We start from the raw sequence: 71,599 nt of genomic DNA on the forward strand, positions 1-71,599 counted from the left end.
CTCCGGCGATACCCACTCCAGCCAGGGTGTTTGCCATCACTCAGGCTGATGCAGATGCCAGCCCATCAGTTGTGACAGGTCAGCTTTCTGTTAATAAATCGCTTTACTCAGTACTGTTTGATTCTGGGGCTACACATTCTTATGTGGCAGCTAGAGTCTTTAGTAAATTGGATAGACCATACGATAGTTATGAATCAGGGTTTGGAACCCTATTACCTGGCGGAGAATTGGTTATCTCCAACAGATGGATTAGGTCTATGCCGATCAGGATAGATGGTAGAGAGTTAAGTGTTGACTTGATAGAGATGAGTCTAGTAGAGTTTGATATTATTTTAGGAATGGATTTCCTATCTAAATATTCGGCGAGCATTGATTGCAAAAGGAAGATGGTGATCTTCCAACCGGAAAGTGAAGAACCATTCGTGTTTGTTGGTTCAGTTCGGGGATCTAGGATCCCGGTGATCTCGGCCATGTCAGCTAGAGAATTATTACATGGCGGATGCTTAGGGTTTCTGGCCGTGGTGGTGGACACCACTCGGCCAGATACCATTCGGCCAGAGGACATCAAGGTGGTTCGGGAATTTTTGGATGTTTTTCCCGAAGAACTTCCAGGGTTACCACCTCAGCGAGAGATTGACTTCATAATAGATTTGGCACCAGGGGTGGAACCGGTTTCCAAAGCCCCATATAGAATGGCTCCAGCTGAACTTAAGGAGTTAAAGATTCAGCTCCAAGGGTTGCTTGACATAGGATTTATTCGGCCTAGTGTGTCACCCTGGGGAGCCCCGGTTTTATTCGTCAAGAAGAAAGATGGATCTATGAGGATGTGCATCGACTACAGAGAATTGAACAAGCTGACGGTGAAGAATAAATATCCATTACCTAGGATCGATGATTTGTTCGATCAACTTCAGGGGAAGACGGTCTTTTCTAAGATTGATCTCCGTTCGGGTTATCATCAGTTGAGAATCCGAGAGGAGGACATTCCGAAGACGGCTTTCCGCACTAGGTATGGACATTACGAATTCCTGGTTATGTCATTCGGACTAACCAATGCTCCTGCAGCATTCATGGACTTGATGAATAGAGTATTCAAGGATTTCCTCGATATCTGTGTGATTGTGTTTATCGACGACATCCTCGTGTACTCTCAATCAGAAGAGGAGCATGCATTACATCTTCAGATGGTACTGCAACGGCTTCGGGAACACAAGCTTTATGCCAAGTTCAAGAAATGTGAGTTCTGGCTATCTCAGGTGTCCTTCCTAGGGCACATCGTGAGCAAAGATGGGATCAAGGTAGATCCCGGGAAGATCGAATCCGTCAGGGATTGGCCGAGACAGAAGACAGTGACAGAGATCAGAAGTTTCTTGGGTTTAGCTGGGTACTACCGTAGGTTCGTGGAAGGGTTTTCTAAAATTTCAATGCCCCTATCCGAACTTACAAAGAAGAATCAACGGTTTGTCTGGTCAGAGTGCAAAGCTAGTTTTCAGGAGCTGAAACAGAGGTTGATTACCACTCCAGTGCTAGCTTTGCCTTCAGACAGCGAGAAGTTTGTGGTTTATTGTGACGCATCCAAACAGGGTTTGGGGTGTGTGTTGATGCAAGCCGATCGGGTCATCGCTTATGCCTCCCGTCAGTTAAAGGATTATGAACAGCGATACCCGACTCATGATCTAGAGTTGGCCGCAGTGGTTTTTGCATTGAAGATTTGGCGGCATTACCTTTACGGAGAAAGGTGTGAAATCTATACCGACCATAAAAGTCTCAAGTATTTCTTTACTCAGAAAGATTTGAACATGAGACAGAGACGTTGGTTGGAATTAGTGAAAGATTACGACTGTGAGATCCTCTATCACCCTGGAAAGGCCAATGTAGTGGTCGATGCCCTGAGCAGAAAGGGTCCCGGGCAAGTGGCTAGTATGGTTCAGATCTCACCTCAGCTAGCGGAGGATATGGTTAGATCCAGCATTGAGTTTGTGGTAGGTCAGCTTCACAACTTAACGCTGTAATCTGATCTGTTGGAAAGAATAAAAGTCGCTCAGATGACGGATCCAGAGTTAGTGAAGATCAGAGATGAGGTGTTGGCTGGTCAAGCCAAGGACTTTTTAGTGTCAGACAGCGGGATGCTTCTGTATAAAGCTAGGGTTTGTGTTCCGAATAGTGTGGAACTCAGGAATGAGATATTTGAGGAGGCTCATTCTACCCCGTATTCTCTGCATCCCGGCACCACTAAGATGTACCAAGATCTGAAACCGTACTTCTGGTGGAGCGGTATGAAGAAGAATTTAGTAGAATTCGTATCGAGATGCCTCACTTGTCAGTAGATTAAGGCTGAACATCAGAGACCAGCAGGGTTGTTGCAGCCTCTAACCCTACCAGAATGGAAGTGGGAAGATATCACGATGGATTTTGTGGTCGGGTTACCTAGGACCACGGGTTTATTTGATTCCATCTGGGTAGTGGTGGATCGATTTACGAAATCTGCTCATTTTTGGCCGGTTAGAACAACATTTACAGTGGATCAGTTGGCAGAGTTGTATGTCAGAGAGATCGTAAGACTTCACGGGGTACCGAAGTCTATAGTTTCGGACAGGGATCCGAAGTTCACCTCCAAATTTTGGCAAAGTTTGTAACGAGCAATGGGTACAAAGCTGAAATTTAGTACAGCATTCCATCCTCAGACAGATGGTCAGTCCGAAAGGACAATTCAGATATTGGAGGACATGTTGCGAGCCTGTGTTATGGATTTTGAAGGCTCATGGAATAAGTATCTACTGTTGATAGAATTTTCTTACAACAACAGTTATCAGAGTACGATAGGGATGGCTCCCTACGAACTGTTATACGGTAGGAAATGTAGATCTCCCATTCACTGGGATGAGACAGGGGAGAGGAAATACCTAGGTCCAGAGTCAGTGCAGCGGACCAATGAGGCAATAGAGAAGATAAAAGCTAGAATGCTTGCCTCACAGAGCAGACAGAAGAGTTACGCAGATCCAAAACGCAGAGATGTTGAGTTCCAAGTAGGGGACCATGTGTTTTTACGGGTATCTCCGATGAAGGGGATCAAACGTTTCGGGAAAAGAGGCAAGTTATGCCCTAAATTTACAGGACCTTTTGAGATTCTCGAGAAGATAGGTCAAGTGGCATACCGGTTAGCATTGCCTCCAACTTTATCAGCAGTTCACAACGTATTCCATGTCTCGATGTTGAGAAAATAAGTTTCAGATCCCTCTCATATACTCAGTTATGAGAGCCTTAAGCTACAGCCAGACATGACTTATGAAGAGCAGCCAGTGCAGATCCTGGATAGAAAGGATAAAGTCCTTCGGAATAAGACCATAGCATTGGTCAAAGTTCTCTGGAGAAACAGCAAGGTGGAGGAAGCCACCTGGGAGCTAGAGTCAGATATGAGAGCTCAATATCCAGAGTTATTCAGGTTAGATTTCGGGGACAAAATCCTTTTAAGGGGGGAATAGTTGTAAAGACCGCTTAGTTTAATTTGGAAATTAGCAGTTAATCACGTTTAATTATGAAATTATTTATAGCTATTTAAATAATTTATTGTACTGTTATTTTTGAATTCAGAGATGCATTTTTATGTCATGTAGTAGTTTTCATAATTTTGCATTCTGGTGCCCGGTATTTTGGAACTCGGTGTTTGGCTCAGTAGAAATCACAACTTAGTATGTTAGTAGTTTGGGACGGTTTATTAGACATTGGGAATGTCGGGAATGACCGGGAATTTAGAATTTCCCAAAAATACCCCTTTAGTGTTAATTATGTGGTTTTAGTGTGAAGGGGCAAAATGGTCTTTTTGCCCCAATGATATTTTGTCTTCTAGTGATTTTTATAAATTGAAAAATAAATGTTAATTGTTTATTATTTGGCTGAAATAAATTGATATAGGTTGAGTAGCTTGTTATTTCATTTTATTCAAAAAAATACTAAGTTAGAAAAATAGAAAAAAATTTCAAAACACTCTCTCTTTTCCTCTCTTTCTCTCTCGGCTGGAAGGGTGTTCCAAGGGCTGGGATTTCTGATTTTCTAGCTAATTCTCTTCCATCTAAGTGTTCTTCAATCCTTGGTAAAGTTTCTAAACCTTTTCTTTTTGTAATTTTAGAAAAAAGTTTGAAAAGATGATGATGCATGCATGAATTTTTGGTTGTTGTTGCTGCTGTGTTTTGTTGATAATTTCAGAGGTGTAAGCATGTTAATTTAAGGTTATTTGAGTTGTTTTTGAAGCATGATTCTTAGGTTGAGCAAGCTATGGTTTTTCTATGAAAAATATATTATTTTTGAAAGAAATGTCTATAATCTGTTGTTGTGATGTTGTTGAAGTTTATAGTTGTTTTCAGAGGCTATTCTAAGCATGATTAAGTAGTTTTATGCTAGTTTGATTGCATGTTGTATAGGTTTGCTCAAGTTTGAGTTTGGAACTCAAAGCTTGAGCTTTAATGGTGATTTTTGTTTCTGTGAGTTCTGGGTGGTTTTGTTGCTTTAGAAATGTTCTAGGGGTTATATGGAATAGGTCTGGAAGGTTTCATGTGAATTGGAGTTGATTTGAGCAAGATATGAAATTTTTATGTTGTTGCCTGCGAGGAACCGGAATTCCGGTTGTACATTCAGAATTCCGGATGGGGTTCTGAAATTTCCAAGAACCGGAATTCCGGTTGGGCAACCGGTCTACCGGTTGGGGAAAATTCAAGAACCCTAGATTTCTTCGATTTTATGTTTTTGGGGGTATTTCCATGCTTTTTATCGATAGGGAAACTTTTAGTTCCTAGTTTAAGTCCCCGGGAAGTGATTTAGCGTGTCACTTATAGTGTTGTGATTTTTATGGTTTAGGAGCACATGTCCGTAGCGCGATTAAGTTCCAGTCAGGTTGACCGGCACACCTGAATTCGGAATCCAGGTAAGATTAGTATAACGGTATGCATATGTAGATTACATGTTTAGCGTGCATGTAGGAAGCCTGTTAGATTACATTAGTTATGTATGTTGGCTTCAAACCATCCAACCCTGTCACGTCGGTACGAAATTTGGAGTATGACCGGCGGCGGAGTATGAGTGGTTCGGCCGTCAGTGACACTTAGGTTGGTGGTTCCGTACTATTGACGTATCCCGTCGGTACGGCTGGAGTATGGCCGGTTCGGCCGTCAGTGGATGCGTAACACGTCGGTACGGAGCTAGAGTATGACCAATAATGGAGTATGGCCGGTTCGGCCGATCGTCGTTACTTGTCAATAGTACCGTCCCTATGAACGTTCAGAACTCAGTATCGTGTTGGACACGGTAGTTAGGGGGACTCAGTATCGTGTTGGACACGGCAGTTAGGGTTATGATCAGGGGTATGGGCGTCTGATCATGACCGGGTTTTATGTATGAATATTATTATGCTTTTCTTACTGAGTCTGTCGACTCACAGTTCTATGTTTATGTGTACGTAAAGGCAAGGCTAAAGTTGATGGACCGTGAACGAGCTTATGAAGATTGTACATGTCGGGGTGGTTAGGCCTGGAGCGTACGATCCTCGCGACAGCGAGGCTAATTTTTGTAACTAGTCGCTAGGCGACAATTATTTTGTATAAACAGTTAACTTTTGTAAATGATTTTATAATCGGGATCCCGAGTCTTTTGTATAAATATTTTATAAGTTTAATTAAAAAGCAAAAATTTTAATTAATCACGTTTTCCACGTTGATTAGCAACGAGTTTGCCACGGCATGTTTAAAAATCACGTAATACGCCTATGATAGTTAGGGTGTTACAATTTGGTATCGAAGCCGCGGGTTGTCTTAGAAGATCGTCACGACATGTACAATCATCATCAGCAGTTAGCTCGTTTCACGGTTCAGTAAGCCTTTATTGCTTTAGTAGTTTATATATTTATTTATGAATAAGAAAAGCCTGATAGGAAGCATGATAGTAGCCTGATAGTAGAATAGGCGCATGTTTCATTTTTAATTTCCAAATTAAGCGGCATTAGTAAGCTCTCCTTGAATACGACCTGATATGCCAACTCTTGGTTTCGCAGGCGGTTCTACCTAGATGGACGCCAGGCGGACTACCAGGAGTCAGGGCAATTCAGTGGGGTCGAATCAAGGACAGGGAGCTCAGTTTCCCCCGCCGATTAGGGGCCGAGGTAGAGGTCCCGGCGGGGCTCGTGGTCGGGGTGATGAGAACCCGCCACGGGGCTGCCCGGGCTCCCAGGCCGATCAGGGAGCCCAGAATTGGGAGGTTCGGTTTGCTGAGATGCAAGCCCCGATAGAAGAGCAAGACCTCGAGATTCAGAGGTTGAGACAGCAGGGTGCTCCTGCAGTTCCGGTGCCAGTAGTTCCAGTGGCACCTGCCCCTGCTACTCAGGCCCAAATAGTGGTGGCGGCCAATAGATTGGAACCTTTGTATGAGCGGTTCCGGAAGCAAGCACCTCCGGTTTTTCTTGGGAGGTCCAGACATAATGAAGGCCGAAAAGTGGCTGACAGTGATCACCAAGATTCTGAACTTCATGGGTGTCACCGGTAATGATAGAGTGGTGTGTGCCACTTTCCAGTTCCAGGAGGACGCTCTGGTCTGGTGGGACATGGTGTCTCAGATTCATGACGTCACCACCATGACCTGGGAAAGGTTCTAGGAACTCTTCAACGCCAAATACTATAATGAGGCGGTTAGAAGCGCCAAGAGGAAAGAGTTCGCTCACCTGACCCAGCATGAGAATATGAGCGTAACCGAGTATACTACTCAGTTCGATCGGTTGGCGAGGTTAGCCTCAAGAATTGTGCCAACCGACTTCAGCAAGAAAGAGAAGTATCTGGATGGGTTGAATGCAAGGATCAAACATGATTTGATGATCACCACGGACGACAAGACCACCTATGCTGAGATGGTGGAGAAGGCACTGCGAGCTGAGGGCGCAGTTGGGTGTATGTCGGAGTCAGCTAGTACTCCGGCGAGTGGCGGGGCTCCTACCCCTCCTGCATCAGGCTTTAGCAGGGGGAGTAGTGGTTCGGCCATTGATCAGAGGAAGAGAGCACCCACTGCATCCGGTGGCTCAAGTCAGAACAAGAGGTTCCGGGGGAACCAGAATAGAGGTAGTCGTTTCGGTGGTACTGAGACCCGGTTTTCCTACCCCGAGTGCCCTAGCTGCAAAAGGCACCATAGGGGTGAGTGCAAAGGTCAGGGATGCTTTCACTGTGGCATTCCCGGACACTTCAAGAGGGACTGTCCCCAGCTCCGTTCAGAGGCACCGAGAGCTCCGGCGATACCCACTCCAGCCAGGGTGTTCGCCATCACTCAGGCTGATGCAGATGCCAGCCCATCAGTTGTGACAGGTCAGCTTTCTGTTAATAACTCGGTTTACTCAGTACTGTTTGATTCTGGGGCTACACATTCTTATGTGGCAGCTAGAGTCTTTAGTAAATTGGATAGACCATACGATAGTTATGAATCAGGGTTTGGAACCCTATTACCTGGCGGAGAATTGGTTATCTCCAACAGATGGATTAGGTCTATGCCGATCAGGATAGATGGTAGAGAGTTAAGTGCTGACTTGATAGAGATAAGTCTAGTAGAGTTTGATATTATTTTAGGAATAGATTTCCTATCTAAATATTCGGCGAGCATTGATTGCAAAAGGAAGATGGTGATCTTCAAACCGGAAAGTGAAGAACCATTCGTGTTTGTTGGTTCAGTTCGGGGATCTCGGATCCCGGTGATCTCGGCCATGTCAGCTAGAGAATTATTACATGGCGGATGCTTAGGGTTTCTGGCCGTGGTGGTGGACACCACTCGGCCAGATACCATTCGGCCAGAGGACATCAAGGTGGTTCGGGAATTTTTGGATGTTTTTCTCGAAGAACTTCCAGGGTTACCACCTCAGCGAGAGATTGACTTCATAATAGATTTGGCACCAGGGGTGGAACCGGTTTCCAAAGCCCCATATAGAATGGCTCCAGCTGAGCTTAAGGAGTTAAAGATTCAGCTCCAAGGGTTGCTTGACATAGGGTTTATTCGGCCTAGTGTGTCACCCTTGGGAGCCCCGGTTTTATTCGTCAAGAAGAAAGATGGATCTATGAGGATGTGCATCGACTACAGAGAATTGAACAAGCTGACGGTGAAGAATAAATATCCATTACCTAGGATCGATGATTTGTTCGATCAGCTTCAGTGGAAGACGGTCTTTTCTAAGATTAATCTCCGTTCGGGTTATCATCAGTTGAGAATCCGAGAAGAGGACATTCTGAAGACGGCTTTCCGCACTAGGTATGGACATTACGAATTCCTGGTTATGTCATTCGGACTAACCAATGCTCCTGCAGCATTCATGGACTTGATGAATAGAGTATTCAAGGATTTCCTCGATATCTGTGTGATTGTGTTTATCGACGACATCCTCGTGTACTCTTTAACACCACATCTTATACCCTTTAACACCTTCAGGATAGCCAATGAATATACACTTTCTAGCCCTAGGCTCAAGTTTGTCTTGCCTCACATGAGCATAGGCAATACACCCAAAAACTCTGAGATGATCATACTTTGCATTACTCCCTGTTCTGGCTTCTATTGGTGTTTTGAAATCAATAGCTGAGATGGACTTCTGGTTATAAGGTAACAAGCAGTAGTCACAGCTTCAGCCCAGAATTTCTTGGGTAAACCAGAATGAATCAACATGCATCTCACCCTTTCCATAATTGTCCTATTCATCCTTTCTGCTAGGCCATTTTGCTGGGGTGTTCTTGGCACTATCTTGTGCCTGGAAATGCCAACTTGTTTGCAGTGTTGATTGAATATTTCCACACAGAATTCAAGGCCATTATCAGTTCTAAGCTTCTTGATCCTCTTGCCAATTTGATTCTCGATCAAGGTTTTCCATTCCAAAAACACCTTAAATGAGTCATTCTTATTTTTCAAAATATGAATCCAAACAAATCTGGTAAAATCATCAATAAAGCTTAGAAAATACCTGGCTCCACCTCTGGATTCAGTTCTAGAAGGTCCCCATAGGTCTGAATGAATGTAGTCCAAGATAGCTTTTGATACATGAAGGCCCTTTCCAAATTTGACTCTTGTAGATTTGCCTAGAACACACTGCTCACAGAACTCGATTTCTTGGATTTGATCCTTTCCAAAAACTCCTTTCTTCTTGAGCACTTGCATTCCTCCATTACCAATGTGAGAAAGTGTCCTATGCCAAATTAAAGATGGATCTTTGGATGATTTAATTGTTGCATTCACCTCTGAATTGTCTGAGTGACCCTGCAGCAAGTAAATTCCATTTTCTTTGACTCCCTTCATGACTATCATAGAACCTTTTACAATTTTCATGACCCCATTCTCTATTTTAACTGAACATCCTTCTTGGTCAAGCGTAGCTACTGAGATAAGATTTCTCTTGATCTCAGGAACATGTCTGACCTGTCTTAACTCAGCAACTCCACCATCATTCAATTTCAATCTGACAGATCCAATTCCAGTGATGTTGCAAGATCTGTTGTCACCAAGTCTGACTGAGCCTCCCTTTATTGCATTGTATTCATTGAATTGGGATTGGTCAGGGCAAATGTGAAAGGAGCACCCTGAGTCAATTACCCAATTTGATGAAGAGCAATCTTTGGAGACAACTAGAACCCCTGCACTATCATAACCTTCTTCATCTGATGCTATGTCAACACTGCCAGAATTGTTGTTGTTGAATTTCTTCCATAGTGGAAAATCTTTCTTGAGGTGTGATGTTGAGTTACAGATAAAACATTTTCTTTTATTCTTTGAAGAAGAATACTTGCCCTTGTTTTGATTACTTCCATCTTTATTTTCTTTCTTTGGAAATTTCCCTCGAACCAACAGTCCTTCCCCTGAACCATTTTCTTGAAGTTCAGATTTCCTCTTCATTTCCTTTGACATCAAGGCATTTTGTACTTCTTCCAATGTAAGAGAATCTTTCCCATACATCATTGTATCCACAAAATGCTCATAGTTTTCACTAGGAAGTGAATTCAGGACTATGATAGCTTGGTCCTCATCTTCGATCTTGATGTCTATGTTCTCAAGATCAAGAATGATCTTATTGAAATCATCTAAATGATCTTCAATATTTTTTCCTGATGCCATCTTGAAAGAATACAGTTTCTGCTTCAAGAACAATCGATTGGCCAAAGATTTGGTCATGTACAAGCTTTCCAGTTTCAACCAAAGTCCAGCTGCAGTTGTCTCCTTCGAAACTTCTCTGAGAACCTTGTCTCCAAGGCTTAAAATAATGGCACTGTGAGCCTTTTCAAGTATGTCAGATCGTTCTTTATCAGACCAGCTTGCAGATAACTCTTTCTCCCCTGAAATTGCACCTTGTAATCCTTGCTGCACCAGCAATGCCCTCATCTTCACTCGCCATAATCCAAAATCGTTCTTTCCTGTAAATTTCTCAAGATCGAACTTTGTGCTTCCCATTTCCTCTCTTCCAGTTCACCAGGTTCTTGTTTGTCAATCCAAGATCCAACTTCGAACTCCTGTGCTCTGATACCAGTTGTTACACAAATTCACTTCAGTTTGCATCAATCTAAGAACCTAAGATGTGTTTAAACCAAGAACAAGAACTCTAGACACACAACAGCAGTAAAGAGCAAAGCTCTGTTATTGTATTATTTCGAAATGGTGTCTATTACATTAGTCTTTTAATGATGAATTACAATCACCTTTTATAGAACAACGAATTACAGAACAAAAGGACAGTAACTAACTAAACTGTCAGCAATTAACTAACAAAAGACTAACCAATAGGAACTTGACACCTAGGCTAACTAACTACCTATATTAACTACCATGACATTAAGTAGGCAAACCAGAAAATAACAATAACACATTTAATTAGAGTGTAAATAGATTAAGTCAGATTTGATCCGACTATGATTCAACTTGATATGTATCTGTTGATTATCCGTCTCATCCTACCCCGTTAGACTATTTTTTCGAATCAAATTTGATCCGACCTGATTTAATCGGATCGGATCATATCCAAATTATTAGATCCAATTTTTATTTTATTTTTTAAAGAATTTTATATTAAAACTTATATGTGATTGTATCTAAATTTTAGCCCAAAGTTTACTTAGTTTTTCTTTATTTAAGAATTTTTGGTAAATTTATATTATATTTTGTTCCGCGATATAATTAAATCATAAAATTATATAAAATTTAAATTTTAATATTCTATATCAATATATATTAATAAAATGAGCAACTAACTTTCACTTTTTACTCTTAATAAGAAAAATTAATTAATATTATACAAATTATTTTAAAAATTAATAGATATATATTATTATAAGTTAGTTTTCAAAATACTATATTGTTATGTTTTGAATATTTTTAATTTTTTATAATCATTTACTCTAAGAGATATTTTCAAACATTATAATGAAAAAATATATTAGAAATTAAATAATACATGTCCTTACATAGAGATCTAAAAAATGATAATTGAGAAATTTATAGAAACTCATGGTATGACTTCAAAATCGTTGTTATCACTATATTTCACTCGTAGTCATTATTATATCGTTCTCAATACCCTATATATAGCATAGTTATAATAATGAAATAGAGATAAAGAGAGAGTATGTGTGAATGGATATAATTTGATGCTGATTGAATTTTTGAAATTAAAAATGAAAATTTGACATGAAAGAAAAAAAAAGAATAAGATGGAGCAAATAAAAAAAAAAATATTTACAAAACATACATATATATGATTATATTGGTGAGATGGAGATGCATAGAGAAAGACTCTGAATAAATAGAAAAAAAAAATAAGTCAAATATATATACCATGACTATGAGAGAGAGATCGAGTGAATAGAGCGGCTAATTGATATTAAGGTTCTTAAATTGCATTTCAAGATTTTTTTTTTTTTCTAAGAAAGTAATTATTTATGAATTTTTCTTAATATTAGATAATATATATTGTAAGAGCCAGTATTTTTTGTAGGGACAAATTATGTCCAATTGCGTCTAGAGTTCGTGGTATTTTGTTTGGAGTTTATACTGTTAGTGATAGTCCATGCCGGCAAAAATATTTTGAGTTTTTATTATTTAGATGGTAACAACTATCTATTTCGGGATTCATGGTTTAGCTGAGTATAAATACAACTTCTTGGTATTATATTGACTAACCTTTTTGATCGGAGATTAGGGATTACGTTTCTTTCTTCTTGTTTCGTCTTTATGTTCCATGGCAGGTCTGAATCTTGAGCTTGGTAGTATTAATCCAAAGTTGCAGATCAGAGCTTGATGATGTTAAGTTCAGACTGAAGGGATTTTAGTATTGTCTTCATCACCAGATTTGAAGGGAGTTCAGATTGAAAAAAAAAGTTGAAGAGAGCTCATCATTCACACAAGTGAATCTTGTGTCTCCAATCAAGGGTCTTGGTTAATTTGGGTAGAGATTCAGTGTATTTTGTAAAAGAGTGTATTATTTACAATATTGTTTACGGTTGGTATCTGTAAGATACATCTTTGAATATAGTGAAAGTTATTACAATATGGTTCGAGGAACCCAAGCACTAGCCGCCTAGAATGAGTTTCTAGGGCAAGTGAAGCTTGTAAATTTCTAGTGTTGAATCTTTGATTCTTTTTTTTTTTATATATTCAAGCATAAATTAAGATAAAATCAATCCAAATATGAAAAAGATAGGTTAGACAAAAACTTGGGATTTACATTTGGTATCAGAGCAGGTTATTTCTATTAGAAATATTGATCCTTAGGGTTCTTACAAGATGTATTATACTGAAATTCATTGTTGCTGCAATTCTTGATTTTTCTGCATTTTGTTTCCTTTCTGCAATACCCAGTTGGAACTAACCCCCTCTCTAAACACGACTCTAGGAGTATACTACTCTCTATCTTTGTTTTGGTTTCCTTGTTCGTACAAGAATGGAGATGTTCAGAAAAAAAGGATCAACATCACGACCCCCAATCCTGGAAGGTGCCAATTGCCCATATTGGAAAACAAAAATGCGAGCATTCTTGAGGGCGATGAATGAAAGCGTTTGGATGGCCATAGAAGATGGTTGGACATGCCCCACGGTGATGGATAATGGTGTCACCAAACCATAATCTATGAGCTTGTGGACTCCAGATGAGATGGAGAGGGCCAATTTTAATTCGAAGGCCATGCATGCTCTGTGCAATGCAGTGTCCACAAATCAATTGAAGGTCATTGAAAACTGTGAGATGGTCAAAGATGCTTGGGAAAACTACGAATTAAAAATGAAGAAACGAATGCAGTAAAGAAATCCTATCATCGTGCTTTGGCAAAAGCATTTAAGGATTTATTAATGGAGGAAGAAGAAATGGTGGCTCAGTTCCATGCTAAATTGTGCGACATATCAAATGATTCTTATGATTTGGGAAAGACTTATTCAAATGCAAAGCTAGTTCGTAAATTTCTTGGAGTTCTGCCTAGGAGATTTATGTCTAAAGTAACCTCCATTGAAGAAATGAGAAATGTGGATGAACTGGATCTTGATGAACTTATTCGATCCTTGCAGAATTATGAAATGTCCTTAACAAGGTGGAAGAAAGAAAAAAAAGAAGAAGGATGTGAACAAAGAAAAAGGGGACAACAGTCTTGTGCTCAATGCACAAAGAAGAAAAGAAGTGTATCCTAAATGCGTCTGCTGGTTTCTCAGATAAAACTGTAGATCTGCTAACCAGGAACTGTGCAAAATTCTTAGAAAAGAAGTACAAGAAATTTTTTTCTAGGGGTAAGGAAAATGTTCCCAAAAGAAATCCTATTAGGAACTTCAGACATGGTCAGCAACCCAGTGACAATAAGAGCATGGGCATTCAGTGTAGAGAATGTGATGGTTTTAGACACATTCAGGCCGACTGTGGAACCACTCTCAAAAAGAAGAAAGCCCTTGTTGCCACATGCAGCGATAGAGATGAAGATTAAGATTTTGTTGCAAGCAAAAGTTTTGATGAGGATAAACAGGTAGTGGCTTTCATGGTTCAAAGTCATCATTCTGTTGAATCTGAGGATGATAGGGTCTCCACTTCTTCTGAAGTTGGTAATAATAGAAGACGAAATTGTTAATGCAGATTTTCGTTAGCCAAATTTGAGCCTAACCTTGATAATCTCACATAGAAAAAATAAAAGCTATAAAATAAAAGTATGAACACAGGATTTTTTAAGTGGTTTTGCAGTTAAAATTCTACATAGTCCACGAGTCAATCTTATTCAAATTTCTGATTATTTTTCTCAGGGCCTCTTTTGTATGAGTTTTTTCGTCCCTTTTTTTGATCTTTCTTGCCACTATTTATAATTACATAGTGGGCAGTTAATTACAAAGTTGACTGTAATCTGTTTACAACAATCATCTCTTAAAATCATGGGGTTTGATTACACATCACGTAGTGTAAATGCAGTCACGATTTGAAAATTATATAGCTGTGATTTTCTCGCTTTTACTGGGTCAAAATGATCGTGTATTTAAACACGTCTTTAATCGTTGTATCTAGGGATGTCTCAAAAAAAGTTTGGTTCTCGAGATCATAATAGTGAGATGGGGCCAATTTTCCTTTTGAGGTCGATGATGCACGTCATGTGATGATCGCGATTCTTATTTACAAAGAGTTCTTCGAAGCTCGTTTGAATGTTAGCTTCTGACTCGTCAGGATTGTTGTAATATCCCGATAAGCCTAATGGTAAATAATTAGAGTTTATATTGTACTATGAGTTAATCAGGTAATTAGTGGGATTATGATCTTACTAATCTATTTCAGTATAAAATTTAAATTTTGCTATAAGTAAGTAAATAATCGTAATTTGTTAATTACGGAGATTTATATAGCATGTGTGAATGTAATATGAGCTATATGTGGAATAAAAATATTTTCAGGTTGGGCGATCCTGGAGACTTAATAAGTGGATACATAAGCGTAATTTGTTAATTACGGGGATTTATTTGAAATACGTGGATATAATATGAGTTATTTGTGAAATAAAAATATTTTCAAATTTGGCGACCCTGGAGACCCGATTGGAGGCCAAAAATGTCACAACAGTTTTAGTTAGAAATATTGATGAGATTATTTGGATAAGTTGATTTTAGAAATATCGGGGTATTTTAGAGTACTCGAAGTTGGCTAAATACCTTAGAAATAGAAATTTCTTAATGGCTAAGAAATTATAAGGTAACTATTAATAATAAAAATTTTATTAATATTATTATATTATTATTATTAATATATTATTATTATTATTATTATTAATATATTATTATAATATTATTTATATATAGAAGTTAACGTAAGTTAACTTTTATATATATATATATATATTAAGTTATCTGAAACAGAACAGAACGAACGACGAACGAAACCCTCGTTCTCCCTCCTTCGATAAAACCTTCTCCCCTTATATCTATTTTCTTCAATTTTCAATCCAAAACTTAGCGATCTAAGCTCTGGTAGTAGCAGGATAGCAAATCCTTGAAGAGGGAAAGCTTAAGGTATGGTTTAATTTCGTTTTAAGTTTAAAAACAATTGGTTTCGTATAAGGGTTTTGTGAATTAGAATAGTTATGAAGGTTCTGACCTTATAGAATTGTTCTCGGGTAGTCATGGGACTAGTTTCGATATTTTCTTGTTGAATTAGAAGTGATTTTTGAGTTAGAAATCGAGTTTGGAACTTTTTAAAGCTTAGTCCGAACGTTAATGGCGTTTTTCATTTAAGGGGTCGATTTTTATTTCTGTTACGTAAGGATGGTAGTATTTATGGCATACATGCACCCTGTGAAGTTTGGAGTGATTTGGATAAGTTTTGGTAGTGTTTCGGTGAGTGCGAAAATTGAAATTTTCGTATTTCACAGTTTATAGAAATTCCTAAGAGATCAGAAATCGTATTTTTGTCATAACTTTTGACTCAGGTGTCCGTTTTGGACATTCTATATACCGTTTCGAAGATTGCGACGAGCTCTACAACATGGTGTATGTTTTAGAGCCAAAATATAAGTTTTATTTTAGTGTATTTATACTGCGGGGTTTGGTAGAAAACCCTCGATTGTCTTATGTGAATATAAGCAGTGTTTTGGGATAAACACTTATTGGTTTATCGTTGTTGTGACATAGGGCTGAGATCATCGGGGATAGTTCTCCACTTGGGTTGGCTGAAATATATGAATCTGGATTAAAGGTAAGAAAAGTATATTGTACTGCATAGTACTTTGTATGTAATACCGTTAGTATTGTTATGAATTGATCAATATTGAGATATAGTTAATATTGTTATATATAGAAAAGTATATTGTACTGCATAGTACGTTGTATGTAATACAGTTAGTATTGTTATGAATTGATCAATATTGAGATATAGTTAATATTGTTATATATTGAAAAGTATATTGTACTGCATAGTACGTTGTATGTAATACAATTAGTATTGTTATGAATTGATTAATATTGAGATATAGTTAATATTGTTATATATTGAAAAGATTGATTGGTTGAGTATTGATAATGTGATAATATTATGCATGTGATATGTTGGCTCACCTGATTAGGTGATGCAATTTTCCTGGTAACGTACTGGGCGTAAGTACGGGCGTTAGTGATATATGATGAGTACCGAGTGTAGGTACGGGCTCACCTGATTAGGTGATGCGATTTTCCTGGCGACGTACTGGGCGTAAGTACAGGCGTCAGTGACATGATAAGTACCGGGCGTAGGTACGAGCTCGTCTAATTAGACGATGCGATATATTGGTGCCAGATTGTGGCACGGGCTCACCTGATTAGGTGATGCAATTATATGATATATGGGTGCAGGTTTTTGGGCATAGGCTCACCTGATTAGGTGATGCTGTTATGCGACATATGGGTGCCAGACTATGGCATGGGCTTGCCTGATTAGGCGATACAATACAAGATCATCAGATTAAAGCATCGACTTGCCTAATTAGGCAACATGATGTCATGAAGATGGTTGCTTTATGAGGTAACATATATATTATTTATATGATTAAATGAATATGAATTCCATTATTGGTATAATGGTTTTGTATTACCAAATATCTGTATACTAATGTTTATTCGTGGCAGATGCCAGTAGTGATTTGGATTTCATCTTATGAACAAAGTGTGATGGTTTGATTCTTATTGTGTATAAATGACAATATTCGAATAATAAGCTATATGATTGTTATTATTACTTTTCTTGCTGAGTCCTTGTGACTCACGGGTGCTATGTGGTGCAGGTAAAGGCAAAGAAAAGTTAGATCAACCATGAGGTGGCAGTCTTCTCCAACAATGTACATATTGACCTCGCCGGCCTGCGTGCCGAGTTGCCAGGAGTTGTTTTAGACTGGCTGTATCTGCTGTGTATTTTGATTTTATGTTTAAATGGGTGTCGTATATATTTCTTTAGCAAAACTTTTTACAACAGGGATTCCCGGAACATACTTTTTATGCCGTTATAATGTCCATTTTTAGTGTTTTATTTTAGTCAAGTTTTTAATATTATCACGGTTTTTAATAATTAATTATTCTATTAGTATTAAACTAGTTTATAAAATCACACACGTGGCGTCCCTATAGATTAGGGCGTTACAATTGTAAACCTTACTAAAGTTAACTGAGTGAAGTTACAGGAAGCCTTCCCATAGCGATATAGGCACCTCGCTTACTAGGTCTCGAGCCAACCCGACTGTTACACTTAGTTTGTACATTATACACTAAGGGCTTTCGCAGTTGATATGCGTCGCTTTCGTCTTCCTAGATGTAATGTACTTGATGCCTTGCTATTCGCATTCAGCGACATGTGGTTTCTCGCTAATATACTAAGCAATAGTTTGTATATTGATTCCTCGCATAAGACCTTACAGTTAGCAGGTTACAAATATACTCTGATACTTACGTAATTAATGAGTTATTCCATAAAAAGCGATTGCATCGATCCATAGAAAGTTCTTAGGTCCTGAGGCTGTTCAGAGAACAAGTGTGGCAGTTGATAAATTCAGAGCATGAATGCTCGCAGCTCAGAGTAGACAGAAGAGTAATGCTGATCCAAAGCGAAGGAATATTATTTCCAGATCGGGGATATGGTGTTTCTTCGAATATCGCCCATGAAAGGTATTAAACGCTTTGGTAAGAATGGAAAACTTAGCTCGAGGTTCATTGGATCTTTTGAAATCCTTGAGAGGATAGGGCAAGTAGCGTACAGGTTGGCTATGCCTTCAGTGTTGGTAGTTGTACATGATATGTTCCATGTTTTGATGCTTTAGAAATACGTCTCAGATCCACCTCATATTTTGAGTTATGAAGCATTGGAGCTACAATCAGATCTTTCATATGAGGAACAATTAGTGCAAGTGCTAGATAGAAGAGAAAAAGTCTTGAGAAACAAGACAATTGCATTGATCAAAGTGTTATGGAGGAACAGTAATTTAGAAGAGGCAACCTGGGAACTCGAGACGGATATGCAGCAAAAATATCCGAAGTTGTTCAAGTAAATTTCAAGACAAAATTTCTGTAAGGAGGGGATAATTGTAATACCCTAAGGTTAAGAAACTGGAGTAGCAACCCTAACTAGTTTAATTATGTATTAATGTGGAATTATATTATTAAATAATTAAATATGTGAAACTATACTAATAAATTGCATTTTAAGACCCCGTTAGTATACTAGGGGCATTTTTGTGATTTTGACTCGAGAATGGTAGAATCGTAATTTTATGATTTATCGTGCTTATGGACTATAATATTATATAGTATGTTTATTCTGTCTATCTGCAAGTGTTTTCTAACAAGTTGGTGCGGTATAATCATAACCGGGTATTTTGGGCCGAAGCGAATTCAGAGCCCAAAATACATTTTTAGGATTTAAGAGTTGTGTTAATATGATAAATGAGAAATCTGAAATTATGTGTTATTATGTGTGTGATGAAATGACAAGTTTACCCTTAACTATATAAATATGCTTATTTTTGATTATGGGGGTATTTTGGTCTTTTGACCATTTAAGCATTATTCAATCAAAAGTAATTTTGAGAAAATTAAAAAATCTTTTTTCTGAATTTTCTAAGCCCAATCCGACCCCCCTCTCCCTCTCTTTCTCACCTTCATAAAAAATTATCAAATTTTGAATTTAAGCTTGAATTGGAGTATCATTGGTGGGTTTTTGCGCACTTGGAGCTTGAGGGTTGTGGTAAAACTCTTTAGCTCTTCTATTTGTGTTATTGCTGATTTTATTTGAAACTCTTTGAACTTGTTGAATGGTATTCTTATGAGTTGTTAATGTATGTTGTTGAGGATTATATAGATTGTGATGTTATTAGTGTATTTGAGCTATATTGGGATGATATAGGTTGCATCTAGATTATTTTGTGTGATTTTAAGGTTAAAATTGTGATTTGAATTTCTGGATTTAAGCTTGAATTTCGGGGTTTTAAACTTGAAGGTTTGAAGCTTTGAAGTTTAAGCTTGAATTTTTGAGTTATTGTGGTGTTTGGGTTTTATGCTTGGATTTCTTGGTATTAGACTTGATTTGGAGTTTGTTTTAATCTTAGAATCCCTATTGTGTTGGATATAGATAATGTATGATGGGATTTGTGGTTATGCATGTTTTGAGCAAGTTTGGTATGAGTTTAGGTTAAAATTCGAGCATATTGAAAATGGCATTTTTTTTGGGTTACAGGGCCCCTCGTCGCGGCCACGGCTGGGCTCGCGAGGCCCTGCTTTCCCATAAATTTTTGAGTTTTTGTTTTTTGCCATAACTTTTGACTCGGGATTCCGTTTGGGATGTTCTTTATATCGTTGCAAAGCTCGGTCCAAGTTCTATATGCCTATCTATAATTGAAATCCAATTATGTGAAAATGTGAAAAGTGATTTTGGGATTAACCCTATTTGTGAAATCCTTGAAATTGTGACTAGGATTACCGGCTCTTGCTCAGAAACATATGGAGGTTTGGAATCTCCACATACTTGGGATATCAGATAAGACAGTAGTTATCACGTAGAGTTAAGCGCGGTGGCGCTCATGTTTGATTTTATAATTGTGATTAAAAAAGGAACTGGGATTAGGGCTATTACCCTAAGGTGAGCGGTTATATGGTCTAGGGTTATTAATCTAGTGATTAAATGATTTTGAATGCAATGCCATGCTTTATATGTTGAAATAAAGAATTATGCGGGTAAGATATAATTAGGTTAGACTCAATAATTAGAACCGAGATAAATCAATATGTCATGCTTTATATGTTGCAACACGTAGGTCTATGCTATATAGACAGTAGATGCGGTGGCATCAGTATTTAATTGAATTGTGAATATATGGTATATTGCTATTTATGTTGTCTTGCTGGGCTTGGCTCATGGGTGCTCTACTGTGCATGAAAGGGTAAATCAGTTTGTGATTAGCCATGAGTTTGAGGGTTTGGACATGTTCAGACCATACTAGACCACGCGGGTTGGGTCTACTAGCTACTGCATTTTGCATTCTTGATTTTGTCGCTTAGGTCGACATGTAAAAATTGACTTGTAATATTTTGTGAAAAATTTTATGGGATCCCGAAATGTAAGAAATATTTTTAGAATGGTTTGTAAAGTTTAAATAATTACAAGTTGTATTTTCATTTCGTAAATAATTTAAAGTTTAAATTCTGCTCTTATTTCTAGTAATCCTGATTTAGTAGGATTAGGTTATGATTATCAGGAAATCGAATCGTGTTTAATTGTTAGGGCGTTACAAATCTTGGCGGTCTTTACTGAGCCCGCCAAGATTGGACTCTATCACAGCGGACAAACACGGGACCACTAAGATTGGGCTATCGAGATTGCTCAATTTTCTTGTAGTGGTATAGTAATTGAAAAACACAATAACGTGCCTAATTTAATAAGATGTTACATTTTATAATTATTAATAAAATAAAATAAGTAAAACTATATTAAATAACATCAATAATAATATTATACCTTAATGATGCTAGTTAGTTAATGATGCTAGTTAGTGACTTTTAGGTAGATCCTAACACCACACCAATATCATGTTAAGAACTTTAAGTGCCAAATAGTAATCCACATTTAAAGGAGTACCTACCTATGTTTAGGTGTAATAAATGTGTCCCGACATATGACATGTTTAAAGTTTAAATCAGATAATACATTATTTTTCTTTTTATTTTTTTCTCAAAAGAAAAATAAAATAAAAAAAATACACACGCCTTAAAGCTCTTCTTTTGGTTTTTGAGTAAGAAAACCATGCTTCACCCAAGCAAGATAACCTCCTCCCATGTTATTTACATTCTTGAAACCCTGCAATTTCATGTCTAAATTATCACACCATTATTTTTAAATCACTTTTTATAGTTTATGTACTTAAGAATTTATAACATAAAACAACTTGGAATAATGTACTGACTGCATTTGCTAAAAAAAAAATACTAACTGCATTTTTCATATCAGTAGCTGCAGATAAAGATCTGATCCCACGTTCACAACCCTATAATATAATAGAAACATAATAAGCAACCAAATATAACATGGAATTTAATTACATCAAAATAATGTTTTTGTCATATTTGAAATTCACATTTATTACCACAACAAGCTTATCGTCCTTGTTACAAGCAGATGAAACCTCCTTCAAAAACTCTGAATTTTTCACCCTACCTGAAATGAAATAAAAGCAGAAATAATAAAACTCAAAAAATTATTATACAAATTTTCCTTTTTAGAAATGAATATTTAAAAAATAAATATGTTTTTATTTAAGTAAACTAATATAATTGATATTAACGTTACAAATAACAATATGAAATACAAATCTACTAGACTGCGACAACCTGAAGAATGAGAGTTGAAAACTACCACTAGGAAAAACTACAAATAGGAAAGGACACACCACAACTTAACGAGGAAAGAATGGGCTTTTTCATTTTTACACTTCAAAATAATTTATTTTATTTTTTTTTTTTGCATTTTTACGAAATTTTACATAAAAATTCTTATTGCAAAATCACAACAAAAAATCGTATAGACTTATGTTACAATTAGGGTTGAAACCACTTTATAAACTCAAACCGTAAATTAAAAAAAAATTAAAAGATAGTGGGGTAATTCCCCAAGAAACAAACAAGTACCTTGTGGTGTATTGAACATGTAAGGGATATTAAGAATCTTAGGTGATTCAACATGACCCTTTTTAAACTCCTCAACTGTCCTGTTATTACATAAATCACAATTCATAAATTAAATCAAAGTATGAAATAAAAAAAAAAAAACCCCAATTTAGATGTCTTTACCTAACATCAAGATATAGATGGTCTGAATTGATAAGTGCCTTGGCTGTTTGGACATCAATGGTAGAGACTTCTAGTTCTGCTTCTCCTGAGCTTGAGATTAGAAAAAGAAGAGCAAGAACAATAATACCAAACCAAGAAAAACCCATATCAAAATATGAAGGAAAAAAAAAAAGAGATTATTTTAATTCTGCTGATTTAATGAGTAAAGATGATATATGTTTATGCAGAAATATATATATATATATACCTTGCCATAGGGAATAAATTATGGTAAGAGTCAAATTTGGTTGGTCATTTAGTCTGAAAAGGAAAACAATCAGTAACAAGGGAAAACCTTGGGTGCAGCTGTTTTGGGATTCTGTTATTCAGATGTGGATGATGTACTAGCTTGGAGTTCTAAGCATTATATAATCATTTAAAGTTAGGAAAAGGCCTATATTACACGTGTCCAAAATGTACGAAAAATTATAATGCAGTGTCGACTGTCCACCAAGGTAACACTTTTTCCTTTTTTCTTAGTTGTTTTTAATTATTGTTTGAAAAAAAAAAAAACAAAGGTAGCATTACATGCATGGTTTAATTTAGAATGGGAACTCATATTTATTAAAATTTAATAAGAAATATTGGTATATGGCATATCTAAAATAATATTTTATATATTAAAAAAATATATCTAACTGGCGAAATTTATAAGAAAATCTGATTTTTTTTTGGAAGGAATCTATTTTTTGGGGGGTACTTTTTTATTTATATTTTTATAATTTATTTTTTGATTCATTTATAATTTTATAATTTACTTTTTATTTATTTATAAAAATAAAAACAACTTAATTTTAAAATAGAAATAATATAACACTAGAATAAAAATAATTTTTATAAAATATAAACAACATAATCTCAGAATGCAAACAATATAATTTCAAAATAGAAATAACTTTTATAAAATAAAATAAAAGTAAAAAAATAAAAAAAATAAAAATACTGTGTACATATATACTAAAATAATCAATAATCTAACATGCATAGGAAACATATCATCACTTAACTTATATAAAAAATATAATCAATTTTTTTTTAAAAAAAAATAGAAGATGAGATAAAATGGATCATGAAGCCACTTAAATCAACTTATTCTAAGAGAGTGGAAACTTGTGGCACAAGTGGCACACCTACATTTGTTGTGCTCTTCTTTTTTCTGACAAAGGCTCAACTAGAGGGAATGAGAAACCATCAGATGTGTGCGTGATGGAGTGGTCAAGCTTTAGCTTTGATGGGAGAATGACTTTGTGGCTAGGGATGCACACGAGATAGGGAATTGGCGGGAAGTGTTCCTCGTTCTTATTCCCGTTAAGAATTTTAATTCCCATATCCTTGCTTATTCTCTATCAGGAACAGGACAGAAAATCCCTTAATGGGGGCAAGACCAGGGCGGAGAATCCCCTAATAAAAAATAAAGTTTACAATTAAAATTTAAATATATATAATATTAAATTATATAAAAATTAAAATATTACACATTAATTATTATTCAATAAATTAATTATCATCTAAAACACAACTTTAAATTCACAAAAAGAATATAATATACTTAAAAAAATACAAACATACATTATAAATTATAAAAAATTATTAAAAATATAAAATAATATACTAAACAGGTTCCCGTTGGGGTGAGAAGTGTGATTCCCGTCCTCACCCCGTTCCTCATTTAGAAGGGGAATCCCCGCCCCATTAAGGGCGGGTCCCCGGGAGGCCCATCCCCATGGAGAAATATGCATCCCTATTTGTGGGACATTAGCTAAGAAGCTTGTGATCACAATCATAAAGAAAATTAGATTCAATACTCATTTTATTGCCCTTTTTTAATTTTACCCTTCCTTTTAAAATCTATCATTTCTACCTTATTGTACAAATTTTGCCCTGTCGATCTCTTTTGTGATCTTTTCACTTTTTTTTTATTATTTTATTTTCTCTAAATAATTTAAGAAATTTTTGTGCTCTTCTTATTAACTATTTTCAACTCCAATTGCATTTGTATGCATGCATAATTAAGCTTGTAATTTTAACTACAATATTTATTATATACGGAATAAGAAGAAACAATGTTTACTATATCATCTACATTGGTCTTATCAATCATAAAAAATTAATAAAAATTAATTATATTATTTAAGTATATTTTTCTCATTACTATTCTCTAAGTTAATTAATTAATTAACAATTTTTGCTATAACATCCATGTCAAATATCTTAATAATTAATGAATCATTACATATGTGGCATAAACTTATCTTAGATAAACAATGTAATTTAAACTAAGTAAACAATATGTTTTATTAGGTAAATAGTATATCTTCATTTTGGTAAATGACATGCAATATTAGCTAAATAGTGTAGCATGCTTTAAAATAATTAAGGTAAACAACATATCTAAAATAAGATAAACAACATACTTTAAATAAAATAAACAATATTAATACCCTATAATAAGGTAAATGATATGCTTTATTAGGTAAACAACATAGATTGATTTAAGTAAACGACATGCAATATTAAATAAATGTGCCTTAAATTAAGAAAAATAACATACTTAAACGACATGTCTTAAATAAGACAAATAAAAATTACTATCCTAAAATAAGTTAAACCACACGCCTATTAAGTAAACAACGTGCTTAAAATAGAGTAAACAACATATTTTATTAGTAAACAACATATTGTTCAATTATAAAATAAAATATATTTTAATACTATTTTTGATAAATAAATAAAAAAATTAATTATCAATTGATTTCCAAAAAAAAAAAAAAAAAAAAACGAGTTCGAATTCTACTTAATGAGGGTGTGCTTACCTAACTTGAAATGAAATATTGTAGTTATTTATTTATTGCAGCATTCATTTCTTTATTTTTACAGCAAATATTGTAATTATTTTCTTTTAAAAAATATATTGTAATTATTTATTTTTTTTAACAAAAATTATTTTTGTAGTTATTTTATTAAAGAATAAATATATTACTACTCCGCCAAGGAAAAAAAAGAAGAGAATAAATAAATAAAACACAACTCATGCAAAACGCATGTCGTTTTGTTTAGGGTTCGCAGCTTCGTCTCCTTGGCCCGTTTCCCTTGAGAAAGCAGTACTGATCAGTCATCAGGTTCGTATTCATGGAAGAACGAACATCAAACTCACCCTTACCAGATGCATTCGTTGATTTTCTTGACGCAAATGGACTCGATCCTTCAATCTATTCTGCCTCTGATTTAACTCCTCGTTACATAAGGTACTTTTTCTTCTTCTCCTATTTCGGCTCCTTTTCATGGAGTTTTTCTTTTCCTTCTTTTGTAATACATATAATAAGACCCGTTGTAGTCACATTTATGCTTTCTCGGTGATAATTCAGCTGTTTTTTTTTTTTTTTTTTTTTGTGGTGAAGGTTGAAACCAGGTTGTGAATCTCAACTTGAGGAGATTGAAGCTGAGATGGGCTGTAAGGTTGAGAAAGTGTTTTGGTTGCCTGGTTTCTATTCTCTTCCTCCAAATGTTCAAATCGCTAACTCAAAGGCATACCGTGAAGGAAAGGTACAGAACCCAGAACTTTATTTAGGTAAACTTTTGATTTTGTGTTGTATGAAATGTCAATATCATTATCTGTGTGATTGTTCATCTTTCAGATATATGGGATTGATGCAGCTTCTGGGGCTGCTGTTTCGGCTTTAAATATTTCAGCTGGAGATCATGTTCTTGATCTATGTGCTGCTCCTGGTACTATTTCCCTTTCAATATTATGTACTCTTTTTTAATTGTGTTACATCTTGTTTGTGCCTTGTTGAAGAAATTTTCTTGGGTGTGTTCATTATTTAAATGGTTGTTACATATTGGATCATGCTTGCTTTTCAAGTTATGATTCTGATGTCTTACAGAACTATATTAGCATACCTTTGTGGCTTGCGTATGTATTTACCTCAGATAATATAATTTTCATTTGTGATTCTGAAGAATTGCCTGCTTACTTTTGTTTTTTTAATAAATGTTTTTTCTTTTTCAATCTTAAGGTGCTAAGCTTTGCATGATATTAGACCTTCTTGGTGACTTGGGTTCTGTAACTGGTGTTGATGTCACAAGGCACCGTCTAGCGGCTTGTAGGACAATGGTTCAGAAATATGAATTGAGTGACCATTGCCGACTTCTTGTTGCTGATGGAACAACTTTTTCTCTATTTCCTACGAGGAATTATTCAGATTCTAAATCATGTAATTTCTCACGATGTTACTAATTTACTATGTATGTTAAGCTTCAGTTCTGCGGTGTAGTTGAAGTGTTCATTTTTAATGTGCTATCATTCATTCTAGAATTATGCAGGTGAATCTGTGTTAATAGGAGGTGTCGAAAGGTTTAAAGAGTGGAGGTCTAGGAGAACATGGAAGGAGAGGAAAAAAGCAGCTAGAGACAGAGAGAATGCTCATATGAATCCTGGAATTCAGGAGCCCGAGTTACTCTTTTATGGAAAACATGCTGGTGTGGTTGGTTTAAGTAAAGATGAATTGTTTAAAACTGTTTCTGACAGTGAGTTGTTGAGCTGCGGCTATGACAAGGTAAATTGAAGTAAATTATTCTTTACCCACTTAATCCTCATTTTCTTAGAGATTTTTATGCTCATGGAATTTGAGTTTACAGTTTAGTCTTTTGTATGGAAGGTATTTATTGGTTGGATTTGATACAGGTGCTAGTAGATGCAGAGTGTACTCATGACGGATCAATTAAACATATTCAAAAATTTGAACATTGGGGTTGGAAAACTCTTCAACGTCGAGTGTTGGATGCAGAAAGAACCGATAGCCTGACTGTGCTTCAGGTAACTAATTTATTCTACTATTCTATTGCCTGTATTTCTTAGCTTTGTTGACTATGCACTTCGTTAATTTAGCTGCAGCTTGCTGTGTGCTGTGTGTTCAAGTTTTTCACTTGTTTCCCAAACCAAACAGTAAATGAATAATCAATGCTAGAAGTTTCTCTCGTGAACTTTGCAGCAAGTGGTCTTTTGCTCCTCCCTAGCTTGAAAATGAGTTTTAGACTTATTACTGCACATATTTTTCTGTTGTTTGCAGTTAAAACTCTTGAGCAATGGTTTTAGGTTGCTAAAAGTTGGCGGGCTGCTTGTCTACAGTACTTGCAGGTGCTCTTTTTTTCTTTTTTCTTTTACCACCTGCGTGTATGCTCTTCACATTGTCCATTTCTTACTCTTTTGTGTTTTTTCACTCAATTAGCTTGACAATTGCTCAGAACGAAGAAGTGGTTGCACAATTTCTGAAGGAGAATGGTTCTGCCGGTAAGTTCCTTTTATGAGTTGAAGCTATAGATAGAATGTTGCTTATAGTCATAGTATCATCACAGGTTACGTATATGACAGCCTAAAAATGTTGTGGCTTAGTTTCATCCACATTGTCGTGTGACTGTTAAAACTACTCTGTTGTAAATGATTTTCTCTGTGGTACATAATTGGTTTAATGTTAAGAGAACACTATCGACTTGTTATCACCATTTTTTTGGGGGAAATTAACTTTATTTTTCGTCGACATTTTGGCATGGTCTTGTAGAGTTGCAGGAGATCAGTGGAGCCGAAAGTTGGCCTTGTAGAAGTGGAGGGATACTGAAAACTTTGCGCTTTGATCCCTTGACATCACAAACAAGTGGACTTTTTGTAGCTATGTTCAGAAAAATAGTCACCTGATATAATCCAATGTTTATTTAGGGCTGTAATTTTAGGCCTAACAGATTACCTCCAAATAATTAGATTGGGCTCTTGGTAATTTTTTTAGGGGTTATTTCACAAAAACATAAAAACAACAAAAAAATTAAAGAATACTGTTTCACGGAATTTTAAACATTTTTACGATTTTTTTGATTTTATTTACAGAAAATACGGTATTTTTATGTTGTAATCTTGTTAATTTGTTGTTGATTTTTTATTATCTGTATTTTTGTTGTTATTTTGATGTTATTTTCATGTTACTTTTATGTAGTTTTCTTGTTAATTTATGTTGTTTTCGTGTTATTTTTTGGAAAACTGTAAAAATGTAATAAAACATTCTTTGAACGTAAAAATGTAATAAAATTTATAAAAAATGGTGCCTTATATAATTATTCTTTTTTTAGGGGAATTATTCCATATACTATTTTTTTTAAATTTACGGTTTGGGTTTTTAAAGTGTTTGCAGCCCTAGTTGCAATAGTGGTTTTTATACGAGCTTTTGTTGCAATTTAGGTTGCAGCGCTAGTTACAATAGGGATTTCTACATAGAATTCCGTAAAAATGCAAAAAAAATTATTTTAAAGTGTAAAAATAAAAAAAATCTTTTTTTTATTCTTCTTCGATGTATGAAAATATCATGTCAGAAAATAAATTCATCAATTTGGTTTCTGCCAAAAAAAAAAAAAAAAAAAGTCATCAATTTGGTGAGGGGGTTCGCTAATTGGTTGAGACTCGTGTTCGAACAAGGCTTCTTTGCACTCACCTTTTTTATTTTTTGCTTTCATTATAGTATTTTATTTATCATTATCACATAATGACAATCCAAATCAACCTATTTGTTGCAGTATGTTGTTGATGATTGATGATTTATTCACTCATTGCTCCTATTTACTTTAATCTGACAAACTTTTCTCAGATTAGAATAAGTCCAGCAATTAAATTCAAACCAGTAAGCTGAAATCCCACCAGAATCTCTATTAATCTTGAAAGAATTACAAACAGAGCTCTTCAAGGTTGAATCTCCTGCTCTGAACTGTCAAGAGGGTTACACGACACTCTACAGACCAGTCTCTTAATTCTCTGACTGGTTTATTTTATTTTTTGTGTGTGTATCGCCTCTACTAAGTTTATATGTATATATAGGAAAAAAAAAACTGCCACCTCAGCAACTAATTAAAATGACATCTCACACTAAGCAATTAATTATACTATGCCTAAATCGCCTAAATATATGAAAATCACATCGTGTTGATATCTTATTCACTCCGCTCTTAAACAATACTGTAGACTCAAACGTTCATACCGGATAAATGTACCTTGGGCCTTGGGGTTCCCATTTCACATAATTGTTAACGGGCTAGTTTAGAATGTCGTATTAGGTCGTATTGTATTGTATTGTATTATATTGAATTCTATTTTATATAATATTTTTATATAAAACTACATGTGGTATTAACTATTATGGACACCTAAATATATAATATTTTAGTATAAATTAAAGTTTGACATACTATTATATAAACATATGATATATAATCCAATTCAATATAATACAATACAATACGACTTAATATGGCGTTCCAAAGAGACCTTAAAAGTCCATTTTATTCGTTAACTCTCTCAACTAAACATACCCACTATGAGTGACTGCCTCTACTAACACTTTTCTCTGTTGTCGTTTGTGTAAGTATGTTGTCGTTTAGCTAATTTATTACTACATCTCTATTTCCTTAAAACTTGACAAGGTACTCATCAAAAGTGCATCTAGGCAATATATTCCTTCAAATACATTTAGTCTAAGCAGTTCGTTTTATATATAAACCAAATTAACTCATCTTTTTATTAATTTATTATTACATAGAATCGAATTGTTACCGCAAACACGTGCCCTTAATCAACGGTGACTATTGGTCAACGGGCAAAAATGGTATAATCACCCAACGAACTGGGCTGGATATTTTTGTGACTGTATGTACGGACATCAAGATTATGACTATTCACGAAATCTCAGCTCCACTTCTAAGTAAGACATTTCCCCCTCATTTAGTACTCTTTACATTTTCTCGCGTAGATTCTCACCATTCAAACACTTTTATTGCAACTTCTCTTCGTCTACAGTTCAGAACAACGAGGAAGCCTCCCAATACGATGCGACAGTTGATTCAACACTGCCGCCACCGCCGGGACCTAGTTCCGCCGAAGAAAACTCTCCGATCGAGGAGGTTGCGCTCACTGTTCCCGTCACCGACGATCCTTCTCTACCGGCCGTGACATTCAGAACATGGGTTTTGGGGATATTCGCTTGCGTTCTCCTATCGTTCCTCAAACAATTCTTCTGGTACAGGAAGGAACCCCTGTCTCTTACTTCGATCTCGGCTCAGATCGCGGTTGTTCCGCTTGGTCATCTGATGGCCTCAGTGATTACCGATCGGGTTTTCTTCAAGGACAAGAAATGGGAGTTTACGCTGAATCCAGGGCCGTTTAATGTGAAAGAGCATGTTCTGATCACTATCTTCGCTAATTCGGGAGCTGGGAATGTGTATGCAATCCACATAGTCAGCGCTGTGAAGATATTTTACAAAAAAAATCTCACGTTTTTTGTGGCCTTGTTAGTTGTTCTGACGACCCAGGTTCTCGGATTCGGTTGGGCCGGGGTTTTTCGGCGCTATTTGGTGGAGCCCGCCGCTATGTGGTGGCCCCAGAATCTGGTCCAGGTTTCTCTTTTTAGGTAAACTTTATTTACTGACTCTTGATTGATCATTTGATCTCTTATATGTTATGGCGCTGCCCTTGGTTGATCTCCTAAGTCAACCATACATATATAATGCCAAAAATATAAAAGTTAGTTTCTTTATTCAAATCAGTACATTTGTTGGGTGTCTACTACGGCTCTCACGTGAATAGTAATTTAACAAAATTGATGAGTTTAATCTTTCATATGTGTTACATTACCTACATGCTACGTTTTGGTAATTCGTATAATAGATAACTGTTAAAACAGCCTCAATCTGGTATTTCCTTACTAATAAGATTACAATTCTATAGTATGAATTTCTTATACGTTGTGATTTATTTGGCTGGGTAATGAATCTTAACAACGTGATCGATCGTTAAGTTTTGTTATGTTTTTAGATAGTGATATCAATATGGCTAAATGATCGTATACCTGATTATTTATTATTATTTTTTTAAAAGTGATTTGATAATTATATTAGGAATACTTATTATTATTCATTGTCATTGATACCCAGCGTAAGTAAAAGTTTATATTGACCATTTATTCAAGACAAATCGGACACTTGTGGTCTATAATAAAAAAAGAAGAGACAAATATTCTTGTTATTACTAACAATTATTTAGCATGCAACCTTATAAATATTAGGGAGATTATTTATTTTTACACTCCAAAACAGATTTTTTTTTGTATTTTTACGGAATTCTACGTAGAATTCCTATTGCAACTAGCGTTGCAATCTAAATCGCAACAAAAAATCGTATAGCAACCTATATAGAAACTACTAGAAAAACCACTCTAGAAATCCTAACCGTAAATTTAAAAAAAAAAAAAATTAAAAAAACAGTAAGGGGTAATTCCCCTAAATATTATTCCGCAAGGAAAAGAAAAGATTGTAATATTTGAAAATAAATTTGTAAGCAGCCAATAATGTTTGTTCTCTGTAGTAAATATTAATGATGCAAGAACTAAACTCAATGTTTGATTAACTACCCTTTAATCATTTTTTCCTTACTGTCGTAGTTGTTTGTCTTAGACGTTATTGTGTTATTTGCAGGGCATTACATGAGAAAGAGAAGAGGCCCAAGGGGAGCTTAACTCGGAATCAATTCTTTCTAATAGCTTTTATATGCAGCTTTGCTTACTATGTTGTCCCAGGTTACTTATTCTCGAGGCTAACGTCTCTCTCCTGGTTCTGCTGGATATTCCCCGCTTCCGTCCTTGCCCATCAGCTGGGTTCAGGACTTCGTGGCCTCGGAATCGGTGCTCTTGGGTTCGATTGGTCCAGTATAGCCTCTTACCTCGGAAGCCCACTTGCCAGTCCATGGTTTGCTACTGCAAATGTAGCCGTTGGTTTTGGGCTTGTACTCTATGTCATTGTCCCGATTGCTTACTGGCTCAATTTCTACAAAGCCAAAACATTTCCCATTTTCTCAGATGGCCTTTTCACATCTACTGGCCAACGCTACAATGTTTCCGCTATAACTGACTCCAAGTTCCACCTTGACATGGATGCATATGAACGCCAAGGCCCTCTTCATATGAGCACTTTGTTTGCTATCACCTATGGTTTCAATTTCGCATGCCTCACTGCCACTATTGCTCATGTTTTTCTCTTTCATGGAAGGTATGCCTTCCATTTTGTTATAGACCTGTTTAAGTTAAGTTAATATACTTTTTTGGAATAACCACTTCAACATCTGCAAGACAATGGTCGAAAAGTTCTATAGAAAAACATAAAAGCTAGTTATAATGCAGCATGACGTGTACCACAAAACCTGTCGTTAATATATTTACTCTGTTATGTTCAACGTTATATAGTTCATTTTATCAGTTGGGTTAGTTTTTGGTCGCTTGTAGACAAATATGGGAGCTAAGCAAGTCTGCTTTTCAAGAAAAGAAAGTTGATGTTCACACAAGACTCATGAGGAAGTATAAACAAGTTCCTGAATGGTGGTTCATGTGCATCCTTTTTGCTAATATAGCAGCGACCATATATATATGCCAGTATTACAACGATCAACTCCAACTGAAGTGGTGGGGTGTCTTGCTCGCATGTGGTATAGCATTTTTTTTCACTCTTCCTATTGGAGTTATCAAAGCCACAACTAATCAGGTTTAACTCCATCTCTTATTGTTGATTGAATATGTTAACAACCTTTGAAATAGTTTCACCTTTGGTACCTAATCAGACATATTTTTCATTGGTTCACAGTTACCCGGCTTGAATGTAATCACAGAGTACATCATTGGATATATATACCCAGGTTACCCTGTTGCTAACATGTGCTTCAAGGTTTATGGCTATATAAGTATGAAACAGGGGATAGCATTTTTAGAAGATTTCAAGCTAGGTCATTACATGAAGATTCCTCCTAGAGCAATGTTCATGGCCCAGGTTATCCTCATGTCCTGTTTAACTTTCCATCAAATCTCTTGATCACAGTGACTTGTAAGAAGTTTTCTAATGATTTTAAAGAACATTTTCTCTTCTTATATCAGGTAGTGGGAACTGTTGTATCTGCTCTTGCACATTTATTGACAGCATGGTGGCTTATGGACACAATTCCAGACATATGTGACAGGGATTTGCTTCCTTCAGATAGTCCATGGACCTGTCCTGGAGACCATGTGTTTTATGATGCTTCTGTCATCTGGGGCCTAATCGGACCTCGTAGAATCTTTGGAGATCTTGGCTTTTATTCATCCATCAACTGGTTTTTCCTAGTGGGTGTTGTGGCAACTGTGTTAGTTTGGCTTGCACACAAGGCCTATCCAGACAAGCATTGGATTGCACTCATCAATATGCCTGTGATCTTAGGATCAACAATCAACATGCCCCCAGCTACAGCAGTCAACTACACCAGTTGGATTCTAATTGGATTTGCCTCTGGATTTATTGCTTACAGGTACTACCGTAGCTGGTGGAGTCGCCACAACTATGTGCTGTCCGGGGCTCTTGATGCTGGATTAGCCTTCATGGGGGTGTTGCTGTACTTGTGCCTCGGGATGGAACATGTAAGACTCACATGGTGGGGAAATGGCTCAGAAGGCTGTCCTTTGGCTTCTTGCCCAACTGAACCAGGTATTGTGGTTCATGGTTGCTCAATTCTGTAAAGCAAGTGTGTGTGTGTGTGTGTGTGTGAGTATACTGTTTTTGGTTTGATTCTTTCCACTCTCTAAGTTTGTATATACAGAGCTATTCTTTGTAAAATGAATTCAAATAAATATTTTTTGATACTTCAATCAAATTGCAGCCAACTTTGTCAAATGCAATTTTGGTAATGTTAATGTTGTGAGATTATCAATGAAAGGATGAAAATAAGGGTGCATGATTTCAAGAATTACTTTTAAATAAATTAAGAAATCATATTTAAAAATTATAGCTCTTATTTCACGAAATGTTATGTTTCTTTTTTTTTTTTGAAAGTAAAGGAAGCTTTATTAATGAACTTCTTTTATGATTACATCACGAATATTAGGAGTAAATTCATTACTCCTAATGACACAATCAGCGACCCAAGATGAAGCTCGAGCAATTGCATGAGCAACACCATTGGCAGACCGTTTAATAGGGTTGTTCATCCGATCCAATTCACACTTTTTTGATCAAACAACATCCAATCCGCACTAAGTGCGGATTTCATTTTTTAGATCTAATCCAATCCGCACAATAGCTCAAATCCAATCCAATCCAATTCGCAAAAGTGCGGATTGGATCGGTTACTTTGGATTGGTTACTTTTTAATATTAAATTATTTAATATTTATGAAAAAAATATTTTTTTTCATATAACTAGCAACAAAATAAAACAAATTATAGTTATTTTATGTCTACAACAACACATTAAATAAATAAAATAACAAATAACAAATTCAAAGGAAGAAAAAAAATTGTATGTATAAAAAAATATTTAATTTTATTTTAAATTGTATGTAGAAAAAAAATATATATAAGAATAGAATATAAATTTTATCTATTAATTTTTGCAATATAATTGTATTATATGTATTAGACTTTTAAATTACTATTTTCTTTACATTAAAATGTTATTTGTATATATAATTTTTTAATTTTGTTATAAATATGTGTGGATTGGATTGGATCGGTTACTTTTACATGTCAATCAACATCCAATTCGCACAAGTGCGGATGTTAAATTTTCCAATCCAATCCAATCTGCATAAGTGCGGATATCCGCACTTTGCGGATCGGATTGGATCGGATCGTGCGAATTGGATTGGATCGGCTATTTTATGAACACCCCTACCGTTTAACAAATAAAATAGACACATCATTCCACAAAGCCTTACAATCTGAAATTACACTTCCAAAGTAGGAAACATAAGAAGAGGGCTGCGAAGAGCTTGAACCACAGTAAGACAATTCGTTTTAATGGTAACCCGATTCCAATCTTTCCTCTTTAGCCAGCTTAAAGCTTCTCTCACGCCCATAGCCTCCGCTAATTCTGGAGTAACACTGCCTTGTTTGCAGCAAGGAATAGCTTCCAAAACGTGACCCGATTCATCCCTTGCAACACATGTGAAGCTATACCTGTTTGCATCTGAAAAAAGAGTTGCCTCTACATTTATTTTAACTTCCCCTGCTGCTGGTTTCTACCACAATTCAGCACCATCAGCTGCTGTCAAAAATGCAGCAGTCGAAACATGAAACTTATCTTGTGCCTTGCTCCATTGTTCCAACTTGCTTTTAGCCAAAAGAGTGACAACTGCCACATTAGCCCTCCTCTCTTTCCAAACACAATCATTTCTTATTTTTCATATAGCCCAACAAGTCATGGCTATGATCTTTCTTTGTTCCCCCTCAAAAGTTTTAAAACAAGAGTCAAGCCAACCCGTAAAAGTTCCAGCATAATCCATTCTAACTCTGATTCTCGTTCTATCCCAGCAAGCCCGAGCAAAAGAACATTCAACCAGTTGATGCAATATTGTCTCACTATCCGAGGAACACAAAGGGCAATTTGAGTCAATGTTAACATGTTTAAGCCGCAACTGAACCTTAGTTGGTAGACAATTCGAGGCAGCTCTCCACAGTAAATTTTTCACCTTCTGGGGAACTTTCAGGCGCCATAGTTTACCCCAGAAATCAAACCCCACCAACTGCAAATCACCTTCCTTTCTTTGTTGCAAAATGTCTATACATACTTTTCACTGAAAAATTCCCCAAGCTCTCAAAAGACCATAACCAAACATCATCAATACGACTTGAATTCAAGGTGTTGACCGAGGTTTTCGGCAACTAATAAAATATTATAAGTGTATAGAGCTGTAAGAAATTTAAAGAAGGATTTTTACGTGGTTGGGGCGTTAATGAGCCTTAGTCCACGAGTCTTTGTTATTTATGGATGTATTTAATACAGAGAATGTATTTGGTGAGTGTTTCACTCCTATAAATACAGAGAATGTTCTTGGTGAGTATTTACTCTTCTTGCTCTTATGCAGCCCAAGATTCTCGATCCCATATAATGAGCTTTGAGGGGGTATTTATAGTGTTTTTAGTGGGGTGATCCCCAGAACTATTGTACAAGTGTATCTGTAAGTGTCCATAAAGTTGGGCATTCCCAATGAATATACCATGAGTAATGCATGGTCAAATCCCTAGGTGTTGTAGGGCTTTTATGTAGAATGTCCTTTTTGTCTTTTGACTGATGTGACTCTTCACAGTGTAGCCGTCGTTAGACTTAAATGATCATTACTTTGTAGTTGCTGGTTGGAGGTTGTGCCGTCAGACTTTATTGCGTGTAGCAGTCCCAACACGCTTCCTCCCATGCGGCATTAAATGCGACTTGATTGCTTAGGAGAAACCTGACACCCCGCGGAGATGCCTTAGCGTTACTCAGGCTTCCGGGAGCATATGGGTTTTCATATGCCTTCTCCGGGAGACATGTCCCGGACGTTACCTCATGTCATAAAGACTTAGCAAATATTTTGGATTATAAGTTGCTTGATCCACGTGTCCCTGTCTGGTTGGTCCACGTATATTGGGCAAAATCAGGAGCAACACAAGGGAATACTTAAGATAAGTTGAGTATCCCTGGTATTAAACAAATCACGCACCAAGTCAACATCCCAGGCCAAACTATCGGTGACCATAAGAGCAGCAACATTTTGATTTAAAAGGGCAGGGATGATTCGAACTGATTCTCGGATTCTCAACACATGGTAGCCAAGGGTCTAAAACAATACTAATTTCAGAACCATTTCCAACTCGCCTACGTGCCTCCATCCGCACTAGCTCTGTTGTTTCAAAGATACTTCGCCAAACGAAACTAGGATTACTTCCCAATTCTGCATTCAAAAACTCCTTTCCCACATAATATCTAACCTTAAACATTCGACCAACAAGCGTGTGAGGCCTACAGATCAACCTCCATCCTTGCTTACTCAATAAAGAGAGATTAAAATCATGAAGATCTCTAAAGCCCATCCCTCCTTTTGATTTATGAACCGTTAACTTATCCCAACTATTCTAATGAATTCCCTTATTATTCTTTGAAGAGGACTTCCACTAATATTTGCACATTAACTGCTCCAATATTTCGGTAACTTTGGGAGTTGTCCACTATATCTCCATAAATCTAAGAACTTTTGCTTAAATTGTATCATATGATTTATGTTCTGATAACGTCTGAGATTATGCAGGATTATACACGAAATTACTTTTTTTTTTTAAAATTAACAAATACTAAAAGGCATCGATGTAGGTATTATTTCGTAATTAATGCAACTAAATAAGGGATCCCTTACTTTCAAATAAATAAATAACGGGTCTCACATTTTAATTTTGACTATTATAGAATACTGTTAATTATCCACGAGGCACCACGTGTGCGTGATGATGCTAGGCACCACTTATGCCTTAAGAGCATCTCTAATGATGGTTGCCAAAATACATATATTATTTTAATTTTTTTTATTTTCTCTCTCATCCACGTAAGATTTGATACATTTTTCTTAAAAAAATTACTCCAATAGTAGACAACTCCCAAAGTTACCCATCATAGCCCCACATACCACTTTTTAATTAAATTTTATAATTATGTATATTCTCTCATAAAATTGATTGGTGATAAAATAATTTTTTTCAAAAAATAAAAAATAAATAATAAAATAATGCTACATGACTATTGTTTATTTTGGACAATAATATTCATAAAATTAATTTAAAATGTTGACCAAAATACACATGTAGCAAAAACCACTCATGAGCAACTCTATTGAAAATGTTCTAACAACAATATTTCTTTAAAATTACCTCAAATAAGTCATTATGAGGAACATCACTTCAATAATTTTAGATGATAAAAATGATACCAATGAAACGATAATTGGAAACACTATAATGTTATTTAAGATCCTTATATTTAGAGGTCAAATCTAGTTATAAGTTATACGTTTAGTCCATTAGGGTTGATCACATTTATTTTAAAATTTTGAATAATTTGATTTAATTTCATTTTAAAATGGGATTTTTTAAACCACTTGTTTATTTTATTTGTTATTTTTATAATTTAAAATAAATTATAATAATAAATTTATTAATTTAAACATACGATTGTTATATATAAAATATTAGGTGGTCAAGATTATGTAGGTATGAAGAAGCGAGTGGCATGCTTCATGGCTTACGTGTTTCGCGAGGAGCTCCGACAATTTCTCATTTATTTTTTGCAGATGATAGTCTAGTCCTTTGTCGAGCTAATACGAGATCTGCTGAAGCTATTCGATGCTCTCTAAATCTTTACTGTCGTGCATCGGGTAAGGTGAATGCTGATAAATCGGTTCTCTCTTTCCCTTCAAACACTTCATTGCCGATCTAAAGTAATTTGCAACAAATATTGCAAATGGCAATTCTTGTCATGAGAGATACTTGGGATTGCCATTTTACTCTGGTAGGGACAAAAAAGTATTGTTTGGTGAAATTAAGGATAAATTATAGAAATTTCTTTCTTGGCAAGAATAATGATTTTCTATTGGAGGTAAAGAGGTCCTTCTCAAAGCAATAGCACAGTCCATCCCAACATACGCCATGAGCTACTTTCGCCCTTCGAAATCTCTCAATAAACAAATTGAAGTTATGATGAATAAGTTTTGGCGGGGTTCTAACTCCTTGAATTCGGGTATCAATTGGAAGATTTAGAAAGCCTTATGTCAAGCCAAAGTTGAAGGTGGTATGAGATTCAAAAGTTTTGTTCATTTCAACCAAGTCTTACTCGCTAAACAAGCATGGAAAATTTTTCAATCCAAACTCACTGCTCAGTCGAGTCCTTAAGCAGAGATATTTCAAAAATACATCTTTTTTGGATGTGACACAAGCATTTACCCATCATTGACTTGGAGAGGTATCATTTGGAGAAAAAAACTATTAAAACAAGGCTTAAGATGGAAAGTTGGCAATGGAGATGATATATTTTGTGCATCGAGATAGGGAAATGAAGGTTTCTGCACTAATTACTGATGCACAACAGTGGGATATTCCTCTTCTTAAATCTCTCTTTTTGGGTTCTGATGTAGATAAGATTCAAAGCATCCCTTTAACTTTTTCCAGTCAACAGGACCAACTAATTTGACATCATGAAGCTTATGGTTCCTTCTCTATTAAATCGGGATATAGGCCTACCGATCAACTTGAGGAGCACAACCTGCTACTAGCTCTGCCTCCTCTGTTCAATGGTAGAAAAAGTTTTGGTCATTATCTATCCCTTTCAAGGTCCATATTTTTTTATGGCATGCTATTCATGATTGTTTGCATATTGCGAATATCCTTCATAAGAGGCATATAAGTGACATAGCTCAATGTTCATTATGTCGCTGTGAGAAGGAAACCGATGTCTACGCTCTGTTCTTTTGCAAGCATCCCAAACGGGTTAGGAGGGCCTCTACTTTCTCCCTAGATTCTATCTTCTCTAACCAAATATCCCTCAAAGAATTATTACTATAGGTGTCCAAAGAATGGACTAACTTACAATTGGAACAATTTGCTTGCATTCTTTGGAGTCTTTGGAACGAAAGAAACAAGGAGCGTGGTGGAACGAAGCCCAAAACCTTTAATGTGTTGTAGTACTTTGCTCTCTCATACCTTGAGGAATTCCATTCAGCCCAAAAACCAATAGCTTTGGGTTCTACTCAGTAGCAAGTACCATCCACAAAGGTTCCATCAATTCCGCAATGGTTAAACCCACCATTGGGGAGATTGAAATTAAATACCGATGTGGTTGTTAACACAATGACACAAACTTCTAGTTTTGGTGCTATATTACGAAATTGAAGGGGCGATACCATCGCTGCAATGTCTAAACTTTTCCTAGGTTGTTTTCGACCAAAAGTAATGGAAGCATCAACCTTAATGTATAGTCTGCAATGGCTTAAAGATCTTCATTTACTAGTTCACTACATAGAGTCTGATTCTCTTGTGGTTGTTAAAGGATCGCAGTCATATCAAGCCTTTGTCTCTGACTTTCATTGTTTGTTAGCAAATATCTCTCTTTTAGTGTTTAATTTTTTTGGAGTGTAAATTTCTCATGTTTATAGATCAGCAAATATTGTTGCCCACGTACTAACTAAGTATACTCTTTCGGTGGATATTGATTAATGTCTATTGTCTTATAATTCTTTGTTTGATATAATAGAATTTTTTTTTTTTTTTTAAAAAAAAAAAGTATATACTATTCATATTTTTTTTTTGAAAAAATTGACCCTGGGTGCTACTCCACTAATCTTTGGCAAAAGATAAGATCCAAAGTAAAACTTTTTAAAAATAACATAGAATCCAAACTTTGAAAATATAGGATCCAAAAATATTTTTGAGAACCTAAAATAAAAAATCACACTTTCCATTATCTATTTGTAAATATAAGACAAAAACTCAAATTCTACACCTAATTAACAATTAAAACAAATCTCACTAACTTTTGGTCGGTAATCAGCCTATATATATTATAATAATGATTTAGTAATAATAATATACTAATTCATTCATTAATTCCTCCAACCTATACTGTATCTGAATTCTGAATATTTCTTCAACCAAACTCAGTCTTTCTCATCTCCCAAAATCGCGCTCCCAATCCCATAAACGTTATGAATATACAATTTATATATGTATATACACATATCAGTATATGAATCAAATCAAGAAATAAGAGATTAAAAAATAAATATATCAAGAAAAGTTACAAAATGAATATTATTGCTATTGAAAAGAGAAGTAGAAGCAGTTTTTTTTTTTTTTTTTGTTGGCACAGTTCCGAAACGGTTTCAAAGGCTTAATGATGTCAGGAAAGAGACATACGAAATGGCAGAAACACAGAATCGGATGGTCGCCGCCATAACACAAAACTTGAAAACAGTAGAGATAACGATGACTCAATCGAATCTCATTATAAAACGACGACGTCTCATCTATATGCATACATATATATATATAAATTTCATATGTAACATATATATGTACACATAAAAATCTACAATAATAACAATAATTATTATTATGGTATTGAATTTTCAAGTGACGGTACGCTTGCCAGGACGATCGGCGACCTTGAGAGTCTTATCGATGAGTTTTCTGGCTTTTCTGCTACGGATCTCGACCTTAACGCTTGAGCTCTTGTCCATCTTGATGTAACTCTTCTTCGGCTTCTTACTCTTTAAAGCTCTCACCTTCGATTTGATCGATTCCACAAGGTTCTCCAGCTGGTTCACCATTGATAATTATATCTAGAGATAGAGATCTGAAAAAACAAAAGAGAAAGTAGGAGTGGTGTTATTGTTATTGTTATTGTGATATAGTAATTTGGAACAATTAGGAGAACAGTCTGTTATTACTCCACAATATATATAGCATTCAATTCAATTGAATTCGTTACTTACTCTCTCTCTCCTTCTCCTTCTCACTCTTACATCCACATGATCAACCGTTTTTATTGGCCTTCCCTTTCCCATTTTGCCGCCTTCTTCTTACAAAACTACACTTTTGCCATTCGCGCGCGTGCCTATTTTTATTTGACTTTTTATTATTATTATTATTATTATTATTATTATTATTATTATTATTATTATTATTATTATTATCCACGAGAGGATAAAACAACAATGATAAACATAAAGGGCCCGTTTGGTATGCAGGATTGGACTGGATTGGATTGAAAAAGATTGGACTGGACTGGACTGGACAAGATTGGATTATGCTGAAAGTAATCATGTGTTTGGTTTAAGAATGAACTGGACTATTTTATTTATTTCTTTTTAGAAAAAGTTAAATTTAAATTAAATAAAAATATATAATAATAAATTAAAATTAAAATATATAATAATAAATAAATAAAAATAAATAATTCGTAGCAAAAAAAATAATACATCATATATAATTAAGAATATATCATAAATATGTAATAAAATAGTAAAATAAAAATACTTGAATAATATAAAATTGTTTATCTTAAACACTAATTTAATATAAATATTAATTTTTTAAAATATTTATATAAATTTTTTAGTAATTTAAAAATAATATATAATTTTATTGTCATATTTTTTTTTTTCTTAGAATCAATTTAAGTAACTATTATTTAATTAATAATATTCTAAATTTTAAAAACTTATGTATAATAATTCAAAATTATACATTTTCACTAATTTTAATGAATAAGTTTTTGATAAAGAAAATGTATAAATAAATGTGTGATAATTATTTCCTTTAAATAATAGTTAAATTTAAAATATATTAATAAAATTAAATTAAAAAAAAACGATACAAAAAAATCTCACCTGCATGGGATTATTTATCCCACCCTGCTGGATGGGATAAATAATCCCAGACAGATGAGGTTAACTGGATTAGTTATCCAGACTTCTATCATGCCCAAACACTGGATTGGACAAATTAGCCTGTCTAATCCAATCCAGTCCTGCTTACCAAACGGGTCCAAAGGGAAGAAATGAAATAATTATTTTTTTAAAAAAATTAAATTAACGAGGAGTACTATATAGTATATACACTTTCCTATTACAACTTCTTAGTCAATTTCCACGTTCGAAATTATATGTCGAAATATTTTTTTTTCAAATTTCTTTTGGTAGAGTTATTCGTTATAGTTACAGTATCATTCCTGTAAATTTTTGAAAAATTTCGAATAATTTACAGTACCGAAAACAAAGTTCCTGATATTCTAGTTTACCACGCGTGTTCAAAAAACTTCAAACGTATTTTTAGCACTATAAACTATTCAAAAAATTTCAAAAATTTATAAGGATGATGTTGTAAGCATAAAAAACATCACCGTGAAATAAAATTTGAAAAAAAATATTCCAACATGTATTTTCGAACGTAAAAATTGACTAGATTATAATACGAAGTTGACGGTAGCACTCCCCTAAATTAATTTATCATATCAGTCGTTGGTGAGGCAAGTTTTGAAATTGCTTTTATATTATTCAACAACATCATCTTATTGCCAACTAATTTTTTCAACAAAAAGTGCCACATTAAGTATTGAATAAGAACTAATAAGACGCTACCCAATTTTAATGTGTAACATTAATGCCATTTAATTTATGTGAATATACTAAATTATCCTTATTTCAATTACTAAATAAATAAAGAATAATTAGGATCTGTTTGGCACAATTTTTTAAAAAATTAAAATTACTTTTCAAAAAAATTGGGAGAAATTTTTTTGATAAGCAGTTAAAAAATAATTTATTGAACAATTTATAGACAAATTACAGCTAAAATTTAAAGCTGGTACAACCCAATTTTTTTAAAAACTTATTTTAATTAAAAGACTCTATTATAAATTATTTTTTACTAAAAATTTATTTAATTATTTAATATATATACAAAAAATAAAAATATTTTTTTAAAAGAAAAAATACTTAAAATAAATAATATTTAAATTTCTAATTTTTTATTTTGTTTTAAAAAATATTTTATATTTATATTTTTATAATTAACAAAAAATTTCAACCAAAATTTCTAATAAACTATAATTTTTTTCTTTTATAAGTGATAAACTTGTTAAAAATTATTTTTATCAAATGCATATAATTTATACTATAGAAAAAAATAATTAAAAATATCTAAAAAATAAAAATTTTATATGACATATTTTTTATATATATATTTGTGATTAAAATGAACTAGACTAAAATATTATTATTATTATTATTATTATTATTATAGAATTTTAACAACTCGCAACACTTTAAAATTTATAATTATCAAACACTCAGCTCAGTTTTTTTTCTATAATTCTGCTACAGCTGTTTTTTCCCACAGCACAGCTATAACTGATTTTTCTCACAGTACAGTTGTGTTCAAATTGGCCCTTAGCAATTTTATCCTCTAAATTTTCGACACTATTGGTTTTAAGCCTTAAAATAAACGGCTTGTTAAAAATCTCCTTTAAATTTCTACATTTATAGAAATTTAGTCATTTTGTTAGGTTCTCCCCTATTATTCCGTTTAAATCTTAACGTGTCTTTGTAAATTAATAACTTTGGCCCCTAAACTTTGACTACTATCATATTGTACACCTTCAAAATAAAAATGAGAAAGATTCAATATTTTTTTTAGTAAATCTTTAAAAAAAAATAATTTAGATCTTAAAAAAATTATTTTGAATGATTAAAAAAATTAAAAATGAAATTAAAATTTTAAAACTAATTAAGCAATTTTAAAATGTAATTAGTTTTATTGAAAAAAATCATTTAGATATAAAATGCATATTAAAAATTTAATTTTTGTAAAAATTAAGGTGTCGCTTGGTAACACTTTTGTTTTTTAATTTTTTAATCACAAAATGAAAGTAAAATTTTTGTTTTTAAAAATTTTGTTTTTGAAAAACAAAAATGCGTTATGTAACCACTTTTATTTTTCAATTTTAAAAATAGAAAACAAAAGTGTGTTATGTAAAGTTTATTGTCATTTTTATTTTTTGATTTTATTTACGTCGGGTCTAGGTCTGGGGTAGAATTCGGGTTAAGGTCAGAGGAAAGGTTCAGCGCCAAGGCCGTGGGAGGATTTGGGTCCGAGTCTGATCGAAATCCAAAATATTGATTAAGAAAAAAAAAACTGTTTAAAAAAATATTGAAAGTGATTTTTTTTTTTGTTTTATCAAATAATAATAAAAATAAATAGTATAAGAACTATTCTCTTTTTTTTTTTAAGATACATAAGAACTATTCTTCAATTTCCACTTGCTAATAATTTAATTTTTAATTTTTTAATCACAAAAAGAAAAGTAAAAATATATTTTTTAATTTTAAAAATAGAAAATAAAAGTGTGTTTTATAAATTTTATTTTTATTTGTTGATTTTATTTAAGTCGGGTCTGGGTCTAAGTTTGAGGACGGGGGCAGGGTCTGGTGCTGGGATCCAAGGTTCGAGTCCGGTCCAAGGTCAAGTTCAGGTCTGGGACCGGGTCAAGGGTCCAATTTCGGGTCTAGGTCGGGTCCGGGGCTGAGGTCCAAGTTTAGGACTGGGATTTAGGTTTCGGGTTCCGAGTCCGGCCAGGGTCAAGGTTCCAATCCGGGATCGGGCTCAAATTTGGATCCCAAGGTCCAGGTTAAGATCGGAGTCTAAATATTGATTAAGAAAAAAAAATTATTATAAACAAATTGAAATATGATTTTTTTTTTTTTTCAAAATTTTGGTTCTCAATAAAAAATTAAAAAAGTAAAAACAGTTTTATAGAACATATTTTGGGAAAATATTTTAACTTTTCTAATTAAAAAAACAAAAAAAAAACTGATTAAAAAAGTATTACCAAATGCACCTTTCATAAATCACATTTTTTTAGGAATATTTGTGACGAAACTTGTAATGACCGCATGATTAGATTATGGATTAGTAAAGACAATTAGCATTAATTATTGATATTTAATTATTATGCATGATTTTATATTTATTATGGATCTAATTTTTAAAAATAGGCATTAGAGTTATAATTTCTCAATTCCGAAGATTTTATTAAATTCTAAGTGTATTATTTATGTTATATGCAAAATTTATAGTTTTTATGATTTTTGCTCGGCGACAATAGAAAATGCGACGGATGGCCAAACTAGTCACATGGGTTAGTTTAGAACCTTTTTATTTAGCAGGATATTTGTAAGTTGATATTTGGAATATCAGATTAGCCAGGGGCATGGTGTTGGACCATTTTACCCCTAAGTCATTTTACCATTTAAGCACTTAAGTGAGAGGGTATTTTGGTCATTTTATTTAGGAGGTTAGGTGGCTGATTTTCTTGTGGACACCTAGCCACTATGTGTTGTTTCAGCCTAAATTTACAATTGATTATTGAGATTAATTAAATTTTTGAAGAAAAAGAAAGAAAAACTAAGTTTGGCTTCTTCTCCCTCACTCCTTTCGAACCCTTGAAGGAACCAGCAGCATTTTGAGTTTTGTTGAGCAAATTTTGTGGAATTCTAGCTGAATTCAAGTAGTAAGGATCAAAGGTAAGAACCTTAGAACCTATCTCTTTAAGTTTTGTTTGATTTTCTTTAGTTTCAAGCATGCAAATGTTATAATTCAGTTCTTTCCGAACCCTAGAAGTTATGGAATATTTTTTGAGGTTAATTTAAGTTAGTTTAGGTTTATTTGAGTTAGAATTAAGGGTTGATTTTGGTGTTAAGCAAGTTTGACTTCAAGAACTCAAACTTGGCTCAACTATGGTGAATTGTGTATTTTTGTGTAATACTTGGTTTTACCACTTGGAAATGATTCATATAGATGATTACAATACAGGTATTCTGGAGAGTTTTTTAGAAGTTTGAGGTTGTTTTGAGTTCAATTGGAGGGCTGTTATTTTTTTGCAGTGAAAAACGGCAGGCCGTTTTTGCAGAAACAACATACTGTTTTTACTGGTGCAGAACCCAGAAAAATTGCATGCCATTTTTTAGAAAACGACCTTCCGTTTTTTGGGCAGTTTTCCAATTTCATGATTTTCTCGTGTTTTCTCGATATTTAGGGTTTTCCCATGCTATTTATCGATAGGGAATCTTTTCGTTTTGAGTTTAGATCCTCGAAAAGGTTTTAGAAAATTGTTTACCCGTTTTGCGTGATTGTGACATAGGGCATCCGTTCAGTAAGTGATTTTCCATTCAGGTCAACCGACACGCTTGATTTTTGAAACGAGGTAAGACTAGCATAGAATGTATTTATATATGAATATGTGTATGTGTAATATATGCATGCTAATTGTGATTCATATACTACCAGCAGTAGTACGGTGGTGGTACTGAGTGTATTGGTACAATATATGATGTTCAAAGGGTACGATCTGGTATTAGCAACACTAGTACGGTTAAGTACGTAGTGCATGTGGTACAACATTCAATAGAGCTTGAGGTACAGTTCAACCCTACCAACACTAGTATGAGACGAGTTCTTAGTGCATGTGGTACAGAGGTCGTACTCCTATTAAGAATGTTCTTAATCATCTGTTAAGCCTTATGGATATAATGTATGAGCTCCTAAATACAAGTCGGTAATATAATGTATGTTACATGCTTTTCTTACTAAGTTTGTTGACTCACAGATATTGCTTTCATGTGTAGGTAAAGGAAGGCTAAAGCTGAACAACAGTGAGTTCTGAGCTTGGGGATGATTGTACATGTCGCGCGAGACGGTGCGACCTGGAGAGTTCGGTCTCAGGATGACTTGGACTTCATTTTGTGGTCGTTGTGCGACATGTCCATAAACACTATTTTGAATGTAAAGTTTAAAAATAAGATCCCGATTTTGTATCTAAATATATGTATATGTCGATAAAATTTTAAAGATAAATTAAAGTTTTAATTTATTACAATTTTCAAGAAAATTATTTGATTAGCAAATGTGTGCACTGTAATTAAAAAGTCACTACAGCGTGTCTAAGTATTAGGGCGTTACAAAACTCTTTTAACATTTGTAATTGTTACACATATAACCCTAATAAATAATGGACATTATTAACTTACAATTTAGTTGTAGCTGTATCCTTTTGGTTGTTAAGTGCTAACTAAATCTGTTAAGTATCTAAAAAACACGTGATGATATATTATTAGACCACATATTATATATTTATTATTTCTTTTATTTTTAATTAAAAAAAATACAATTTAAATAGAAAAATTAAATCAAATTTTCTTTTATTAAATAAATAATTTTATTTTTTTAGAGAAAATATAAATTTTTTTATTTAATACGTGCTCTAATAATATATCGTTATGTGTTTTTAAGTTGACACTTAACAATCAAATTGGTACAAAAAAGTACTTTTATTGGTATTTTTTTTTAAATTAGAGTCATATATTAATAATTACAAATATTAAAAGAGTTGGACCCAAATATATATATTTTTACACACACCATTCTCACATAAAGTGTATATTTATATACATTTTTTTAAAAAAAAATAATTAATATATATATATATATAAACATTTGAAATTTTAGGTTATCGATTCAAAATAAAAATGATATTTTATAAATTATATGTATATTATAGAGGAATAATATAATAATATGGACGTAGAAAATTACAATGTGGACTAACTTTGTGCTATTTGTTGTAGCAAAAATCAATTTAGGACTATGCTGTTGAGTTTGACATAGTGACATTTGATTTTAAAAGCCAACCAAAACACTCTAAATTTGTTTACGGAAAGAGAATTGTTTAAAATAAGATGTTGGATTGAAATTGAATTAGAGAAAGACAACCTCATATTTTGCTTTGTTACTTCCCTTCTTTTCTAGTCTTAAAATTATATTTAGTGGTCCTTATAAGTGAGAAAACGTACAAAGTCAAATTCATTTGTCCAGTCATAATGAATTATTATTATACTGCCTTGTGATTTGTCTTTTTTCCAAGTTCCAAGGCCATACGAGTTAACATCTAAGCTACGTATTCCTTAAAAATGTGCCATAACTAACTATTTTACTTTTCTTTAGGAAAAAAACGTTAATGGTATTTATAGTATTTGGAAGTTGTAATTTTATTACTGGTACAATTTAATATGGAATCTTAATTAATTTTACTTTATTAAGAATTCAAATCTAATGTCTAATTTGTGTCCCAACTTAGTGTCTAATCTATTAGAGTGTGACACTTGTAATACTCCATTTATTGTATTGACTTTACTTTTCTACAAAATAAACACTAAATATTTAAAGTAAATACCCTTTAAGCCTAAACGACTTATTTTTATAACAAGTTCTTAAATGATATAAATTTTAGTAAATTGATTTTTAATTTTTTTTTGACAAATTAATTCACAAACTATATAGATTTTAATAAGCTAGTTCTCAAACTTTAATATTTAATCAATTGATCTCTAAATTTTTAAGAGTTTTTTTATTTTTATACTTCAAAACAGTTTTTTTTATTTTTTTTTATTTTAATAGTATTCTACATACAAATTTATATTGCAACTTAAATTGCAACGCAAAATCGTACAAAAATCCTTATTGTAACTAGCCCTGCAACCATTTTAGAAACTCAAACCGTAAATTTGAAAAAAAAATTTAAAATAGTATATATATGATAATTTCCTAAATTTTTATTTTCTTAAAAACATAAAATCCTCACGGATGATATTTTATTTATTTATTTAACTTTTTATTATTTTTATATATTTTTATATTGATAACATCAAATTGAAAAAAGTAGTATTATATATATATAAAAAAAAAAAAAAAGTAATGGTAAACACTCACTTAAATTATACTTTTTGATTTAAAAAAAAGATTACATATTTTTTACCGTTTTAAAAATAAAATTACATACTTTCTACACATAATGTATTTATCAATAATTTTAAGTACGAACTACTATACTTACTTGCATTGTTAATTTTTTAGGAAAGATTAACTATTAAGATTAGTTACATGTGTATTTTTTAGACTTCCAATGTTTACTCATAAAAAATATCAATAGTACCTGACACGTATGATTAAGTATTAGATCTCCTCATAAAAAGTGTTAGATACCGTTAGTGCTCAATGCTCTAAAAAAATTTAAAAATATAAGCATAAATAGTTTGACAAATACTAACGGAATGAGAAAAACCTACCCTAGTAAAGATTGTTAACGTTTTGCCTGCAAAAGTCGGTCAGGAGATATGGTGGACAATAAAAATGAAACCTGCACAAGTCCCAACCTGCCCCATGAACCATCATTTAATAAATATATCTTCCATAAACATTGAATGGAATATTTAAAATGAAGATGAAACTTCAAGTGTAGTCAATCTAATATTAATCAATGTGAGAGGAGAGACCAAGACCATGGCTCCTACAAGACAATGATTTTAGTAGTAATAAATCACTCGTCCAAATGTTCAAATAACAAGAGAGACCACAACACATACAAAGGAAAGGAATAGAAAGGAGGCAACTTAATGTAGGTTTTTTAGCCTTGTGAAGATCAAGATTCAACTGCTTGCTGAGAGTCAGACCATAGCATTAAGGTTGCTAAAAGTGCCATTGTTGCGGTTTCAACACGCAGGCGATGAGGCCCGAGACCTACTGCCGAGGCCCCTGATCCCGTTATCAAGTTCAACTCTTTCTCTGTGAAATCTGGAAGCCATTAAAACATAAAAACACGATTTATTAAACAGAGAAATATTTCACATTGGCATAATAGAGAAAAATAACATAACCGTTGAATTTAGTATACACTAACCCCCTTCTGGTCCAACTATGATTAATCCACTTGGCTGTATTCTCAAACTGGTCAATGCACTAACAAGAGGAGTAGCTTCTGCTACCGCTACAAAAGATAGCGTTGACTGGGAAACCTATAAAATAAAATTGTAACATTTAAGTTCAACCAAGCATGATAGCATGGTACATTAAATAAAATGATTACACTTAAGTTTAACCAAGCATGGATAGATAGCTTGGTAGATTGAATAAGAAAATAGTCTTTATTAAATGCCAAGTATTAAAATGGGCTTTTTTTTTCAAAGAGGGGAACCATTAATTCCAAACATTTGACAATGGAGGATATATGTATGAACATAATTTAGGTAAAGATTACGAAATCTCCATCTTAGATGAGAAGCAGCTACACGCTATATTATATAATATACGAAATTAAATGTCCAACTTGGACTTTTCTAGATATAATCCCAAGCTTTTGGGGCATAACCGCATAAGAAAAAGCAGAGTAAAACTCACTGTAGGTAGAAGGTCATCAATCTTCATTGGAGGATTTAAAATCATCTCATGTAGCCGTTGACCTGTCATAGAAGTTATCATATCCACAGAAAGATAAAGATGGGTCCAAAGAATTTTAACAGAAGATTAACCAACATGAAAGCTGTTGACATTTTACATTGTTTAGTTGCTGCTAAAACTACACGCTGCAATCTGTCCACCCGATTCTCGGAGATAGACGAAGAACGCTCTGTCAGCAGTGGGGTTACACTGCTGGCACCCAGCTCCTAGATAATTGATTGAAAATAAGAGATATTAGAACCCTCATGAATAAATTGGCCAGTATACATAGTAAATGGACAATCTTTCTACACATACCGTGCATTTCTCAACAAGCCAGTCTGCCCGACCACCCTTTAGAGACCCTAAAAGTAAGCATTTTTTAGCCTATGAACATATATGGTATCCTGAGCAAGGTACAGAAACAATTTTATGAGCTAATTCAGCTGGAGATGATTAAAAACTCACCAAAGGCTGCAAATACATGCCACTGTGTGTTCTGAGAAAGAATAAACTTGGGATCTTCCAATGCTACAAAATCAATCCCATAACGGTCAATCCTCTCAATGCAGCCTTCTATTAACTCTCCTTTCCCGTTGAACAGCTCTACCCTTATACATATTATGTGAAAAATCACAAGTATTTGAACTGAACCCACGGCCACATGAATTATCAAAAGAGCTTTCATCTAAAAAGGATAAGAGAAAAGGGTACCTATCATTGATGCCCAATCTTAAAACTTTAGTCATATGCCAGAATTCATCGCCTTGAACGCGGACACCACTACCCTACAATTTGATGTAAAGCAACAACAAGTTTAAAAGAAAACAACTTTCGTAAAACAAATATATCCCAAGTTCGAATTTGTTATTCTCCAAACTCGGGTCTTTCACAGACATTTTCTCAAACACAAAGACAGCATTTCAAGTCAAACATACATAAACTGAAGAAGAATAGAGAGAACAACATACCTTGGTAGTAGGGAGAATTTCAGAGAAGAAACGAGGGAGACCGCCCCGAGACTGGTTGGCAGAGGCGGAGGAAGAAGATGAGAGAGCTCGAAGGCCTCTGAAGGTGTTGAACCATGACGGGTTCAGTAGACCGCCAAAACGAGGTCGTATTGGAGCCAGCATTTGCATTCGCATCGATTTTCAATTCAAACTCTTACTTGAACTAAGAACTCAGCACGGTAAAGGCCAACAACGGCTTTGTTCTTCTAATTTTTTACTCAGATTTTTAACTTTTGAAATGATAAACCACCGTGTTTGATTTCAAGTTTTCAACCTTTTTTTTTTTTTAATTATTATTCTTTTTAGTTTTTACTTGATTCATTTCCAATCACATTGTTCGAAGTCTTTTATTGATAAAAAGGTTGAGAAAAATGTTACAGCCTGTGTAACATTGGCTAATGAATCGCCTTTTCAAAGATATTACACTCAAATAATGACACCCAGTACCCATAACTAAATGGGCAACACCACCCAAAAAAGGATACAATATTAATCGATATGAATAATAAAAGTGAAACAAATTTAGTCCTCAAAGATAAGGGTCCAAAACAATGGTAATATTTGAAATTTTGAATCACAAAATTTAGAATGTTTTTTCACTGATTTCTCTATATATTTTCTCATATTTTTGTATAAGCCAATACTCCAAAAATAAAACAAAACATAAGCAAACTAAAATAAACCAAGGATTAACATTAACCCAAAAATTTACACTTGCTTCTTGAGCTAGACAAAATTACAAACACCTTCTATGCATCCAAAATTCTCAACACTGCTCTTCTTCATTATCATCACCACTACCGCCATTATCGATATCTTTACCATCTCCTTCAAACCCACCACCCAATTCACAGACCTTCTCCCACACATCCATGGAAACTGGCACAACCGACAATCTGGGCTGTCTAAACAGAGTAAAGCCAGCAAGAGCAGGGTCTCTTTTCATCTCACTCAAGTCAACCAGCCTCCTCATCTCCCCAACGGCCTCCACGTCCACAACGACGTTGTCTTCTTCCTCCTTCTCCGAGTACCACTCACGGCTGACCTTGACGACGCCGACGACTCGGCGGGCTTTGGCTCCGGAGTGGTAGAAGAAGCAAAGGTCGCCTTGTTTCATGGACTTGAGGTGCTTCTGAGCCTGCTTGTTTTTGACACCGTCCCACTTGGTTAGGCCACCGTTCGATGCTTGGTGATCCCATGACCACTCTCCAGGCTCCGTCTTCAAAAGCCAGTACTGTTTCTCCTTCCCCATTTTCAGCCTTTGTTTTTTTCCTGATACTGTTGAGAATCATGGGAAAAGCTTTTCAGCTATGGCGGGAGATTGTGATTTTTGCCGCTATGAGATTATGGGCTGGGGCTTGAACCGTACACAAGGCCCAAAAAAGCCCATTTATTTCCAACTGAAAGGGGTTTTCCTATGGATAATTCCCAGAAAAATAAAACTAGTTTTTTTTTTTTTTTTTTTTTTTTTTTTTAAAAAAAAAGAAAAATAAAAAAAAAATATGGTAACAATTATATGTTTATCTATTCTATATAAAGTGTGCCTATATAACTAAAATTCTTGGTTTTTGAGAAATTTATGGGTGACTTTTAATTTTTATTTAATAAAATAATAAAATATTATTTATATATAATAAAATAATAATAAAACAAATTCCATTAATATTTGAACTGATATTTGATGCTAAATATTCGAGAATCACAACACATTTAAAAAAAAAAAAAACAACGCGGGATTTGATACTCTGAGACTCTCAATTAAAAAAAGAAAAAAAAAAGGAATATGCTCATCAAATTTGTATTTATTTTTAAACATGGTGAAAAAATGAATTATCTTTCATATTATTCAACAGAGTAAAACAAGTTTTATATTGGTTTACTATTCAACAACCTTGTCAAGAATTCTTGTAAGTTGTAACCACAAAATTGCCAGGTCAAACCAACACTTTCATTGCAATATTCACAGACTAACTACAAAATTATTTCATAGCATTTACAGAACCGCACACCCCCAATCATCTTTAATATGGACGTATCAGAAGCCAGATCATTAACCTAAATTGGTTAGTTCTATTATGTTTTGGAACAAATCGTCTATAATATAAAAAACCCATCATACTTGTATCTTGAAACATTCTTCAGGAACCAAGATTTTAAAACACAATTGTTACCTCCTTAAGGTCAACCCACTCCCAAGTCTCATTTGTTGTATTTATATCATAGACCAAAGCATGCCGGCCCTGTAAATAATAAGAAAATCAAACGTGGTTTAAATCTCAAGGCAATAGAGCCTTTTCCGTTAAATCTCAAAGATACATAAATATACAAGATAAAAAAGTCAATCTAAGAAGTGGGTGCCACGTTAAAGCTAAGGAAACATTAAGCAATTGTTAGGCTTGTTTTACAATTTATGGTGTTTTAAAAGAACATATCGAAACAGAAACACATAAAAAAAACCTCCACATCATTTAATTTTTTTTAAGGTAGTGTTCAACTAGGAGATCTAACGAGTTTCGCCCCTTCGCTAATGGCTTCTAAGAGTTCAAATTCCAGTATTGTATAAATCTTCAATTTGTTCTATTTCATATATTAAATGAAATTTTGCTACTTTTTTTTTTTTTTTAATTTACAACTTTATTGTTTATATATTATTAGGGACATTCATGGAAATTAGTGTTTCTTTGAAATATACAATTAATGAGCATTAGTTTTTGATCATAGTGTGTTTTCCATGGCTGAAAATCTCAATAATCTCTATCATTTGATATCAAATAAAATAAAATTATCATGATGTATACATTATGGTTATTTAATGAGTAATTAGTGTGTTGAAATTGTCAAGCTGATATTTAGAATTGTTTATAATTGAATTGTTTCTTTGTCAAAATTGATATTAAGTATATTTATATGTTTATAAGTTTATCTATTTTCTCTTAGATCAATTATGCTCATATAGCAATAGAATCATACTAATATAGACATGTTATTTTCATTTTGTAATTTAGATCTTCTTAGTCATTATTTAGTTCACTTAAACCTTTTCCGATTATGCTAACTGAAGTTTTGTTTCTTTTAGGTACTTCATTACAAAGAGCTGTATTACATATATTGTTTATTTTTAACTATGAGGAGGTGGATTTCTTTATTGGGAAACATATAGCGTGACACATAATTGTTCATATGTTTAATAATTCTTTTTGATTAATGAGATTCATATATATAAATGTGTATATTGACTTCTTTATTCAAATAATTATTTTTGATTTTTACGTGATTATTTATTGTTCTTTATTCAAATAATCTCACCTAATAACTAATAATATTTTTTCTTTAATTTTTTATTGTATCACTTTTAAATAACATAGAAAAAAACTAGCATAAAATTTAGTATACGTGCCTCGCACGTAGTTTTTGCTAGTACATATATATGTATGATAATCCAAAATTTAATAAAAAAAATATGGTATTTAAAATTAAAACTTAACATATGAGATTTTTTTTTTTTTGAAAGAAAACCGATACAGGTTAAAATAACAAAGGTAATAAAGTTACGCAACGAGAATTTTCTTCCATAACCTCAAAATTGAGAATTGTCACTTTCGATCCACTAGTAGAACACCTGCAAAATAAAGAGAAAAAAAATTAATACATAATAAATATTTAATAAAAAAATGAAATTTCCCTTACAAATAAAATAAAAAATAAAATATGAAAATTTATAAAAATAGTCACATAGAATTCTCTGATGTAGATACTTATCTATTTTTCATCTCCATTGCTAACGGTTACTACACTATATTTGATGTGTTATTATTAGACCAAACTTACCTTACAAAATTAAAACTATCCATATAATAACTTTACAAACCAAAACTAGTCATGTTAGCCTTACAAAACTAAAACTAGTCATACTGACCTTACAAAATTAAAACTAGTCATACTGGCCTTACAAAACTAAAAACTAGCCATACTAGCCTTACAGAACCAAAACTAGCCATACTGGCCTTACAACATATATGGGATTGAATTACCATAAAAACTATTAAAATTCTCTTCATTTTTTTTTTTAAAAAAAAAATAAAACAAATGAAACTACAGTAATCGCCGGAATTTGTCACTGATGCCGGAAAAAACATCGGAGTTTGCTGTAGGCATCAGAAAGTCTCCGAAGTTGTTGTCAGCGATGGGAAAGCCACCGGAGTTGCTGTCGGCACCGAAAAAATTGTCGAAATTGGCATTATCGCTGGAAAAATGCCAATTCTGACGAATTTTCCGGAGTTTGCTGTCAGTAACGAAAAATTCGCTGGAGTACCTGGCGGTGTTGGAAAAGTTGTCGGAGTTGTTGCCAATGCTAGAAAAGTCGTCAAGAACTTGATAATTTTTCCGGCAATTATGCCAATTCCGATGACTTTTTCGAAGTTTTTTGTCGGTGCCGGAAAAGTCGCCGAAGTAGCTGCCAGTGTCAGAAAAGTCGTCAGAATTGGCATTGTCAACGGAAAAATCACCAAAATTAGTTTCTTGGTATTTTTCAGTTATTTTTTCGGCGACAATTCCAATTCTAGTGAATTTTTTGGCGTTGGCAGCAACTCCGACGACTTTTCTAGCACCAACAGTTACTCCAGTGATTTTTCCGACACTGACAACAAGCACCGACGATTTTTTCAGCATCAGTGACAAATAAAACTACATAAACATATAAAAACATTAAATATGAAATTTGAAAACCTAATTTACATAGGAGTATGTTGAAAAGTACCACTTTTATTAATCAATTAATCAAATTTACCTCTAATTTTATATTTAATTGAAACATACCTCTTTTTATATATATTGTACCCAAAATACCTTGACATAAGAGAGTCATATGGAGAGTATCTTGAAGTGACAGGGGCAAAATTAGTATAATGTTTAAAAAAAGAGGTAAAAATGATAGACTTTAAAAAAGAAGGTAAAAATAAAAGAGGACAATATAAAAAGGGTATAGAGTGTAATTTCTTCATTTACATATATATGGCATATCAAATACTTTAATAAGACCTAAAAACAAAAAAATATCATATAAATTGGTCAAACTTAAAAATGTCATATTTAACATAATAATTTTAAAATCCCGTAGTAATTGTAATTTCATCTTTTCCTATTTTAATTACAAATTTATCTCACCATTAACTATTTACAACCTTAAGCTTAACTAATCAATACATATGCCTCCTAATCAAAATCAATGCATATGCATTCTAAACAAAAATCTTTACCACAAAATACATGAAACCAAACCCAAAAATCCTGATTCCCCTACCCAAAAGAAAAATGAAAAACAACAAAACACTGATAAAATTCAACATCAAAAAATGAGGGAAAAAAAAAAAAACACATCAAAAAATGAGGGAAAAAAAAAAACATTAAAATCGATATCATTCTCTGCTATCAATCATTTCATAAAATCACCAAAAAAAACTAACATCATAACATAGAACCAAATTATTCCATCTACGACTGCTCCGATTTCTTACTACTTTCGATTATTGAGAAACTGTACAATTAATCATAAAATCGATACTTAAAATCATGTTTTATGAAAACGTTCAACCTAAAATCGATACTTAAAATAAAAAGCATTTCATGTAAAATATGAGCACCAAAAAACTTCTCCTAAAACGTTTAGGAAAAACCCATAAAAAAAAGAAAGAAAAGTAAACATTAGCAATAATTATATGTTTCTCAACAATCTGCCAATTAATATAACTTGCTTACATGTCGCTTTATTATTTTCTTATAACCGCAACGAGGTGCGACCATCGGTGGTGACATTTTCGGTGTCACCACCAAAGAAATCTTATGGGAGCGTTTGGTATAAGGTGTTTAAAATAATTTGATTATAGGAAAATATGTAAATTGAGTTTGGCTATGTAGGGTGATATATAATCATGTTCCTGTTAATTAAATTACATTATTTGGTAGGAGTGTTCTCGGTGCAAATGTAGTGCGGCTTTTGACTATTTTTTCAAACCAACCTGCACATGCGATTTGTTTAATTTCTCAAACCGCACCCGCACCGCGAAACTAAAAAACGCAAAAACTGCACCGCAAAAAATTGTGCGTTGCGGTGCGATTTATGCGGTTTGGACTATCACTAAATAATTAAACTATCACAATACAACAAAGTTTGAGCAACACTTGTCAAAAATACCATAAGACTTGAAAATAAATATGAAAAAAAAAAATTTCAAGTTTCAACAGTATAATAATTAGTGGGCTTGGGTTGGGCCTTCACATATTAGACTTAAATAAATTTATATTTTTATAATATGCGGTGCGCTGCGGCTTGAACCGCATATTAACAATTCAAAACTGCAAACCGCACCGCACCACGCGGTTTAGGAAAAATTTAAACCGCGACCGCACCGCAAAGAATTTCAAACAATATTTTTTTTGCGGTGCGGTGTGGTGTGTGCGGTTTGATGAACACCCCTACTGTTTGGTTGAGTATAGGAATCTTATATATTATTATAAAAATATTTTTTTATTACATCTATTTAATATTTTTTTTTGGATGAATATCTATTTAATGTTAATTATACATAAAAATAAAATAATTATTCGAAGAAATATATTTATTAATTAGTAAATATTAAATTTTATTGTATTTTTTATTAATTAAAATGAACATTTCTATATATTTTATCACTGTGTTATTTATTTTTGTTGGTTATGTCATTTATGTACACTATCTGCATAAAATTTATGTATAATGAATATGTATATTATTGCTAATAATATAAAAATAACTCAGTTAAAAAAAATCGATCTCACAGATTAAATATATATCATAATATTTTATTTATAATAAATGATAATATTATTGGTATTTAAATTTATTTATTAATTTAAAAATGCTAAATTAATATAATGAAAGATAATAATTTGATCCTATCCTTTTTTAAGGTCAATATTACCCTTCTCAAGGGTAGTTATATTACCAAAGAAATAACATTTCAAGGCTAAACCTTCAAAACAAACAATGTAATATTTCACATTACTATTCCTTTGTTAGCATTAACCCATTCCAAACAACCCCTCTATATTCTATATATTCTATATATTCTATATAGAAAAAGATACAAATAGAAATATAGAGATATTCATCTTTGAATTCACGGCCTAAATTTAACAGGAATTTCATGCATCAAGCTATCAAATTAAAGAAAGGTGTCACCATGGGCAACTCGATTTGTCAATTTCTATTAACAGTCAATAAAACCAATCACATTAGCCTGAAAATTTTTGAACACCACCAATAAATCTCTAACTGATAATATCTCAAAATATAATTTTCTCTTTTATTTTTTAATATCTCAAATTAATAATTTAATAACCTCACATAATCACATTTACAAATTATCTGTTTTTTCTTTCTTTCATTTTAAATTGCACAAAGCTAGTAATTTAAAATTATTTAAAAATTAAGAATACAAGTGTATACAAATTTATATATATATGCACTAAATTAATTCGCATTTCGCGCGATGTTATACAACAAATGTACAAATTTTAGCATAATATTTATTTATTTTTTTAATTTTAATTTATTTTATAAATTTTTTTAGTTATATATATTGGTAGAAATTTGTATCTTGATTTTTATATGTAATTAATATTGTTATTCTAAATTTTATTCACCTGACGTGGCATGTTCAAGTAAGCTAAAGACAAAATATAGATGGAGTATAGCCCTACCAGTAGCATAATAGGATCTCCATGTAAGATATAGTAAAATCGTCAAGCAGATCTGTACACAAGCTGGCCGACCAAAAAGTGAGTTTCGGACCAAGGGAGCTTCTGTTCGACCAAGGGAACCTGGCATCTACAAGAAAACAATATACAAAGCTATCCTCCACTTGCAAAAGGCCGGCCTCCACATCCTAAGGTTGGCCTCCTATTTGTAAGGCTAAGGAACATGACCTGTCAGCCCTTAGCAGGAGCATGGTCGGCCAGGATTGACTTGGCAAGAGCATGGCCAGCTAGGATTGACCTGGCAGGACAATGGCCGACCAGGATTGACTTGGCAGGACCATGGTTGGTCAGACCTCCCCTGTAGGTCTATAGGCGGCTAGGATTAACTTGGCAGGACTCTATGTATAGCTTAAAACGTGGACAGTAAGATACCTGCGAATTGGGCCCTTAACATCCCAACAAACCGATGGAAAATATCTACTTTCATGGGGCAATTTAGTCGTTTGTATTTAATCAATTTAATATGTAAATATCTAAGGGTTTCATTATAAATTAGGCTTTTAGGCTTCCTATATAAAGGCCTTAACTCTAACCTAGAAAACCTAAGTCACTAAGCCTAATTCTAGCCTCCAAACCACTCAAAGTCTGAAATTCTAGTCTCTTCTCTCTCTCTCTGGTACACGCCCAAGGACTCCTCTCACTTCATCTCTCACACACCTCTAAGGCTATTCCTCTCTCTTATCAAAGATCTTCCAACTTGATTCATGTTTTGTATCCATATAGAGAGTTATATTAGATCCCACCTATAGTGATCTGAATAGTATGATCTCTAGGTATTAATACAACCAAAAGGGGAGTAGGTCATCACCTGCTAACTAAGGGGGTCGAACCTCTATAAAAAATCTTATCTCATTTACTTTATTGTTCTTGTTGTATAACACGTGGCAAGTATCAGATTTATACAACTTCGCTATCGGTTGATCACTTTTCGAGGTCAAGAGTTTGGTGCTCTCATTGAGAGTGTGTATATCGTATCTGATCAAACGCCATGGTTAACACGAGAAAAACCCCAGTCACACCATTTGCGTCTTTGGGTCTCCCTTAAGACCCATAGACTGTAGATCTCAATGTTCATGTTCCAGTCGCAACTAGAATTTCTATGGACGTAGTAGTTGTGGTCAATCCTGCCGCTATAGCAAGCACCACGAATCTGGCCACCACGATTGGCCAGGATGGCATAAACTGTTAGAATTTATTTTACCAGGATCTAGATTTACTAACATGTATATTTCATTAATACCCTAAATATAAATTCTCTAATACGATGAAATTAAACACATAAGAGTTTAAAAAACCTTACATTGATGCAACGAAATATTAATGACTTCTTCTGCTTAGATTTCTAATCCTTGTTCCTTTCTGTCACAGAGTAATAGCAAGATTTGAGCTTGGATCTCTTTCTCTCCTTCGGGTTGGTTACCACCGTCTTCCGCACTATGATTGAGTACTTGACTTGCTATGTATGAGCATGGTACTCTATCACTATGGCTCGAATTGGTGAAGAACAATGAATAAGGTGCAAAATCACTATAGAAATGAGTCTCTCATCTACTAGTTGATAGAGAATAAAAACTAGATTTGGTATGTTGAAAAGTGTTAGATGAGAATGAGAGCATCATGTTCCTTTTATAGTATTTCAACTAGGGTTTAGAATTTAATTATATCGATTAAAAAGAATAAAATAATAGGCAAAATTACACTTAAGTGGACGACCACACTAATGAGCCTCACTACTTATCATTTTGCCACTTTATTTCAACCACTTATCATTTCTTTCAATAATACCATATTTTCCAATTTCAATCCTATAAATGTCAAAACTATTTATTAAATAAATTTGCCATTTATTTTATTTATTAATTAGAACATACAAAGTCTCTTAATTGATAAATAAACCCCAAAACCTTTTTTCTTCACAATTAAGCCCTTGCTTAGTGAAAATTCATAAATAAGACATAGTCTAATTTTAGAATTATAATTGATTAATTAAAACCAATTAATTGAGTCCGCAAGCAGTATTATCTCCACTAGTGTGGGGACCATGGGCCTATATAATCAAGCTTCCAATAAGTAGAACTAGAATTTACAAAGTAAATTCTCTAACTTATTAATTCCTCCTTGCGCCACTATAGATTCAGAATTGTACTCTTAATTATATTGAACACTCTATATGCTCATTTGTGAGATCAGATGCATAATGGATGTCATTGTCTTCATATCCAAACAAATTCTCTGCCCAAGCCATGTAATCCTCCATCTTTGGAGGAATGAAATAATCAAGGTCCTCTTCAACCTCATTTGAATTCTCACTTTTCTGGGAGAAATTGTGCTGCAACCTCTAAATTAGATGAGGAAATAATATCATCACCTCTTCTATTGTAACTGCAGCCATAAACTTACCCCACTTGAGAAAGAAATTGTAAAATTTATTATCCACATTGACAACAACATCAGGAACAAGAGTACACCCTTCAGGAAACTCCTCAATCTTACACTTCTCTAGTTTTGAAGATTGCTATGGTTTTTGCATCTTCACAGCTTCAGCATCCTCCTTCCATTCCAATGCTAATTGTGGATCTGGTAGCACCAGATACACATTAGTCTCTGCATTATTTTTACCTGCCAAATGAGGACAACAGCAACCATACTATGTAAAAAAAATTACAGCCTTGTTACAACTATAAAACCTATGACAACAAACAACTAACATATGTAAAAAAATTTAAAATTGAAGCATAAGCTGAATTGAAGCATTGTTTACAACCATAAAACTCATGTTTAAATGCTTCCCATAAGGCTTGTATAGGAAACTAGAAGGAAACCTATACTGAAGGCCTCTTGCCATGTCCTCCGAATCCTGTCTTGTAAAACCTTCAACTTTACAATGATCAAAATACTCTCAAAACCCTCCCTCATATCTTTTATTTCCAAATGGGGAAAACCATGTACCCCCATGTTTAAGCTTAATTGTGAATTCACCATCTTCACGCCCTGGGAGAATAAGAACAAGCTATAGTGAAATTAAAATACAAAGCCGCAACTAAAACTAGAAGTTAAGTTGAACAAGATAGGCAAAACCCCTCAAACAAATAACCCATTCTCAAAAAGACAAAAAAACAAAACCCACCCCACATGTGCAAACTAACTCATTTTGGTCAACTTTAAACCATGTGAAATATCAAAAGCATATACCCTACTAATCAAGACAATACCCTTGACAATGAGAAAAGATTCTTCTTTTCCTCAGAAGTTTATTTTTTTTTTTACTCAATAATCAAACCCACTTTAATATTCATCTAACTATTTGACCTAACCCCTTAATCCCAACCCATTATAAAAAGTCATTTACCCTGTTCTATCCCACTTGAACCAGAAACACTCAAACCAACACTAACCAAAACCCTAGAAATGTAAAAGTTTAAAAATCTTACCAAGTGGGGGATCGTGTTAACTGCGCCTTTGATATTCATTGTCATTGCTTTGCTTCCTTACACCGTTGAGTACTCAACAGAAGGTCAAATCGTCGCCTGAAGGGGTTAGTTCATCTGGGTTTGCATTCTCAAGTTTACAGAAGTGAATGGGGGGAGAGACGGTGGGGTTTTTTTGTGTTAGGGTTTCGGATGTTTAAGTCCTACTATTTTCTTCTCTTTTGTTTTGATTTTATTTTTCAGTTTTCTTTTAATTAAATTTTGTATATCTTTATGTTTTTCATTTAATTGAGTGATTTTGCATTATTTTATTTTATTTTATTTTTAGAATTAAATTTAGGTTTTTTTTTAGGAGAGAGGGGTTTATATGGGAATTAATGCCACGGTGGCATTATTTACTAAAGTGGATCCTGCCACGTATGCCAACTTGGCACTAAAACGGAGCCTGGGGGATAAAATAGTGCTGAGCAAAACAGAACCACAGCTCAATGGGTTATGCTGTCGAAATTTCAGTTTTGGGGTTAACTGTTACAAATTTAAAAGTTAAGGTGGTTTAATTTAGCTGCTAATATCCCTTATTTCTATAATGTGAATATGTACAAGGAAATGTGTTACTTTTATGAGAAATGTTATAGGTACTGGTGGTACTTAACGCCATCTTATGTGTTAATATTGTTATTGGTGTAATTAAGTATCGAGTCTCATATAATTTAATGTAATAATTTTAAAGAGTATCACTATCCAATTACAAAGTGACACATTTATATGGTACTAGGCATTACTGATGTACAATAATAATGTTGTATTTTTTATGTTCTCTTGTATGAAAACGAAAATATCAATAGTTTTATATTTGCAGTATACATATATAATATTTGGATACATTATTAATTATTTAATTCCGGACTCATTAATTTGTGACTAATTAATCCCAAAATGTTAGATAACATAAAAGTACAATACAATTGACCGATTTGAATTCATTCAAATATATGAAACTGATCTGATCAGAAACTGGTTTGACAAAGTTATTATTTATATATGTCTGATTTTTACAGATCTCTAGAGCTTCATTATATATTTTGTGTGCTGGCCTTTCACTCATTTTGGGCATATAATACAATAATAACAATAATGATACTTCAAATTGTTGACTTTTCAGCCTATATATTCATATTATTACTAGTAATAAACCATTTATTCATTTCATATTATAAATAAAGTTCGCCTAAGAAAGAAAAAGAATTACAAAAGGGTACAACCAGACCCGTCTTTCTATATATATATATATATATATATATATATATTTAATACAATAAATTGAAACTCCAAAATTATCAAAAAGCCAGAAATTTTACAAAAGCCGATTAAAAAAAAAAAAACTATTTATAAAACAAATAGAAATTTCTTTATCCAAATTACAGGTCATCTCCATGTTTCATTACTTAAAATTTCACAAATTATTCTTTAATTATGTAAAAATTTAAATTTAAATAAATAAATAATTTATCAGATTTTGAGTGGTAAAACTGAGAAAATATGTAATTTGGAGACATTTAGCTAGATATATAGTTCCAGCAAAGAAAGAAAAAGAAAAAAGATTTAGCTTATATAATATAACAATTAATATATATCTATATTGATATAAAATAGTCAATAAATTTATATAATCTAGGGATTTTGCTTCTGTGTGTAGATATAATCAGTATGAGCTGCAAGTGTTCTTCTCATTAAGCACTCTTCTTCCTCAACTCCCTCACAACTAATTTCCTCCTCATGCTCTGCTTCATTATTAATGACCTATATAACCCAATAATAATTAAAAACCCTTTAATAATCAGAAAATGAAAAACAGAGATATAGATATAGAGCTTAATTATTACCTTATGGCCAAGATGTTTAGTGGGAATAAGAGTAGTATCAGAGTTGGAAATGAAAGCTGATAATGGAGCAGGCCTAGCCAAACAGGTATTAACTGTGAATAAGAGAAGAAGACTCAACAAAAAAAGAGTTGTTACCACCTTCGACGACATTATTATCTTCTTTATTTTCACTAGATGTGATTATTATTCGTATATATATATATATATATATATATATATATATATAAAGCCAGATCAATCGATCCAATAATGGAAGTAGTACAGTGGCTTAGCTAGCCTATATAGTTTGATGGTTTTGCGATATGTTCAACTGTGTACAACTTATGGAATTTATATATAGGAGTCTGAAAAAGATTCTACAAGGGTATATTTGGAATTGTACATTTATAAACGAAGAAAGAAAGATTGATATAAGATTCTTACCTATAAAGTGAAATTTATACATATTGCTTTAATAAAATTAATTAAAGCATACGTTGTAAATTAGCTACGCATGCAATTTATCTAAATTGATATAGATATATAGGAGAAATATATAGTCGTACGTTGACCGTTATTAGGAATGAATTCTAGAAGAATTGTTGATATATACTAATTATATATAATTGTACAGAAATGAAAATTCGAACAATTGGTTTTGGTCATAAGTAATTAAATGCTAATATATATTTGTGTGTGTGAAAACGCAAACTAACTAGTTTGGTGTACTGTCCTTGATTTTATTTTAATTAATTAGGAAAATTATATATATGTTACAAGAGGAAGACGTCAGGAATTGTAGTGAGGGCAATGTATAATTTCCTTTTATTTTTTGAATTTCAGGGAAGGTTTTTAAAAGTCTCCCCCCACATAGTGTTAGAATAATCGTGATCGATTAAACTGATATTAAAAGATACTAAAAATAAAATAAAAGTGCGATTCAATCTTTTATTAATACTAGTAAAAACTTACGTGCGAGACACGTATACTAAATTTTATGCTAGGTATTTTTTATTATATTAAAAGGTAATACACTTAAAAATGTTTATCTTATCTTGGTTCAACCCAATTTTATGTTGTTCCCATAGGATTGTGTGTTAGATATGAGCTTAGAAGAATAGTATTCGTTAGAATAGGTGCCAGCAATGGCGATGCTGATGTGAGTTTTATCTTCTGAGAAAAATCTAGCTACTCCGACATTACAATTACACCTAGCCTTTCAAAATGAGCATCATAAAAAATTCAAGGATTATAAATTGAAAAGGATATCTTGTTACTTTTGGTGTGCCCAACAAACTCTCTAACGGATGACATTATATTTCGCATATCCCAAAGTTGTTTAAAAGTAAAGCAATATAGCAAGGGAATAGAAGACTTACTCAAATAAATAATTACTTGAGCAACAAAGGATAACTCGCTAATAGAACATTGAATATTACACCCCAAATAAACAAAAAGTGAGGAATCGCAGCAGAGAGGCCATGAATCACGGCATAGAAGATGAGGCAATAATTCAATAGCAATATAGGGTTTGAGGGTTTGAGATTTAGAAAAAGAAATTATAAATGATTATCCTAAATAATCACGATTGGTTGCTCATCCTTTTGGGGTTAGTTATTTTATTGAGAATTTTCAGAGATTGTGTTTCCGGTTAGATTTATACGATTAAAATTTAAAAGTAATATTAATGAATTTAAAAATTAATATTAAAATACATCTTCATAAAAAAAAATTATTATTTTGAATAGAAAATTATTTTAAAAAAAAGTTACCCATAAATTTCTCATAAACCCGATTAAAATTTAAAAGTAATATTAATTTATTTAAAAATTAATATTAAAATACATCTTAATAAAAAAAATATATTATTTTTGAATAGAAAATTATTTTAAAAAAAAGTTATCCATGAATTTCTCATAAACGCAAGAATTCAGTTATATAGGCACACTTTATATAGAATAGATGTACTTTTAAATTTAAAATATTATATATAGGTCATCTAATATTAAAAGTATATATATAATAATATATAGGGATGTTCACATATTAGTGTTATATTATATTGGTATAATATAAGATAGTTTAAATATTAAAATGAGAGATATTATATATTAATATGAGATTAATGTATATAATGTATATCTAATTACATAAATTGTAATATAAGGTGGAGTTACTTGCATATTGTAACCTTCACAATTATTATCAACATTAAGTATGTAAAAAGGTGTTAACACACTTTAATTTAAAATTAATGCTATAGAAATTATGGTGTGTGCATGAGTTATATAACATCCAAGGGAGTTATGAGTTTGAATTTCAAAATATGTGATCTTAAACATTATAAATAGAGGTTTTTAGTTCACTTGTAAAGATACAATTTTGTGAGTTTCTATCAATTAAAGAGAGCACCTTGCTAGAAACTATAAGCTTGATAAATGCAGAAACCTATTTCTATTTCTTTCTTCCCTAAGTGCTTGTGGTAGGGAGAAATAAGCTTTTGGACAAAGGTGTAAAACCTTGTTCAAGTTTTGTGATTCTCCTACTTGACACTTGGTGTTAGTAGTGTTGAGATTGTTCTCACATCTATATATATATATACTACTATTTATATTGTGTTTTTATAATCTTCTCTTCATATTCTTTTCTATATTTATGTGTATATTTTGTCTAGAGTTGTAACATTATTTTATCAATATTATTGTTCTTATATTTTTTTATTTTGAGTTGTATTTTGACATTGGTCTTTCTATTGAAGCACCTATAAATTTCCAACAATCAAAAGCTTATCCTTCATACCTAGCTTAATGGAAGTTGAGACCATCAAAATGATGAATCAAGACCTAGTGAGGTTGGATAGGTTTGATGGATCCAATTTTACTAGGTGGCAAGACAAAGTGAGGTTTCTCTTGACCAACTCAAGATAACATATATTCTTAAGTCTACTGTGAGCCTCTACCTGCTCAACTTGAGAAAGACACTCCCGAGATGGTGGAGAAGAGAAGAAAGAGAGAGGAGGACAATCTCCTATGTAGAGGTCATATTCTAAATGCCTTGTCTGATAGGCTATATGATCTCTACACTAATACTAAATCCGCGAAAGAGATTTGAAATGCTTTGGAAGCAAAATACAAGGTGGAGGAAGAATGTACAAGAAAATGTTTAATTTCACAATATTTTGAATTTTTTTTAGTGATGCTAAAGATCTTCTTCCTCAAATCCATGAGTTACAAATCATTGTGAACAAGTTAAAGATTCTCAAGATTGAGCTTCCCAAGGCATTTCAAGTTGGTGCGATTAAGTTGCCACCAACTTGGAAGGGCTATACGAAAAGAATCCTCCATAAAAATGAGGATTATTCGTTGGAAGAGATCCAAAAACATATCTGAATCGAAGAGGAATTTAGATTGAGAAATAAGGGAAATGTGAAAGAACCTAAAGATGAGGTTTCTAAGACCAATGTGGTCTCAAACAAGCATCACAAAGGCAACAACAATAATAAAAATGGTAGAAAATATTTGGGTCCAAAAAAAGACAATAGCCAATTCAAAGAAGTTAGAGGCCATATTGTTTTGTGTGTGGAAAATCTGGGCACTACGCAAGAGATTGTAAGCATCGTAAGGATCCAATAAAAAATGAGATTAATACCATAGATGATGAGGAAGTGATTATGGAATAATCATGCTTAATTATGTTGTTTTGTGAGATGATTGTCTATGTATTGACATATTTAACTAATGCTTGCGAGGCTATAAATAAATAAAGTTCATTTCATTACTCTATGTGTTTGGTATATCATTTTGAGAATGACAATTTTGTGTACAATAAATTTACAAATAATTCTATTAGTTTGAGTATATTGCATGTTAATATATATGTGAGATATATAATATATAGCATGTATATATTATATATATTATATATGTTGAGTATGTGATACATGATATATATTTGTGATAAGAATATTTATTTATGAAATGCATATATAATCTATATATCATAAAATGCATATAATAAATATATATATATCATGTGGAGATGATATATAGATTATGATATATTGATATGTATATTAAAGTGCATATGTTATATATATATGAACATTTCTTATAGTAACAACTAATGTTTATAAATATTTTTTTATTTTTTATTTATGAAAAAATAAATAAAATTGAATCACAAGTAATTTATTAATTATTTATTTAATTTTAAATTAATCACATTCCTTTAATAATGATCACTAAAAATAAATATAACTATCGTAGTTATATGAATGATGTAACCATTCGTACCCGTCTAAATATATATTATACATTATATATATATATATATATATATATATATATATATTTACGAACCTGTCCTAATAGATAGGGAATGGAATTGTTTTCCCATATATGGTTATACATGTCTAGTTAAACAAATTGTCACTCATTACATCACATGTATATATTTCATGATAATCTGATTTGGGCCAATGTTCATCTAGATGCATGGGAATTTAGTAGGGTTTAAGGAAATTGCTTAGAAATTGCGTAGTCTTTAGCTATGCCAACGCATAAATTTGATCTTCAATGACAATGTCAATGACTATTAAAAATCGATATAATTATGAAAAATGTAATTATCAAATAATAAAAAAGGGTTGACTTTTTACCGCTCTATGATGTCCACCTAAAATGTTTGAATAGTATCTAGTTTTAGTGAGAAAACAAGTTGTTCATCCGTACATGAGCTTAAAAATGAAATGATGTATAGTTATAAACCAAAATATGGTAATATTCTTAGTATTCTGACGACACAAACATAACACTCCATGACTCGATCCATCTTCAAGAAAATAACAAGTTTTATTAAATATTTTATTTCAGTAATTTTTAAATGATTTTTTTTTTCAACATTATGAACTTATTCCTTATATTGATTTCAAATATAAATGGTTGCCCTCTAGAAAATTACATGGTTATGAATTCTTCTGTCTTCTATTCCAACATGAAAATGATTCCTATGTAATAATAATTTCTCTCTCTCCCTCTTCTTCTTTCTTTCTCTCTCTCTTTTTTTCTGAAAAAGAATAATTTAAGGTTGGACAAAGAAAAAAAATAACCGTCCACACTGCATAAAATATGTGATTTGAAACGTTCGTAGTGGAGTTGTAATTTAAAATTTTGTCAAACCACACGGTATGATTTGTGATTAGTGGTTTTGCATTAATAATTACTATTCAAACCGTACCATACTAATTATTTATTTTTTATTAGAAAATTCATTTAGATATTAAAAAATTATATTAAATGTTCAATTTGTAAAAACTAAGAGCTTATTTGGTTGTGTTTTTCAGTTTTCAGTTTTTATAATTGTGTTTTTAAAAGTGAGAATAAAAAACAGTTTTTTGTCATTTTAAAAATTTAATGGTGTTTTGCACAAAATTTTTAAAAACTATTTTTAAATTTTTTCTTACGAAAAAAAAAAATTAATATTTTAGCACCATACCATGACATTAACCCATCTGGGTCTAGGTTCGGGTATGGTTTCGGGTCTAGGATCCGAGTATGTTAGCAAAATATAAAATATAATATGTTAGACAAAAAAAATTATTTTTGAAAATTGAAAACAAAATTTTGATGTTTTCTGTTTTCTAATTTTTTAAAACTCGATTTTTAAAAAGCAGTTTTTAAAATTTTTTGCCAAACGACTCTTAAATTTTACGGGAACAAACTTGAGTATATTTTGTTTTTATCAAAAAATGTAGATTTGTTTAAGTAAACATAATATTTTTTTTAGTTTAATTTATAACCTTTTCTAAAAATAATTTTATACTTTTATTGAATTTTTAATTATTTTTCTTTATTTGTTAAGATATGAGTTTAAAAATATAGATAAGTTTGATTTTTTTCTTCAAAAAATCTTAGTTTATTTAAATTATTTATTACATTCTCAATAATTTTGGTTTGATTTTTTAAGATACGTGTTGATAAATAAAATAAAGTTTGAAAATATTTATTTTTAGGTAAAATTAATATTTTTTTAATAAATTTAATATTTTTATCTGATTCTTTAAAAAAATCTATTGTTTTTTTTTTTCAATTAATAGAATATTATAAATGCTTTTTAAAAAAATAGAATATTATAATTTTTAAAATTAGTTTTTTTTTTTAATAAAAGGGGGCTAAATTTTGTATTAGTTAAAGTTAAAGGAGTAAAAATGTTAATTTTTAACGGAGAAATTTTAACAAACCGTATATTTTAAGGGACAAAATCAAATATATGTATACATAACTTATATTTTAAGGGACATAATTATACAAAATCAAGTAGTGCCGAAAATTTAAGAGACGAAAATACTAATTATTTATAATTATTTCACGTCTTTAAAGATTTACGTATATTTATACATATAATAATTGATATATTCAGTAAGATTTGAAATTTTGAACATTAATTTTTATTTTATGTGCTAAAAATTGTGAGTGTATTCATTTGAACTTTATTATATTTTT

At 32.9% G+C, this 71,599-nt stretch overlaps 7 protein-coding genes across 8 annotated transcripts; 2 read left to right on the plus strand and 5 right to left on the minus strand.

Moving 5' to 3' along the window:
- Nucleotides 1-21,056: 21,056 nt before the first annotated feature.
- On the minus strand, nucleotides 21,057-22,695 carry LOC115702376 (thiosulfate sulfurtransferase 18). Of its 2 annotated transcripts, XM_030629846.2 has the most exons (6): nucleotides 22,544-22,695; nucleotides 22,297-22,386; nucleotides 22,135-22,214; nucleotides 21,594-21,664; nucleotides 21,441-21,494; nucleotides 21,057-21,307 (listed from the first exon to the last, which is right to left on the minus strand). In XM_030629846.2, the coding sequence occupies exons 1-6, from the start codon at nucleotides 22,549-22,551 to the stop codon at nucleotides 21,218-21,220; spliced, it is 393 nt and encodes a 130-aa protein (XP_030485706.1). In that variant the 5' UTR covers nucleotides 22,552-22,695; the 3' UTR covers nucleotides 21,057-21,217. The 2 variants fall into 2 exon arrangements, with proteins under 2 accessions (XP_030485706.1, XP_030485705.1); XM_030629845.2 differs by lacking the exon at nucleotides 22,544-22,695 and having other exon boundaries at nucleotides 22,297-22,520.
- Nucleotides 22,696-25,333: 2,638 nt separating this feature from the next.
- On the plus strand, nucleotides 25,334-28,285 carry LOC133033209 (uncharacterized). Its single transcript, XM_061107866.1, has 9 exons — nucleotides 25,334-25,580; nucleotides 25,734-25,878; nucleotides 25,971-26,061; nucleotides 26,352-26,549; nucleotides 26,659-26,891; nucleotides 27,020-27,151; nucleotides 27,405-27,472; nucleotides 27,564-27,625; nucleotides 27,894-28,285. The coding sequence occupies exons 1-9, from the start codon at nucleotides 25,465-25,467 to the stop codon at nucleotides 28,025-28,027; spliced, it is 1,179 nt and encodes a 392-aa protein (XP_060963849.1). The 5' UTR covers nucleotides 25,334-25,464; the 3' UTR covers nucleotides 28,028-28,285.
- Nucleotides 28,286-29,892: 1,607 nt separating this feature from the next.
- LOC115703122 (oligopeptide transporter 7) lies at nucleotides 29,893-34,053 on the plus strand. Its single transcript, XM_030630658.2, has 6 exons — nucleotides 29,893-30,071; nucleotides 30,167-30,776; nucleotides 31,840-32,409; nucleotides 32,643-32,898; nucleotides 32,998-33,180; nucleotides 33,285-34,053. Exons 1-6 carry the CDS (start codon nucleotides 30,038-30,040, stop codon nucleotides 33,897-33,899), a joined length of 2,268 nt encoding a protein of 755 aa, XP_030486518.2. The 5' UTR covers nucleotides 29,893-30,037; the 3' UTR covers nucleotides 33,900-34,053.
- A 7,100-nt stretch (nucleotides 34,054-41,153) lies between these two features.
- LOC133033149 (uncharacterized) lies at nucleotides 41,154-41,598 on the minus strand. The gene has a single exon (XM_061107761.1). It carries the CDS (start codon nucleotides 41,504-41,506, stop codon nucleotides 41,306-41,308), a length of 201 nt encoding a protein of 66 aa, XP_060963744.1. The 5' UTR covers nucleotides 41,507-41,598; the 3' UTR covers nucleotides 41,154-41,305.
- Nucleotides 41,599-49,946: 8,348 nt separating this feature from the next.
- LOC133033230 (uncharacterized) lies at nucleotides 49,947-52,163 on the minus strand. Its single transcript, XM_061107901.1, has 8 exons — nucleotides 51,977-52,163; nucleotides 51,720-51,793; nucleotides 51,474-51,616; nucleotides 51,324-51,370; nucleotides 51,124-51,232; nucleotides 50,967-51,028; nucleotides 50,470-50,584; nucleotides 49,947-50,363 (listed from the first exon to the last, which is right to left on the minus strand). Exons 1-8 carry the CDS (start codon nucleotides 52,148-52,150, stop codon nucleotides 50,212-50,214), a joined length of 876 nt encoding a protein of 291 aa, XP_060963884.1. The 5' UTR covers nucleotides 52,151-52,163; the 3' UTR covers nucleotides 49,947-50,211.
- A 103-nt stretch (nucleotides 52,164-52,266) lies between these two features.
- On the minus strand, nucleotides 52,267-53,310 carry LOC115702446 (uncharacterized). The gene has a single exon (XM_030629904.2). The coding sequence runs from the start codon at nucleotides 53,265-53,267 to the stop codon at nucleotides 52,782-52,784; it is 486 nt and encodes a 161-aa protein (XP_030485764.2). The 5' UTR covers nucleotides 53,268-53,310; the 3' UTR covers nucleotides 52,267-52,781.
- Nucleotides 53,311-64,768: 11,458 nt separating this feature from the next.
- On the minus strand, nucleotides 64,769-65,310 carry LOC133033218 (phytosulfokines-like). The gene is made up of 2 exons (XM_061107879.1): nucleotides 65,121-65,310; nucleotides 64,769-65,037 (listed from the first exon to the last, which is right to left on the minus strand). The coding sequence occupies exons 1-2, from the start codon at nucleotides 65,268-65,270 to the stop codon at nucleotides 64,909-64,911; spliced, it is 279 nt and encodes a 92-aa protein (XP_060963862.1). The 5' UTR covers nucleotides 65,271-65,310; the 3' UTR covers nucleotides 64,769-64,908.
- Nucleotides 65,311-71,599: the final 6,289 nt, after the last annotated feature.

Source organism: Cannabis sativa, unplaced genomic scaffold, assembly GCF_029168945.1.
Source record: "Cannabis sativa cultivar Pink pepper isolate KNU-18-1 unplaced genomic scaffold, ASM2916894v1 Contig3, whole genome shotgun sequence".
NCBI lineage: Eukaryota > Viridiplantae > Streptophyta > Magnoliopsida > Rosales > Cannabaceae > Cannabis > Cannabis sativa.

What these genes read in the sequence shown, in the direction of transcription:
- LOC115702376 (XM_030629845.2), bottom strand. Translation starts at nt 22,442, where the DNA reads ATGGGTTTTTCTTGGTTTGGTATTATTGTTCTTGCTCTTCTTTTTCTA. An exon ending in CATGTTCAATACACCACAAG is followed by an intron (nt 21,665 to 22,134) that starts GTACTTGTTTGT and finishes ATTTCATTTCAG; the next exon opens with GTAGGGTGAAAAATTCAGAG. An exon ending in AGGACGATAAGCTTGTTGTG is followed by an intron (nt 21,495 to 21,593) that starts GTAATAAATGTG and finishes ATTATATTATAG; the next exon opens with GGTTGTGAACGTGGGATCAG.
- LOC133033209 (XM_061107866.1), top strand. Translation starts at nt 25,465, where the DNA reads ATGGAAGAACGAACATCAAACTCACCCTTACCAGATGCATTCGTTGAT. An exon ending in TGATCTATGTGCTGCTCCTG is followed by an intron (nt 26,062 to 26,351) that starts GTACTATTTCCC and finishes TTCAATCTTAAG; the next exon opens with GTGCTAAGCTTTGCATGATA. An exon ending in TTATTCAGATTCTAAATCAT is followed by an intron (nt 26,550 to 26,658) that starts GTAATTTCTCAC and finishes AGAATTATGCAG; the next exon opens with GTGAATCTGTGTTAATAGGA.
- LOC115703122 (XM_030630658.2), top strand. Translation starts at nt 30,038, where the DNA reads ATGACTATTCACGAAATCTCAGCTCCACTTCTAA. An exon ending in AATCTCAGCTCCACTTCTAA is followed by an intron (nt 30,072 to 30,166) that starts GTAAGACATTTC and finishes CTTCGTCTACAG; the next exon opens with TTCAGAACAACGAGGAAGCC. An exon ending in GTTTTTCTCTTTCATGGAAG is followed by an intron (nt 32,410 to 32,642) that starts GTATGCCTTCCA and finishes GGTCGCTTGTAG; the next exon opens with ACAAATATGGGAGCTAAGCA.
- LOC133033149 (XM_061107761.1), bottom strand. Translation starts at nt 41,506, where the DNA reads ATGGTGAACCAGCTGGAGAACCTTGTGGAATCGATCAAATCGAAGGTG.
- LOC133033230 (XM_061107901.1), bottom strand. Translation starts at nt 52,150, where the DNA reads ATGCGAATGCAAATGCTGGCTCCAATACGACCTCGTTTTGGCGGTCTA. An exon ending in AGATTGGGCATCAATGATAG is followed by an intron (nt 51,617 to 51,719) that starts GTACCCTTTTCT and finishes AATATGTATAAG; the next exon opens with GGTAGAGCTGTTCAACGGGA. An exon ending in GCATGTATTTGCAGCCTTTG is followed by an intron (nt 51,371 to 51,473) that starts GTGAGTTTTTAA and finishes GCTTACTTTTAG; the next exon opens with GGTCTCTAAAGGGTGGTCGG.
- LOC115702446 (XM_030629904.2), bottom strand. Translation starts at nt 53,267, where the DNA reads ATGGGGAAGGAGAAACAGTACTGGCTTTTGAAGACGGAGCCTGGAGAG.
- LOC133033218 (XM_061107879.1), bottom strand. Translation starts at nt 65,270, where the DNA reads ATGTCGTCGAAGGTGGTAACAACTCTTTTTTTGTTGAGTCTTCTTCTC. An exon ending in CTAAACATCTTGGCCATAAG is followed by an intron (nt 65,038 to 65,120) that starts GTAATAATTAAG and finishes TGGGTTATATAG; the next exon opens with GTCATTAATAATGAAGCAGA.